This window comes from Epargyreus clarus, unplaced genomic scaffold, assembly GCF_041222505.1.
Source record: "Epargyreus clarus isolate Ecla_fem2 unplaced genomic scaffold, WU_Ecla_fem_2.2 ptg000035l, whole genome shotgun sequence".
In the NCBI taxonomy this organism is placed as follows: domain Eukaryota; kingdom Metazoa; phylum Arthropoda; class Insecta; order Lepidoptera; family Hesperiidae; genus Epargyreus; species Epargyreus clarus.
In genome coordinates, this window is record NW_027332240.1 from 9,832,033 (window position 1) to 9,896,804 (window position 64,772).

At 35.5% G+C, this 64,772-nt stretch overlaps 1 protein-coding gene and 3 non-coding genes across 4 annotated transcripts; 2 read left to right on the top strand and 2 right to left on the bottom strand.

Annotated features, from left to right (window-relative positions):
- Nucleotides 1-24,635: 24,635 nt before the first annotated feature.
- C/EBP (chorion specific C/EBP) lies at nt 24,636-51,414 on the bottom strand. Its single transcript, XM_073091984.1, has 2 exons — nt 50,429-51,414; nt 24,636-27,580 (listed from the first exon to the last, which is right to left on the bottom strand). The coding sequence occupies exon 1, from the start codon at nt 51,269-51,271 to the stop codon at nt 50,435-50,437; it is 837 nt and encodes a 278-aa protein (XP_072948085.1). The 5' UTR covers nt 51,272-51,414; the 3' UTR covers nt 24,636-27,580; nt 50,429-50,434.
- A 4,861-nt stretch (nt 51,415-56,275) lies between these two features.
- On the top strand, nt 56,276-56,347 carry TRNAM-CAU (transfer RNA methionine (anticodon CAU)). The gene has a single exon. It is a non-coding gene; the product is annotated as a tRNA-Met (tRNA).
- A 920-nt stretch (nt 56,348-57,267) lies between these two features.
- Nucleotides 57,268-57,339, top strand: TRNAM-CAU (transfer RNA methionine (anticodon CAU)). Its single transcript has one exon. It is a non-coding gene; the product is annotated as a tRNA-Met (tRNA).
- Nucleotides 57,340-60,555: 3,216 nt separating this feature from the next.
- TRNAM-CAU (transfer RNA methionine (anticodon CAU)) lies at nt 60,556-60,627 on the bottom strand. The gene has a single exon. It is a non-coding gene; the product is annotated as a tRNA-Met (tRNA).
- Nucleotides 60,628-64,772: the final 4,145 nt, after the last annotated feature.

Consider the following 64,772-nt stretch of genomic DNA (forward strand, 5'->3'; position numbering starts at 1 on the left):
TAATCCGGAATATAAGAATATTATGACCGGGCTTGATGATGTGAACATTACGACGGATATGACGACTAGTAAGAAACCATTTCCAAACCTCTGAACGCGAACGAACGATATACTGGAGATCGTACATACAGATTCATGTGGTCCCATGGAAGCTACTTCACTCAACGGTTCAAGGTACATGTTATTATTTATCGACTATTATTCACGAATGACACATGTTTATTTTCTCAAATATAAGAGTGAGTATTTACGAAATTTCAAAAATATAAAGTGTTGAAATGGGAACTAGCAAGTCGAACAAATGTAGGTATGAGATCAGATGGATGAACGAAATTTTGTAATAGAGCTTTCAATATTTTCTTATCAACAAATGGAATTCTACATCAGAAGGCGATGCTATATACCCCTAAACAAATTGTTGTGGTTGAAACAGCTAACAGAACTATTATTGTAAATGCGAGAAGTTTAAAACGAATGTTATCATTATTAAATAAACATTTCATTTAATTTCATTTCAGAAGTCAGAAGTATATTATAAATTGAACCGAATTTGAGCAAGAGCAGTAAATACTGTGGTTTATATAAAAAACCGGAGTCCGACGAAGTCAGTGAAAGATTACCAATGATTTTTGTCGGATATTCAGAAGAAAGTAAGGGATGTCGATTATTTAATACGAAGACACGTTAAATCACTATAAATAAATAAATAAATAAATCACAATCAGTAGAGATGTTTTTTCCTGAGGACAATGGGAATAATTTCAGTTGTCAAAATAGTAACTTTTTTTGATTTAATTTATTGTCATGTTCGAATGAAAGTGATGATGAATGGCAAGATTATTTACATAACTACAAAGACTAACTACAAAAATTTAATTGGCTTTAAAAAATCTGTTGTTGAGATTCAACTAGTAGAAGGTACCGGAAAGGAAAAGAGTAGAAATATCTACAAAAAGGAATGAGATGTCATCAAAAACAATGCTTGTAAAAAGATCCAAGTCTCGCCATTCAGTTCTTCTACCGTAAAAAGTTTTGAGATCTATGTAAAACCAAGCCGGTAAATGTATGCAGTCCCTACTTAAGGGACCTTCTGTCTTAAGGTATTATCTCACTATCTAACCTAACAACATCTCATGGGACCATACCAATATTAAAAATCTTTTATGTTCTAAATAAATCGACGTGGCAATCGTACTAATGTTACCTGTGTGATGCGATATGATAAGATGAAAACACAATGTGACTTGCAGTACGATTGCCACGTTAATTTATTTAGAACATAAAAGATTTTTAATATTGGTATGGTCCCATGAGATGTTGTTAGGTTAGATAGTGAGATAATACCTTAAGACAGAAGGTCCCTTAAGTAGGGACTGCATACATTTACCGGCTTGGTTTTACATAGATCTCAAAACTTTTTACGGTAGAAGAACTGAATGGCGAGACTTGGATCTTTTTACAAGCATTGTTTTTGATGACATAAAACATTAATAGGCATGGCGGTGGTTCTACCACTACGAATACATATGATTAACACTGTTTATACTTATCTACTTAATATTCGGAAATACATAACAAAAATCGACAGCCAACTGACCATTACTGACCCCCTTAGACGATTTCCACCCACAAAAAAACAAACGCTAAGGTTCATGTCATTCGATTTCATAACGCTCAACCAGAGTCCGTCATAAGGCTCCCAATCTCTCTTGACGGAACAACCAAAGCCTCTTCAGTTTGCTAACAACGGCTTATCTCCTGGTACTTCAAAACCGAAATCTACCTTAAAGTTTTAGCTCGTAAAATACATTATACGCTGGAAATACGCCACGATTTCTCACGTTTTAACTTTCAAATGCTTAGTGTGACACAGTTCTAAAACATTAAATTTAGTTATTTGAAATTAAATTTTAAAGTCAAGGAATACGGTTGAGAATTGAGTTTGCGTCGGACAGCTGGTGCGTCGGTTTCATTTTAACCGGTTTGCCCTACAATGAAAAGTGAAAGTATGGCTACGTCGTGGGTGAGGGGGAGGGGTAACCTGCGCACGAGCAGAATAGAATGTAAATGCGGATTTGGGCGTTTGATGACCCGCTGCACGTATGCTCCATCATATTGTAGGGATTCTAGAACATAATATCTCCTTATATTCCTGGCCGCCTGGTACTTGCAATACATAATAATTACTTTAAATATATAGAAATTGTACCTACTTATTTTATGTTTGTCGGCCTGAAAAGAAATAACAATTATTATGCCTATTAAGAACATACTTAGATTTCCAAAAAAAGCTATAAAAAACTTTTTTGAAGTCCAAGTGAACTGCATCCTATAATCGTTTGCTTTGCTTTGAAGGTTGTGGTAAAGAAGACACACTTCCATAAGGCATTCCAATCTAGCCATTTTGGATAGATGTCTCTGTGACCATCCAAGATAAGAATTCAATTTTATTTGGACTTCATTGGTATTGAAGACACCCCTAGACTCTCTCTGGCTCTGTTTTTATGGGTGTAGAAAAGAAGATACACTAACACTAGGCATTCTAATTTAATCCTCAGAAATAGATGGCTCAGTAAACGGGCTAAGGTAAGAATTAAATCTACAGTTGATCATTGTTGACTAAGCCCAAGGGCAGCAGTGACCATCGGTAGCCTACGATCTCATTTGCTGCTTTCATTACCCAAAAAAATCCAAAATTCCAAAATCCTAATTAGGTAAAGTTTTGTTTCCCTGAAAATTAAATAAAAATTAGGTAATCATCATAATTTTCAGTCCATTTTTAACTTTCGGGGGTTGCAAGAATGTAAATTCAATTTGTGTGAAAGTTCTTCAAAACATCTTAAAGAGTGCAACTAACCCACGCCCAGGATTGGGACAATTGGGTTGATAATGAATAGCACCTATTTAATTCTAGAAGTTCTATCATTGACAAGAATGGACAGATAAACGAACGACATATAAAGTGTAGCGCTGCTGTGTTCTGGTTTGAAGGGTGCGGTAAAGGAAACAAACTTATCCGAGGCGTTCGAACTTAGTACGGAGCAAGGTATCTGCAGCCGACCTCAGATAGGACTCATTTGGGTTGATTACAGATGCCTATGGACCGCACTAGCCACTTACCATCAAGTGGACTGCATGCTAGTTTGCTACTTCTATATTTTAGAAGACCTCTAAGCATTCTAACTTATACCTTTGAGACAGTGTTGCCTTCCTCGGACGGACGAAATGCCCGAAACTTCGGACGAAACTTTGGACGAAACTTCGGATTTTCTTCACATTTGTTCCAGGATATAACCCAAATTTCGGGTAATAAGAAAGTCTTAAATCCGATACGATAGGGTGACCACATTATATGTGTCATACGATATTATTTGAATAAAGATCAGCTGTCCTACTTAGTGAGGGTGAGTCAGAAAAACCGGTGAAACGTCACACCTCACACCGTAGCGTAAGCTTACATTAAGCTCATGATAAGATCCACACTTATCTCTTCCTGTATATTTATTAAGACGTATTTTTTCTTCTTTATTAAGATGTTTGTTTTTTGCATTTGCTCCAAAGTAAGGTCAGAAGGAAAGACTAAATAAAGCCTGGAAATGTATTTCATTTTAAACTAGAACGCAGCAGCTCTTAACACCGTTTTACAGATATTATATGCTACTTCTGTCTAACAGCTGTACTGTTAGACAGAAGTAGCTGTGACGGTATTTCATCTGGAGCTCATAATAATATCTTTATCATGATACATATTTAGTATTATTTTGCTTGTGCAAAGTCATATCTATCCATTTATTTATATCCTACTGAAATATCAAATCTTCGGACGAATTTTCGGACGAATCTTCGGACGAATCTACGGATTATCTATATAAAAAGGAGACAGAAGAAATCTGATTACCGGTATCTAAATAAACATGTTGCATCACATTGTGACATGACAAACGGTATCCGCGAATCCGGTACCAATATCCTTTTGCTTTCTTTATTTCGCTTTCCTCCGAATGTAAAACTGTACAGATGACCGTGACATGATTTTGATTGGATCCGAGTGGAAATACCGCGTTACGATCATAAGTGATAATTTACATGTGGTTCTTAGAAATACAGTTTACAATACAATACAGCGTAGTGGTAAAAACTCCGAAGTCTTAATAGGCGGTCTGAGGTGCGAATCCAGCGCACCTATGATTTTTCAAACCTATGTTCGTAGTAGAAATGAATTATCACTTGCTAGAACGGTGAAGGAAATTTTGAGAAAACCTGCCCGTCTAAAAATTTAAAAATGATTCTGATTTTAAGAGCCAGGTTACTATGTATCTTTTATTATCCCTTATTGATCCCCTTAGGCGATGATATAATAAAAAGCTTTCTTAGTATCCACATATTCCACATGTAGTACGTAAAAGGAACACCTCTACAACATTATGCTTTTAGAAATCTAGACCCAGTGAATTAGGTTGTGCATTGTCAGTTAATAAATGTTATCATCATGTTCATCAATGTTATCATGTATATATATAAAATTCTCGTGTCAGAATGTTAGTTACCGTATTCCTCCGAATGAGACATATGTATGAAACATTACCCTCCGAAATAAGGTAAAAATACCTTTTAAATATTACCGTATTCTCTAAAGCTAATGCAATTTTTCCACTAGTGGACACCCATTCAACCAACCGCCTAACATTGCATAACTTTACAAATCAGTATAGTGAAAAAATCTAAGTCTATATAATTAGCCCGATATCCACTTTGGCTACGTGGGCTTGAAAGGAAATTGACTTATGACTAATTAAGATTTCAACATGTCCCCGCCGTGAGAAAAATACGAAAGTAGTGCGTCATGTTAGGATGCTACGTGCAATGCAACATGCGCTAATATCCTTCAATGGTGCAATGCAAGAACATACCAAATGGTATAAATGGTAGGAGTATTCATGGTTCGAATGCGGAGGGAGCTCAGGTAACACTACTACATATTATTTAGAAGGTGGTAGAACCCTTTGCGGTTCAAGTCCGGCGGCACCACCGCCACACCTATTTCTACCTAATAACAGCAGTGTTTGGCGCTGCTGTGTTCCGGTTTGAAAGGTGTGGTAAGGGAGACAGACTTTTCCGAGGTGTTCCAGCTTAGTCCTCAGGGGTAGCGGCGCATCTGTGGCCGAACTCAGGTAGGAATATCTGATCCTATCTGGGGTTGATTACAGATGTCCATGGGCGGCAGTAGCCACTTACCAGCAGGTGGACTGCATGCTCGTCTGCTACTCTTATATTATAAAAAAAGATATATTATTTTTACATATTGGTAAAGCAAACGAGTATGCTGTCGACCTGATGGTAAGTGACTACTGCCGCTCATGGACATTTGTAATCAACCCCAGATATATAGTTTTACCTGAGGTCGGCCATAGATGTTTCTACCCCTGAGTACTAAGATATGCCGCGGATAAGTCTCCCTTATTGCACACTTTAAACCAGAACACAGCTTAACACTTCTGTTATTGAGCAGAAAAAGATATGACGGCGCCTCCGGAATCGAATCGGTTCTACCATCATTATTTATCTTATAAGTGGCAAGCGCTTGTTCTGATTTTAAGGCTAAGACAAAGAAGCTTACAACTAGTTAATTCCGAAGAGTAGAAACAGATAACCGAAATAGCTTTGGAGCTCTATGAAATCTATTGACGACGATCTCCCTGACCACTTCGTAGCAGTATTAACCACTGCTGTTAGGGAGAAAAGTCTACCAGCGAAGTTCAACCACAAAAGGTCCCATTGTATCAACGGACATTTTTTGGGTAGAGAATGACTTTTTAATAAGTGTTATGGTAAAAATCAATTAATCAATCTCCGGTGAACTTCCTGCAAAATTAATTAATCCGCCCCAGAACCGAATGGGGTTGTCAGAAACAATCGGTATTACATAAACGCCAAATGTCGGTCAAGAGTTGCGCAAGAGAGAAAGGTTGCGCAACCGAGTTAGAGGGGCGAGATGATTCCGCAGGCTCTTGCGCCATTGCACGGAGTGTGCGACGCAGAGGTGCCTATGCTTAAATTGTGCCTAACGACATAATGTTGTTGTCCGCGCCAAACTGCTAGTCCGCTCTGAAGTTGTTGCGCGCAGGTGTAGTCACCTCGCGCGACGCGCGACGCGACTCGTTTCTATATTCAAGGCGGACTAGACATTACAACTCTGAAGGTACTAGAATTTAATGGTTGGACTTCAGCATCTCCGTCACCTATTTATGCTTAAAAACAATGTTAAGCGCTGTTGTGTTCTGCTTTTAAACGACCATAGTTTCAATTACCATAATTGATTAGAAAGACCTATTTTTTTGAGGTGTTACAACTTAGTCCTCGAGAGAAGGGAGTGGTACCATAGCTGGCAGTAGCCGCTTCAGGTGATTAAGTGTTGCGCAAGAGAAAGGTTGCGGATTGATGATTGTTTGATGTTAAAGAACCCTTCGTGATTCAACTCTGGCGGCACCACTGACACTCCTATTTCTGCTGAAAAATAGCGGTATTAAACGGTGCTGTGTTCTGGTTTGAAGGGACCAAAATTTCCGTGGTGAGGCACGCTTACTTTCTCGACGCTTTAAGACATAAATAATATTTTAAAATTCACAATGGTACATTATGATTTTCTTGGCGTGGGTGTCAAGCATTTGTATATGTTGCGTGATAGATACATAAACTCCCAGACTGAGAACAGAAAATTTAATAAAAAAATATAAATTCATTTCTGATTTTAAAGTCCCCAGTCAGGCAGATATCTAAATGATAAACTCTAGTAGTAGTAGTAGTAGTAGTAAGGATACCTAGAATATGTTAATTATTAATAAATACTTACAGCAGCAACCATTATATATCTGCCCAAAAATGCCTTAATACTGGCTTTAAAACAAAACGTTAGGGGGGTAATACACGAGCGACAGTTCATATCACCGCCGATTGTTGTCCACTGTTAGCGACTGCCGCCTGTCGACAAGTGTCTTCGACGACAGGTGGTAACAATCGGCGAACTTTAAATATAAGATAGTTTTGGGAACCACCGTCGCCGATACACATCGCTTCTGTTAGCGACACTTACCATCTGACGTATGCGACAGGCAACCGACGACCGACTGTGGTCACTGACGACGGGTGGCGACAGTCAACAACTATCCTCGACGATAGACGATAACAAAAGGCGATAATCGAATATAAGAGCGACAGTTTTTGTCGACCTCTATCGTTAATACACGTCGATCATCATCGCTTGTGTTAGCGACACTTACCATCTGACGTAAGCGACCGGCGAGTGACGACCGACTATGGCCCACTGACGACGGTCGGCGACAGTCGACAACTGTCTTCGGCGACAGGCGATAACAATTGGCGAACGTTGAATATAAAAGCGACAATTTTGTCGAACTCTGTCGCTAATACACGTCGATTATCATCGCTTTTGTTAGCGACTGACGTAAGCGACTAGCGACAGGCGTCCGACGACCGACTACGGTTGCTAACAACAGACTACAACAAACAACGACTGTTAATGCTATTCGATGACAGGCGACAATCGCGACTAAAACAAACAGTCGTCCGTGTGTCAGCCCCCTAAGTTTCGTATGTAAACGTATATATAATAAAAACACGTACAATTTGATAGCAGAGTATTTATACGTGTGTTATCTACGTTGTGACGATCTTAGGAAATTGTTGGAAGAAATGGTGATATTCCGTGCTTGGGAAAGGTGTTACGAAATTTAATTGTAATTTTACTACAAATAATTCTACTGGAAAGGTATTACTGATAAACGTATGTTTAAGGATGTGTTTTTAGTACAAAATGTAAATAAGTATTAAGTTTGAAATAATACTTGAAAATTTTGTTTATTTAAATAAAGCAACTAGACCCTCATTTAGGAATTAGATAGTTTCTTGAAAATTCAAGTATAAATTATTGAATTGGACGTATTTTAACAGAAATCTAAAAAAATATATAAACTTGTCACATTTTCGTTATTGTGTTTAAATTTTTGAAATAATAATTTTACTTTACTTTAAAGATTTATTTTAAAATCCGAAAAATAATATCATTTCAAATTTCAAAACATTTACGATTACTAAGGATTTATTTATTAATATAATCAATATTTTTTATATTTTGCTATTTGCTGATTACTACTTACCTACTAAGAACTGCCAAAGATGTCGATCTTTGGATAAAACATAAGATAGATTGATTATTAATAAGGAGCGTATCAAAGTCAAATTCAATCTTATTAATTCCAAAGTTCGATAGAAAAAATCATTTCTTGAAAGTCAATTTACATTATACTCAATTACAAGTCAAATTTCAAAATATTAACTATTAATTTTAATTAATTAAATTTAACTAATGTTTATAGGTTAAGAATAATAATGTTTACTTTACTATCCAATTTTAATTCGAAAATATTTTAACCGAGCCTCACAGAGGCACCAAACGTATACTACCTACTTCCACCTCTGTACTGTCACCGAATCTTCAGATCTAAGAGGGGATGAATGTAGGTTGCAGCGAGACTAAGTCCCCCCTCTAGGCCTGGGTTTGCCCACTATAACTGGTTTGAGCTGGTTTATGATTTAGATAGCTACTTGGAATTCTAAAAAGATAATAAGTTTTATTTTATGGTTATTTTAAGACTTGTAATGAAGTTTAAAGTCTTATGTAAGTTTAGTGAGTTTATTGTTGTTTTATTTGTCTTATAAAGTATATTTAGTCACTTTGTACTAAGGACCTGAGTATTATTCTAAGAATTGTAAGCAAATGCACATTATTTACATGCATACTGCAAGGAAATATACATTTTTTTATTTTTAGTATTTGTTATCGTAGCAGCCATAATAATGAATGCATTGTGAAACTGTCTATCTATTACGGTTCATTAAATGAAGCTAAAAACGCCGACGAATAGTGATTTCTTGTATGACGATCCCCATTTATTTCGAACATTTTTTTTTAAATAAAAAGTATTTATTGTTATATCTGCCACCATTATACATACTGTCTAAAAAGATCAAGTGTCAATCTGCTACGTGTTCAGGAGGTAGAGCCCTGTGACAGACGGACAAACAGCGAAGTCTTAGTAATAGGGTTTCGTCCTTTAGCTACGGAACCCTAAAACCACTTTAACAGTAGGCTTACATGAAAACAAGTAGTTTATGAGAGCAACATGAATTATATGTGCGATAAAATCGATTGCTTGCATCAGAAACAATAACACATAGATTTATTGTTTTTCATTTATTTAATACTTGTGATTTATGTAAAATAATAAAATTAGATACTTACATCTGGCGCGTGTAATCCAATAAAACATATATGTTACGGTAAAATAAGTAAATAATGTTTTCTATACTCTACTTTAACAGGAAATAACCTAGTGTGAAGCTATTATATGTTTACCTGTTTCATGGGTGATATGGACACACACAAAGACAAGAATCCAGACCCAGAACAGAGATCTAAAATCTGTATTTAGAATTTTAGATATTTGTCTGGCCAGGAATCGAACCCGGACCCATTACGTGCGACCGGTGTGGTGGCTGCTTCGCTAGGCAAGTCGTACAACACAAACATAGATACAGTCCATCTTATGATAAGTTCGCTTTGGTCCATAGACATACCCATTTTTTTTATAATATAGCAGAAGAGCATGCAGTCCTGATGGTAAGTGGCTGCTGACGCCCATGCAAATCCATAATTAACCCCAGATAAGACTAGATTTCTACTTGAGACTGGCCATAAATGTGTTGGTACTTGTAAGGACTAAGCTGGAATGCCTCGGAAAAGTATGTCTCCCTTACCACACCCTTAAAACCATAACACAGCAGCGCTTAACACTGCTGTTATGAGGCAGAAATAGGTGCGACGGTGCCGCCAAAGTCGAACCACAAAGGTTTCTACCACCTTTAAACTTACCATCAGGAGGACTTTATTCTTGTTTGCCTTTCATAAGTATGTCCCTCCTACCACTGACTTCAAACCAGAAAACAGCAGCGTTTAACACTGCTGTTAAATTTTTTTTTATAATATCAGAGTAGCAGACGAGCATGCAGTCCACCTGATGGTAAGTGGCTACTGCCGCCCATGGACATCTGTAATCAACCCCAGATAGGATTAGATATTCCTACCTGAGGTCAGCCACAGATGCGCCGCTACCCCTGAGGACTAAGCTGGAACGCCTCGGAGAAGTCTGTCTCCCTTACCACACCCTTCAAACCGGAACACAGCAGCGCCTAACACTGCTGTTATTAGGTACAAATAGGTGTGGCGGTGGTGCCGCCGGAGTGGAACCACAAAGGGTTCTACCACCTTCATGTTATATGACAGCAGAGGGCAATCGTGTTTTCAATGTCACTAATTTAATGGGTCACTATGACTTACTCGGATGGTCTAAATTACAAACAGAGGCCCTAATTGAATTAGCGCTTCGTATTTTGAGAAAGTATGTTTGTATCCTGTTTTAAAATGGGTCCGGTTATAGAGATGCTGTGTTTTAAAGTCGTTTATATAATAGCTTTAGCTCGCGTTTCGCTCGTAACCAAGTTTTTTGAGTATCCCTCGGGAACGGTTCTCTTTTTTGGGTTAAAATGAACACTACGAGTATGTCCTTTTCTGGACCGATTACAGCGTGTATGTAACATTTCATGCCAATCTGTTATGTACTTAAGGCGTAAACGTGTACTAAACAAACAAACAAAATCACATTAATAATTAGTTACGATTAGGACTAGCTTTTGTCCGCTAACTGTGATACAAATAAGACTAAATCTATAAAGTGGTTCTTAAATTTCATTTTACACGTTCCTTATAAAGATGATGATAGAGTTTTAATTAACACTAGTTTTTGCCCGCGGCTTCGCCCGCGTTAAAAAGAAAATAATATAACATACTAACATACATAAAACTGAAAATTCGTACCTTCATCTTTGCTTAAGATCATCACTTGATCAAATGCATAGTTTACGATTCAATCCTTACTAATATCGATTAAAATAATAGATGTTTTGGGTCCAAAAGATCCATTCTCCGATTAATCGATCTTAGATCGCCATCCCTAGTTCCCGTGGGATTTACGGGATAAAAACAATCCTGTGTCCTTTCTCGGGTCTCAGACTATCTTTATACAAAATTTCATTAAAATCAGTTCAGTGGTTTAGGCGTGAAGAAGAGACAACCAGACAGACAGACAGAGTTACTTTCGGATTTATAATATTAAGTAAGGATAAGGATTTATTTACAAAAATAAATTTTGATTTAAATATTTTCAATACAAGGTTATTAGTAACATCATTTTTGTGCGGGAAGCGGGAAGCAGTTAAGCAGCAGGAAGGTGACTCTCAGTCCTCAAGAGTGGCAACTCGTATGTAGACTTCAGGTAAAATCCCTGTTACGAAATTGATTTCAGATCACCATTATATTACTTTACAAAGTTGATAATATTTCTTCAGTATGGATTTTGTGACAGATGGCCATAAGCAGTGGCCAGTTAACACAATATAGCGAACAGATAACCTATTTCTTCGGAAACTTAAAAGTTATTTTTACCCGTATGGTAGGGCTATACTGCTTTGACGCGCAGAAGGTTTCGGGTTCGATCCCCGGCCAGACAGATTTAAATGATTTTTCTATTGTTAATTAGTACGATACATGGCTCACACTTATTAACTCTACACTAATAACTATGATAAATATAAGTATATCTGTTCTGGGTTCTGGCTATTTGTGTATCCGGTCTCAGTAATTAATAATAGGTTAATTTTGGTATTATTTGTGTAGTTTTTCTACTTACTTTTTGTAACTTAACTATGACTGTATTCCTTCTCTTTCTTTTTAACTTGATTAAACTTTGAAGCAAACAAGCTGTAATATGCGAAAACTATTAAATGGTGTAGTATGTAATTATATTGTAAGTAACTTAGTTATTTAAGCACTGTATGTTTTCCGAATAAAATAAAATAGCACTCACGATACAGGGAATCCTAGTATGAAGCTAGTCGAAGCATCTTTCTCAGGTAGTTGACCGAGAATCCTATTGTGAGGGTGGTCAAAGCGTCTTGCTCTGGTACAGCAGAACTGCATACAGGGCAGCTACAAAATTAGAATTTTGAGTAGAAAGAAAACCCAATTTCCACGGGCCTTTGACGCCGGGTGAACGCTCTCGATATCATACTAACGCTGCGGCTTTGTTACTGTGCGAAGGGCTTTAAACGTTAAATAACGTTAACTGATGAGATGAAGGAAGTTGGTTAACATATTTAATTCCGAAAGTAAAATATACAAAAAAAAGTTTGACCGTGTTACATGAAACTAAATGTTCTTGTATATTTATTGTGTGCCAAATATAATATGGCTAAAATCATCCGATTGTAAGTGACACGATATTTTAAAATTTGTTTTGACAACTATTATGTTTTCTGTCTTTCTTTCTTTGATTTTTTTTCTTTTTTATTCGTCTTTACACTTATTGCCAGTTTGTTTGTTCTTTAATTTCAAAATATTTCATTGATATACAAAAATTCTGAATAAACATAATTTTATCTATCCATAAATAACAGATACACAAAATTATGAATTTTTGTTAATAGAAATATAATTTATGTATTTTTGGTATTGTATTTAACTAAATTAGGTTTTTACAATATATCACCGAATAATCACGAAGTACTTTGAATAGGGTATTCGGCTCAGTAATAAAGTATATATTTTTTTATAAATTACCGAAACATACTTTTGATTTTTATTTCTGTTAAAAAATTTAAAAATATTGACAGATCGATCAACTTTCAAAATGGTGGAACATACACGTAATAAGTATTAAGAATACTTGAAGTTTAAAACTGACATTATTATGTAACAGACCCAAAGTTCACGAATAAAGGACCGGCCCTCCGACACGTGTAGCTCCTATCTTTGTGACCTAGTTACACACACTAGCGTGCACCCGTGTGCGTGGGATGGAACTTCGATGCATCCGTACACGTTGCATGCAGCAGTGTGCGTGCATTTTGGAGTAAACGTGCCTCTGTGTGCGTGTTGAACTATGAGCCTATTGAGTTTATAGAACTTTGTTTGACGTTGTATTCGTGTTTGCGTGTGTGCGTGCATTTTTGGAGATTTTGTGTGCATGTGTGTTCGGAAGTGTGTTTATACGGGCGTAAAGGATGCGTATGCGCACCTTTTATTGGTTACGTGTAGGTGGGTTAGATTATTTGCATAGGTTTTGATTTTATATGACTGTTTAAAATGCCTTTTTGGAAAGCTTACTAAGTATGGCGGCTTATAAAAGGTACTCTATAATACTATATATATCTTACACTTACACTACATGCTACATAGAGTAGTTTAAACGTCTCTACATTGCTGGATTTTAGTAATAGTGGTTTGTTGTGGTACCCCTGTCACACCTATTTCTGTTATAGAATTGTAGTAGGTAATGCTTTCAGTACTGGTACATTTATACCTTACCAGCATTGTTTCTGGTATTCTGGCACATGTAACGTTCCATACAAGTCAGTCTAATCAACAGCATCCAAGCGTATGTGATTGATATCACGTAGGAAGCTTGTCCTATTGAGTAATTGCATCGTTTATTTTTATCTACTGACGAAAAATTAGTAAAAACAATGATAGCTGTATGAAATCGGTCTCATAATCTGAGGACACAAAGTTCAAACCCAGGCACTTCTTAATTTTTTCAAAATTTTGAGCTAATTTGTAATTAAATATTTCTCCTTCTTCATCTTCTTCTTTGAAAGGTGAAAGAAATGTTCAAGAAAACTTACATGTCAGAGAGTTAAAAAAATCCCAAAAGTATGTCAGTACGGGAACCACTATTCAACCATACTTGGCCAGCACGGTGGATTATGGTTTAAACCATTACTATCCCACTGCCGGGTACGGGTCTCCTCTCAGAATGAGAAGGATTAGGCCATAGTCCATTGCGCTGGCCAAGTGCGAATTGGTTCACACACCTTTGAAAACATTTTTTTAAGATTTGTCACGTATGCAAATTGCCGCACAATGTTACCTTCACCGTTTAAGCACGTGATAAACACACATAACTGTAAAATCAAAGGTGTCCGGAATGTGAACCTCGGACTCCTCGATCACGAAGCCGAGTTTCTTAACCAGCTATCACTGCTTTACTACCCTCTTACTTTACGAAAACAAAAGCCCAGTGGGACAGTAATGGATAAAAAACTAAGTTGGAGAGCACACCGACTAAACCAGGGTTAACCGTTTGGCATGCCGCGTCTGGCGGAATTCTCGGTTATTTTTAAACGCTCGGTTAAATGGGACGCCGTTAGCGTTCGCCGCTGAATGCACTCGGTTTGTTTATAAAAGGGCTTACTGTACAATGATACGTTTAACTTGTACTTCGATATAAGTGCAGATAGGTATAGGTTCCCTTTGTGGTTCGACTCTGGCGGCACCACCGCCACACCTCTTTCTGCCCAATAAACAGATACGCCGCGACCCTGAGGACTAAGCTGGAACGCCTCGGAAAAGTCTATCTCCCTTACCACACCCTTCAAACCGGAACACAGAAGCGCCTAACACGGCTGTTATTAGGTAGAAATAGGTGTGGCGGTGGTGCCGCTGGAGTCGAACCACAAAGGGTTCTACCACCTTCAAATCTATCTATCTATCAGCCTTTAAAAGTCCACTGCTGAACCTATGCCTCACCTAATCTCCGCCACTCCGACCGGTCTTGAGTCGTCTGCATCTAGGCTAACACTACTGAATAAGACTTTCCCAACCATATTTCTCCCTCAGCTAACTCCATCCTAAATTACCACAGACTTAGATATTCGATAGAGAATCCAGAAACACGCGGAAGTAGCCATCATACGATTTAGTTTAATCGCATTTTCGGTTCATTTCTACTAGAATAACTGCAACATTCCTATCGAAGTATGCGGTTGGACGTGTAGCATTCAAGCTTGTATACCAAGCTCTGGCGTTCCTAAGTACCCAATTTATCGGAATAATCGCTGATTTTTTGTTAATAGACAGCCAGCGTGGTCTATGGTTTCAACGTGCCTTACTCTATGAGACACGTTCGAAGTATTTAATCCTGAGATTTCGAACCTCCGACCTCGGGAGGTTGATTTTCTAATCACTAGTCGGATAGTCTAGTGCTAGTGCTGCTAAGTAATTGCTTTTATTATATAGACGTAGCAAGCGAGCATGCAGTCCACTTGATGGTAAGTGGTTACTGCTCTCCAGGGACATCTGTAGTCAACTCCAAATAAGACAGGACTCGACCTGAGTTTAGCCATAGATGCACCGCTACCCCTGATTAAGTTGGAACGTATCGGATAAGTATGTCTCCCTTGCCACACCCTTCATACCAGAAGACAACAGCGCTTACTGATGTTATCAGGCATAAATAGGTATGACAGTGGTATAATCCGCGCCAAACTGCTAGTCCGCTCTGAAGTTGTTGCGAGCAGGTGTAGTCATACAATTTGTTATGGCGACGCGACTCATTTTTATATTCAAAGCGGACTAGCAGTTTGACGCGGACTATACCTCCAGAGTCGAACCACATAGCATTGTATCTTCAAAGGGTAATTTAAAGACTGATTTGATCAGTCTTTAAATTAATAGTAGTAGTAGTAGTAGTACAAAAAGTTTGTTACAAGCGAGCCCGTGGTAACTAATGATATAAATCAAATCGTAGTACCAGGCGCGCAGAAGCGGGAGGGCGCAGGGCTGTCCCACAAACGCATCCCACTTTAGAAATCAGGCCGATATAAATACACGCTGCACTTGCCCACGGTTAGGGCTGCGACAAAATCAATTTAGAAAAAAAAATATTGGAACTGCGAAAGAATGGCAAGTTTTATTTAATAGATACTGAGCGTGTAGTCCACCTAATTATGTATTGACAAATTTGGTTACCTTTCCTTAAAATTAAAAATACTCGCCTCAAATATAAGTCAGCCGGTATCCACATCCTTACAATGAAACGCAAGTACATCTATCGATCGAGGTGATCTATCCGTCCAATATTTCCAACAAAATTAATTCATACTAGGCATTGTCAAATTTCGATCTTCGGTAGGAAAAGTTAGATTGATTATTAATAAGAGGCGTTTATCAAGCGTTAGTAAACATATTTGATGATATTGTTTTTACATTCAGTTTGCAGTTTATTGTCATAGTGATACCCTAATGTCGAGGGTCTTAGATTCAAATAGCAGGTATAGGCCTCATATCTAATTTTCCTATGTGCCTGTAATAAATTAAATTGCACTTATTACTATTACTCTTAAAAACATACATATACATTTAAAAACGTTTTCAAGAAAATGTGAAGCTTACTCTTCCACTCTTGACCAGCACCGTGGACTAACCTAACCTAACATAAACCTTTTTTACATTGAGAGGAGACCTGAACCTAACCAGATGACAGTACCAATATGGTAATCCAGTATCCATATAATAAATCTGTGAAGCATATCTGAAAAAAACTACTTACTAAAGTCATCATCAACCCCTTACTGTCCCACTGCTGGGCACGGGTCTCCTCTCAGAATGAGAAGGATTAGGCCATAGTCCACCGTGCTGGCCAAGTGCATATTGGTAGACGAGTAACTTACTAAAGTATTTATATTAAAAATCTAATAATTTCTCCTCTCGCCATCCCTGCAGGGCGGCGTCGTTCGCTAACCAGACTACGTGAACCGAATGATTACTAGTTAAACCATATTATGCGTATTTACCGAATTATTCGCTTGTGTACCGATTCCCTTGGAGATTATGAATGGATTAAATAATATATTCATAGTAATTGCTTATAAAGGTAAATGAAAAAATCGTGAGGAAGCCCGCATACTTGAGAATTCTTAAAAAAGGCGATAGTTTGCAAATAAAGAAAGATGTGATGTCTATTCAGATTCAAATCTCATTTATTCAAAATTGATTCATACAATATACTTTCAGAAAGTCAACAATCTACCACCGCTTCGGGAGGTGTTTCGCTATGGAGAAGAAGCGGCGCAAGAAACTCCATACTTGTGCAAATTTCCATCCCTTAAATGGTAAATAATATACAATTTTACATAGTGGTACATATAATTAATTATTAATGTGGAGCTGGAGTTGTCATACCATGCGGATTTATCATTTAAGTTCTGATTTACATTATAATAAGCTTTTGTACATAAAGTTCATTTTATAGTAGATTTAAACCTTTGGATAGATCGATAATGTCTTTTGGTATTTTATTGTAGAAACGAATACGGTTCCCCATAAAAGAATTACACAGCTTGCTTAATCTAAATTGAGGTATGGCCAGTTTATCTATATTTCTAGTATTAAACTATGCCTGTTATAATTTTAAATTTATTATTTATATTATATATTATATGAAATTATCCATTCGCACTTGGCCATCGCGGTGGACTATGGCCTAATCCTTCTTATTCTGTGACACCTGTGCCCAACAGTGGGACAGCGATGGGTTGATTATGATGATCAATTAAAAAGACTATAAAAATAAGCAATGCATATTTTTATAGCTGTTTTATTAACTTTGAGCAGTTTTTCTTAACAATCTTAAGCTAAACAAGATCTCTATAGATCGCGTGCCAGTACCGCGGAAAACTACTGTTCCATTGTCTCATTACCTTATTAATTAATAAATAATTATTGTATGAAGTTTGTTATTGAAGGCTGATATAGTTTCTGTTTCCCTGTGGTTGTGAAATTTATTGATGTTTTTTAAACTTTAATTGGCGTATACATCTTCAGCTCGAAGAAGGTAATTTCAAGGTAGAACCTCGTACTTGGATTCCAAAGGCACCACTGTCACACTTATTTCTGCCTTTTATTATTTGTGTAATTTAGCCATGCTTTGTTTTGGTTTAAAGTTTTATTTTATAACTAGCTGACCCGGCAGACGTTGTGTTGCCATATAAATAAAAAAATGTTAAAGGTGAACAACCCTTATCACTTAGGTGTATGAAAAATAGATAATAGCCGATTTTCAGACCTGCTGAATATGCTTATAAAATTTGGTGAAAATCGGTAAAGCCGTTTCGGAGGAGTACGGTAACTAACATTGTGAAATGAGTTTTATATATAAGATATTATAATATAAAAAAAAACACTTATTTAGCATTCGGCCATAAAGGTGTAAAAATAGCGTTTTTTTTTAATTTTATTACGTCATTCGTTCGTCCAAATTTCTCAACACATGATGCCTGAATGAAATAATATTATTAAGTTATATTTTGAGTTCATTATAACATTTAAGTTTGCTTATTTTATTCAGAGTAAAATTATTCTACATTTTTCAATTCCTAATACGGTTTCGAGTGCCAATTTTGATAAATACACAGTATATGAAACGTAAGACGATGCAATTTTAAGCACAGAGTAGCTACACGCCAGCACTAACATTACCGAAAAATAAAAACATATTTTATTTCATGCGACCATTTCAAGTGATAAGGCCGCCTATTGTGTATGTGAGTGCTGTGATATACAAGTTAATGGTCTCCTAACTAAACTGACAAAAGGGGTACCGACGCTTATATAAGCGACCTTAGGACTCCTCTCCAATTTGGATAAAAGAATTTGCTTATCTGTGATGTAATCTATATTTTTCGCGATGACACATATCACTGCTTATGTCTCTACCATAGATATATTATCCTATAATATTTTAAGTATATAGTTTAAATAGGTTGCGTGCAACTTATGTAAAATCTTATACGACCTTACCTAAGTTTGTATTTTTTTTTTATTTGTTAGGGCTAATTTTCGGAAATACTGAACCGATCATGAAAATTCTTTCACAGTCAGAAAGTTACACTATTCAGAAGTGCTATAGGCTATATTTTATTATGATTGAACAAAAAGTTCATAATATATCTATGGTCTCTACCGTGAAACTACACTGTAGACGTATTTACCACACAAGCGATTTTCCAAAATGCTGAACTAATGGTTTGACACCTGTTTATATAAATTTACCTACACATACAACCATATTACCATATGTAGGTACCAAATTACATTAATTAAAACTTATGTTTTACTACTTGTTGTAAGTACGACTGCTCTTAAAAAAACATTAATGTTCGTAGCTGAAGGAATAAATTTGGCAGTGAAGCTGTACTTGAGCTACGGAGAGTTACACTCGTTTACCATTAGACTGAGAGGCTTATTTGCGATGCATATTGGCCACTATGTCACTGAATCATGAGCGAGAATCAGTTAATATATAAGTCAAATTTCATACCACCAGCCGTCAATAGCTGTCCGTCGACTGTCCGAATGTCGTCGCCTCACGTCAGCGACCGACGACCGACGACAGACCATCGTCGCTGATAACAAGTGACAGTCGCTAACGGTCGATTGCAGTCGGTGAAAGTTGCTGATAAGAGGTAGAACCCTTCTAGTTCGACTCCGGCACCACCGCCACACCTATTCCTGCCTACCTAATAGTGTTAAGCGCTGCTGTGTTCTGGTTTGAAAGGTGTGGTAAGGAAGACATACTTTTTAGAGGCGTTCCAGCTTAGTGCTCAGGGGTAGCGGCGCATATGTGGCCGTCCAATTAACAATAAAGTAGGTAATCGAGATTGTTTCTTAGTGAATGATCGAAAAAAATACGGTTTATGATAGCATGAGCGATGCTTTATTTATTCTTCTGCACATGATTAAATTTTTAAATTACACTATAATTTTTTTTTTCTCCTTTTTATTAGATCTTTAGATGATTTAGAAAAATATTAAATAAATATTCTGTTTACAAAATATTACGTAATCTATACAAATACGATGTGGGGTTGTAACCGATTTGTCTAAAAAAACGGTTTCTTTGGTTATCGATTTGTATATCACATGCTTAGTGTCTAGCTATGGCATGTGTCAAAATGGGCCTATTAAATTGTGACGACTATAGCCTTATGCTTTCATTCTTATTGTTCTAAGGCTTCTTGTACACACTAGTACAAGTAAACAAAAACCCAAGAAAAATCTCAGCTTTAAATTAACTTCATTAACTCTTGAAGACCAGTATGTAGAAGGTATCGTCAATGATTGCAGTATTTGTCCAAAGCCTACCGTCTGCAGCTGTTTGCATAGCTGCTAGATGAGTCGATCATTTCATTAACGCTGTCTGCATTCGCCGCGTGCCAGTGCATTGCCAGCGAATGTTTGTGCCAATACGCCAACATACGCAACTATTGAAATATAATATTATACTAATTTTAGAGCCAATAGTTCGATTTGTTATGGAGACTGCTACACTTCGGGAGTATGTTAGAGTGTCCCGTGTTCGTTGTTTCCATAGTTGCCGAAAAATGTAAACAGCTAGGTAATTTATATTATTCATTGAGCAAGTGGATACTCCTTGTATAGGCTCTAGAAGAATACATACATACTCGATGTATTCTCCTAGAGCCTATACAAGGAAATTGCGAAATGCCAATATTTGCCACTAGAGGTTGTGTGGCGCTACATAATTTGGGTGATGTATGTTATCAAAATTAATATTTGACAAAGTATCACAACCGAGATCCAATGTGTATAACTAAAATACTAAGACTGAATATTGATAGATTTCTAGACCTTGCATCGGGTAGTACGTTACCAGTTTATAACCCTAGGCCAATTGAATTTTGATTGAAAAGTTATTTATGAGTACAAAGTCAAAACACAAAATTTAAATCAATGAAAGAAATATTCAAATTAAACACGCTGTATCACCGAACATTTGTTCAAACGTTGGTTTATGTTTGCCAAACACCCGCCGACGCCCCTTGGCAGATAGATCAACCCAAAAATACCCGCATTGTCTCCCTGATCACCTTGACTGACATTAATTTGTATATAAATAAACAATTAAATGTCAATCGAATAATTGCAACCTGGGATTTTTGTATTTTCTTACAAATTACTAATGTAATGTCCGCGTAAAAGTTTCAGTATTGGTACTCTTTTCAAAATTATAAATGCTTACGGAAAAATAAATTGTAAATAATTTATTTTTAAACTTATGTAAAATTGCATTTACACAATAATACACTGTGTAAAATATTTATGTTGTGTAGTGTATTTTTGTAAACAATTAATATTAAAAAAATAGTTTGCTTGCATTGAAAAACACAAAAATATACAATGCATAAATATATTCTATACACGGTATAAATTTATTGTTTGCATGTGCGTGTCCTTGAACCTTGACAAGACAAAGGTCATGTTTAACGAGCACGTCATGCCGAGACCGGTAATGATCGGAACATCGGCTATTGAAGTTGTTTCTGAGTACATTTATCTGGGCCAAATTCTTAGACTCGGCAGGAACAGCTACAATCGTGAAGTGGATAGACGCATACAGTCGGGCTGGGCAGCATATAGGAAGTTTCGTCAAGTCTTCTCGTCGCCAATACCACAATGCCTAAAGGCTAAGGTCTTTAACCAGTGCGTCTTGCCGGCTATGACCTACGCTGCTGAAACGTGGACTCTGACATTGGGACTAGTCCACAAGCTAAAGGTGGCTCAGCGAGGTATGGAACGAGCTATGCTCGGAGTTTCTTTGCGGGATAAAATCCGTAATACGGAGATCCGGCAAAGAACGGGAGTAACCGACATAGCTCAAAGAATCAGCAAGCTGAAGTGGCAGTGGGCTGGTCACATATGTCGCAGAACCGATGGCAGATGGGGCAGGCGAGTTCTCGAATGGCGACCACGTATCGGCAGACGGAGCGTAGGACGCCCTTCGGCACGCTGGACCGACGACCTTAAGAGGGCTGGTGGTAGTGGCTGGATGAGGGCAGCGGAGGACCGAGTGTTGTGGCACACCTTAGGGGAGGCCTATGTCCAGCAGTGGAATAACAAGGGCTGAAATGATGATGATGATGTGCGTGTCCTTTGGGAATTCTTCGTATACATACGTCCGTAAACTGTATAGTTTGAAAGTGAATCATCTAACACATTGGTCTTGGTTTGTGGTGAAGTAGTTATCTAATTTAACTTATGCGGATTAGTTTCTAAAGATGTTAGAACTAGTATAGTTTGACCGAGAAAGCACCACCACACCTATTTATTATTAATAGCGTAAAGAAGTTTTTAAGTTTCGATGGAATAACTTTTTTTATTGTTTAGCCTAAAGATTAAGCAGACGTGCTACATAATGGAAAATCATCGCCGCCTATAGACATTTGCACTTCCAGAGAAGTTGCCAATGCATCGCCTGCTTGCATGCTTTGGATGAGAGCTCTTTTTGAACCTTTTTTGAAGAGCCCCATGTCATGCCAAGTGTGGATGCCGGTTGACTTATATGATGCAACCATCGAAAGTGTCAACGCGTCTGTGTTCGCCCTCAAGTAGAATGTGGTGTTGGTTAAAGATAGTGCGACGATAGTGGAAACTTAACATAAGAACTGTCATAGTCACTACTACTTCAATCTTAAAAACTAGGACTTGCCACTAGTTTGACAAAAACCTCGTTTGCTGCTTTCATAACACAAAAATTATTCTAATCGCCCAGTCAGGTCAGCTCAACTTCCGAGCTTACATAACCATTACATTACGGTCAACGAAATAACTGTGTCAAGTTTTTTCAATAGATCTCGGCTACTTTTGATTGATTTGTCATGATTGACTACCGGTTTGGAGATTTTGATTTTACTATACCTTATGTCATTTTAAAGACTGTCCTGTAGCACTACCATGAGTTGGCATAGAAACGCCACTATAGAAATTGTAAATAGAAAACTATTGTCATTTTGCTAGTGAGTAACATAACTACTATCGTTACGGTATTTCTTGACAACGTCTGTCAAATTAATGACTCATGGGACCGAATTTGTATGGCAATAGATCATAATGACATTAGCTAGCGATTTGATTTCGATAGGTTTTTTACGTATCGAGTTACGCCACTACGGATTTTAGTTCTACGAGTAACCACCAGAGGCGCTGTACAATTTTTCATACATTTGTTTTACGCAGTCGCTAGCGAGTAATACTTTTGTAAACTCATGGTAGTGCTACTGTTTTAGCACTTAGAAAGTAAGTGTTTTTCATGCAGTAACTTTATATATTTCGGAGTGAAAGGTATATTTTTATAGATTTATGGATCTTTGCGTGAAGGACCATAAGTTTCCATTCTGATAATTAGATAATGACCGAGTAGCATTAAAAAATGTTTTAGTTTTAATATTATTCAAATCTAAATAACACTTAGTTACTTCAATAATGATAATTCGTAAACAGAGGTCCAATTATACCAAATTGTATGACTGTAACCAGGGGGGTTACCACCATCTCTTAACACAATATTATTTTAATCATACTTTTAATTTTTTGCAAACTTTTTAAGCAAAATATGACAATTTCAGTTGGTTTTATACAATGGATAAGCGAAAAATTAATAATAGTTTTAGTTTGTTCAACTGTGTATGACGGAATATTTTACTGTTTTAAGGAGGAAGTAAAACTTTCCTGAACTATGATGGTTTTTAAAAGATGGTAGTAGGCCCCCAGAAAAACAGAATAATATTTAACACCATACTGAAGATACCTGATTTAAATATAAGTCTATCTATCTATCACTTATGTTCAACCCAAACTCATATGTAAGTATTATAACTGACTCTCCTATATTATACGTCTGTACTAAGATATGATATATTTTATGTGTTATACTACTGACTCAGGCAAGAACATAGACAGAAGTGAATGAACTCTATGCAAGATTTCGTAAACACTGTAATTTTTTTCAAGTGTGGTGTCTGATTACATTTACCTACGTTAATTAACTACATAAAATGACATTTATTCTTAGAGTTCAAAATCGTAGAATCAAGTAACTACTGATCCAAAATACTGTTTTGTAAAACACAATCGACGTGCTTTTAAAGTAAGTGTGTGTATTTTAAACATCGGCAGAAATTGGCATTCTTCAATTATTTCGACAAGCTTGCCTATCTTTTTTGCTCACTGTGGGCTTAAGCCCACTATTATGAATTTTATTGTTCAGCTCCATAGCTCTCGTAGGCTCTCGTGGCCCTCGTAGGTGTGTTTCCTAGATATGCACAAGCTGACATCCTAGAGATGTTAATTGACATCTTAAGCGATGAAGGAAAACAAAGTGTGGAAACCTTCTGGCCTTAGAATTAGTCATAACATCACAATAATTATATCCCTTGCAATGATCTTAAATATGAAACGTAATTTCTCATCTCGTCATCCTATTCGTCATCATGGCCAGATTAGCTTTTTTGTATGATAGCTTTATAATATTGAATAAATTCAACGTTAAATTGTTAACTTGACAATGCTGATAGCATCTCACTGTCGTGAAAATGATGTTAGGGATGTTAAGCACGAAATTTGTCATAATTTAAATAATTTCGGAAAAGATGAAAATTGTATTATAACTAGATTTGTTTTTATACAGTAGCGACTACAGATGTACTATAGTTAACGTAACCAAGAAGTAGGCATGTGGGTTTCCTCAAGAAGAATGTGTACATTCTTAAAGCAAATGCATTCATTCAGAGATTTAATGCTTCTCTGATCATCAACAAAATTCATATGTATGTTAGGCGTTTTTAGGAGGATAATTAAAAAACAAATGTTTATTTTAAATAGGTATTTATTACATTTAATTGCACCTATAACATCAATATTATACGGTTTTCTAACCGTTTAATTCTAGCTTTTTATTGACAGAAAAACATTCAGGCCACTAATATTGTTCCCCGAGAAAGATTGAGTGAAGCAAAATATACATAACATAAAATAAAATTATACATAACGTAAAATCATTGTTAGACCATGATTGTGGTAAGTCTTTGGCTCTGAGAAGATATATAGAAAGAATTTCTTTTATAGCACCATTTGGAACGTAGATAAACGAATATAATTTATTATATAAAAAATCAACAATTATACATAAAAAACAAAATGCTTAGGAAAAGTGCAAAGAAATGAAACTTAGTTTCTTAATGGCCTTCTACATTTTGTGCGCGAAACGCAGCTATCAGTTCTTATACATTAGACATAGATTATACAACAGATAAAACACCATCGAAATTTTACTTATACTTTTGTATACATAAGTAGTGAAAATATATTCCATTACAATGTTCTCTCTTACATTTATTTATACAGATATGATTTATAAAATAATAAGAAAATTTAATTAAAACGGGACGGAGTTGTGAAGCGATTATATCTATAGTGTTAAATGATATCTGCACATCAAAACATTCATACATTGACACAGCGAAAATGTATAATTGTAGAATTTAATATATAAAATAATATTTGTATTTTTACTTAAAAATAAGGCGCGTGTATATTACGATTTGTTAAATTGTTGAATTCAAATTATATAAATTTTAATAAAATATTTATTATTTATACCGAAATAAATTTAGTGATGATTTATTGAGTGTATAATTGTATTTGTAAATTTTGTTGTTGATGTGTAGATGTCATTGCTCTTATATTCATTATATATTGTAGGATCCATATGGTAACTATATGTTTCGAGACCCGTTTTACTATGACTACCAACCCTAATGCTTCATATACAATTATTGTATTAAACATTATGTAAATTAATTCCTACTTGTATGAAGTTACAGACTATTTCATTCATTATTTGCAACTGTTGGCATTTTTTATATAAAATGCTTTGTAAATATGTATTTTGATTTTTAAAACGTCTATTATTTTTTATGTGTAAGATAAAATCTATTAATTTATTAATATTTAAGCAGATTATTGTATATTTGGATGCCTATACACAATAATTGTTTTACAATAATATTTGTAAAGTTAATCAACAACTTACGTGAATGAAATGATCTATACGTATGTTCAACAACATTAGGGTTGGCACTCTTTAGTTACAAATAATTATTTTACTTTTACTGTAATAAAAATATTCTGTTTTAGCAGCCTTAAACCCGTGCTTGTGGCATCTATAATAATTAAGTAGCTTAAACCACCGACTTTTCAATTTCCTTGTACTTCCCACCCGGCAGTGCCCATAACAGACCGTGTATAAATTCTAACGTAATGTAACTTCAGATACCATAAACTTAATTAGCAGACAGGAAAATTAACAAAAACTCAATAAAAGGTACATTTTAGGAATAAACTTTTTATCGTCAACAAAAATAATTATTATTTAATAATATCCCATAGCATAACCCTATTCGCTTAGCGGTAAATTATAATTTTGTTATGTACAATTTATATAAAATAAAAAGCTTAGTTGCTTTAATAAAAACGTCTAGGAAACAATAATTTATAAATAGTTTTTTTCGAAACGATAAAAATGACATTAAATGTATACTTAAAATTATACCTATTTTATAAATTATACATTTCCATTTTGCTTATCGTTTAGACGTTTTCACGAACTAATTCATCGGTCAAAATAGAAGAGTATGAAAGGGCATAATCTATGCAAAATTCAATTAAATTTAAATAAGTTGATGAAATATGAAAATAATAAATGGTAATGAAAGAGAGAAGAAAGAAATAATTTAAATAACAAAAACATTTTTCATTGATTATTTGACCCTTTCTGACTTTTCGTTCAAAATAGGTTTTCTAAGTAGTCAATTAGACATCAATACATTAACCTACAACATTCAATTAATTAATATTTCAAAATTATATACAACCAATTTACACAATAATTACATTATAAACTAAGAATATACTCTATATTTTACAAAAAAAGAAATTAAGTTGTAAGTTAATCAATCATGTATTAATGAAAATACGTACATTCATTTATTCTTCAAAAAACGACATATTCCATATTGACATTCATTTCAACATGTTGATATAGATATACATTTTGAGTCAAGCAAAAACCGACTATTTTTGAAAAATTCTTATCCACTATCCAACGCTGTTGACATTTGGAGGATAGTGGTCCTGATCTTCTTATTGATCCTCAATATATTCCAAATATCGAGGCTCCCATCAGTGGGACAGTTTCTTAGTTTGATAATTGTATCAAAAATATATTCTATTGCATTTAGGAGAGATCCACTCATAACTCATTCATAAAACACATTTCCCAAAACACAATTGGCAGTGATAAAAAACAAATTTTCAAAAAAACTCATACTAGCATTTTCTTTACAACATCTAGATATCGATCCTACTGTATAAAACAGGTATACAAGTCGCTTATATGTATATTATAATAACATCAATTTAGCGTCTAATGTCTTAGCAAAAATATGAGAGTAACATTGAAAAATGTTGCCATAAAATATTTTGTTTAAATTATCTTCATTTATTGTCAAATGTATCCTAAAAGCAAATCCGGCTGCTATATCTGAGATCACATCTTTGCAGCCAGAATCCGCCATATAAGGGTGGTGTATAAGTCTTAACTATCCGTGTATATTTATATAAAAGTAAACAGTAAAAATCACAAAGTAATAATTTTGCTAACTATCCTTAAGTTAGAAGAGGCATCACTTATTATGTATAGTCAATGCACGTATCACACGATCTCCACACACCGTTGCTCGATGCTGGTACGATCTGAAACAACAAAAAATAAATTTAATTATACATTATACATTTGACTTATTTTATAAATCAGTCACATCACTAGTATGTCGCTTGTAAAATTTATTTAGTTCGTCGAAAAAACCTCAGAAATTAAATTAAAATTAAATTTTATATTATATAACTGTAATGTGTAAATTGGATTTTACATTGTTTTATTAGCGTGAAATTATGTTATTTAAATATTTAAGCACTGATCTCAATAAGTACATACATATTTTATTAAATTATAATTACGTAACTATGAGGCACAGTGTTACTTGTTTTTAGTCGTACACAGTTTTTGAATTCGTAAACTAAGAGTGAGAGAGAGTTTATAAATTTCGTTTGGATATTGCTTTTTGAGCGAGACATGTAAAATATATTTCCACCATTACAACTGACAAACAATTAAATATATAAATGCTTGATATGTTTATTACGGTAATTTGAAAAGAACGGGTTAACACTACGTGTTTACTACAGACACAAAGTGCACATAATTACAACTAACGTTGTAAATTGCAAAATCTGTGAATGGCTGAATATCGAATAATAAGCACAAAATAAAATCCGGCACAAAAAAATAAAAATAAAAATTTAAATTTCGATTCCACATAAAAAGCGAACAATTTTCTTTGTTCCTCGCATCTATTCTTTATTCAAATTACATTTCAAACGAGCTTGTTTCCAAACTGACTTTTTGCGTCTCCGGAACGCCGATTGGTCCGAAGTGTGTCAGCACTTAAGAAATATTACGTCAAGCACGGAAGTAGTGCGACCGACTTTCACAGGTTATGTAATTCCGAATTGAGATTGCATAACAGCCCCAAAGACCTAATGTCCCACTGAGGGTGTTACGTCATGAATTTTGGCGGTTAAAGTTGAATGTTAGTGGAAGTAGCGCGTGAGAAGTGGCTAATTACATTAGTGTTCGCACGGCGGTGCCGCGACCGATATTGTTGATAAGCGCTCGATTTTACTTTTTGTGAAATATTCTATACTAAGCAGACTATGCAATTATCCACCAAAGATGGTATACATTCTTAAATGCAGTTCGTTTGATGGAAAGTATCAATTGCCGCCCAAAGACGTTTTTTCTACATACGATATGCGACATACTCAAGGTCGGCAACAGAAGTATTGACTCAACCTCCTGTCGTGAGAGACTAAAAAGAAGCTTCCGCGGTTGCGGACGACAATAGTGTTAGCTCGAAACGCCCATCTAGCAACTCTGGGAAGTAAGCCGGTATTTGTGGTCCGATACCATAGTACTGATAGTACACACCACACGTTGTGGCGAGCGTCGTGTTCACCTGGATGAAGCCTGGGCAACGCGTTTGAAGGACCGATTGCGTTCTTTAGAGATCCCAAAGTCCTCTACAGAGCGCCGAAGACGGCCACTATTTAATACGGTAATAATCCCACATAACCCACGTGTCGCTTCCACGGCAAAGGGTACCTTTTGAAGTTTGACCCTGCTACTATAAGGTAGAAATAGGTATGACACCGATTCCTCTACAATTGAACCAGCGTACTTTGGATACTGCCTACAAAATTTTGTAGTTCGGTTAAGAACTACAAAAGCCACGATGTTATACCCTGACAACCTTTATAGTGCAAAAGGCGGACTTAATGGTAAATAGCATTTTCTACCAGTCAACCTTAAGGATGTACAGAAATAAATTGAAGACATTTTATTCAACATTTAATTGTAGCGACCATATTAAAGTCATTCGATATTTTAGATGCAGTGATATGCTCACGGCATATAATCTCATATTTGTATCATCCCATTATTCTATGGCCTCAAGGATTTGTGAAAGTACTTCAAATACTAGATTATTTATAATTATGATGGTATTATATGATCGTGCATCAATTCTGCTTAAGAATTAGTGTGACCTCGTTTAAAGTTTTGAGAAAATGTTACGTACTAACGAATGAAATGAGCGTAATGCCTACTAATTGTACTACCACGAATATAAAATAGTAATTGTAATGTTTATTTATAAGTAACTTTCGTGTTTACCTACTATTTTGTAAAAAATGTTTGTACCAATTCAGTTTATGTAAGTTAATACTAATGGCAAATTCCTTTACTATTAAAGTTTCAAATTATTTTACGAAAATTTAGACATAAAACTTTAGTTTTTGGTTTAAATCGCAACATTTAATGTTTGCATTTTTTGTTATTAAAAAACAAAACGAAATGTCATAAAAACAACAATTTTTCAAAATTCGATTCATATTGAAAATGATATCAAACTACCAGGCGCCTATAAAACACAGAATATTTACAGAAAAAACTTGAATTCGGTAATAATTTAATCTCTAAAAACATTTTTAATGCATCCAAAGTACCAGGGGCCCATAAAAGAGAGTAGCTAAACTAGTCTACAGCGTTGTCGCTGCAGTGCATCGGGTCATAAAAAAATCACAGAGGAGGTCAACGACCTGCGCGCCCGAAACTGTATGGGCAATGCACTCATGCGCAGCTTAGCGGGAGCGACAAGTCTTGATGGTTTATTTTTGTACAATTAATTTTTCTATTCGCTCTTTGTAATTTATACCTCTTATTTTTTATTAGTCGCTAGTAGCTTAGTACATATATTTTAGCAAGTTGAAAGATACTTATGTTATTATTGGAGTTTACGATTCTAAAGCAGATGACAGAAAAGATAATAACTGTAATTAACTTTAAGTAGATTTAGAGTCTAATAGGACCAGCCCAGGTTGACCCGTAGGTCAGGACTAAGTTACAATGCCTCATATGTTTATTGGACTACTGCGTCTGATGAACCCTCATGGAGGAGCGTTAACTATGCTAGTACCATGGTAAGAGGGCCTGGGTTCGAACCCCAGCTAGACACCTAAATGCCTTAGATTGCTGTTCTAAGAGTTCACTACGTCAGTTCTTAGAACTGTTATCAGTTCTGTTACTGTTTCTTGTAGAGTAGGGTTTAATTGTTGTAAGTAACATCGTTTACTCCTAGTGAATCTCGCCCGAAAAAGAGATGTCTTTTTATATGCACTGAAGTGGAAATTATCCGAAAATTCGGACGAATTTCCGAAACTTCGGATGAAATTGCGAACCTTCGGATGGAATTCCGAAACTTCGGATAAAATTCCGAAAGTTTAGAGTAAACAGCGAAGCTTAAACGAAAACAAAATGCTTACACTCACAGCTACACACTAGGATTTCCTGTGTCATGGGTGCCATGCACACACACAAAGACAAATACGCAAACACCCAGACCCAGAATTGAAATCGAAATTCATTATTCAGATATCTAGGATCAGGGATCGAACCCGAATCAGACTGGTAAGTGACCACTTCGCCACGCGAGTCGTCTAAAGACTAAGCTCCGTTTCGATCCCAAATACAAACAAACTATAAAAAATCAAATAATTAAATATGTACTTGTATATTAGAATAAATAATACAGCTATTAATAACCTACATATAACTGCATAATTGCATGTCAACGGTTAATGACAGTAAACAAACAAGCCGAAATGAATCACGCTGAAAAAACAAGGTTATTAGCATTTTGAACGGTGCGCGGAAAAACTGATGTAAGTATTGTATTGACATTTTCGTGTGCTCTACTTTTCAAGTAAAGTTTGTCATATAGTCCGCGCAAAACTGCTAGTCCGCTCTGAATATAGAGATGAATCGCGTCGATTGTATGACTACACCTGCTCGCAACAACTTCAGAGCGGACTAGCAGTTAGGCGCGGAATATACACACATTAAAAAAAAATCACTTAATATGGAATATAATGTAATATAGTCATTTAATTTTATAAAAACCGATATAAATATATTAGGTGGTACGGAGACATAGTAAAATAGGCTATGACATGGGGCTTATTTTATATATGCTGCGATGGGAGCCACAATAAGTAGAATTTAATCTATTTTAGGTTGATCCTAAATGTCCAATGGACCCGGTCTATATTGTCAAAAGAACTGCAAACACATTAGTTCAAATTCGTATAAAATACTATTAGTCTAAACTCGGGTTTTAGTACCATTAACGAATAGATAACAAGACACCGGGAACAGCCAGATCCAATACGGAAATTTAAAATTCGTCATTTGGACTTATTCGGAAATCGAACCTAGACCTTTGATCCGATTATGCTGATTTCTATAACTTGCGTTATTACGAAAAGATGCGTCAATAAAAATAAATTAATATTTGTCCCTAAAAAGTATGTGTAAGTATAAAATATTATTTTTTGCGTTACCTACTTTTGCCTCTAAGCAACCATCGCGTACTTATCAATGACGCGTAGGAATTTTATAGAAAATTCTATTGTGAAGTATTTAATATGACTATTTTAATTTTGTTTCTTAATATTATAAGAACGAGAAGTAACTTTGTTACAGTTTTACAGATAAACTGCTTAACTGATTTTAATGAGCTTTAATATGAGACGATTTAAACTTTCAGCAAAAATATAGGCTGCTTTTTCAAAATCAGGCTGGAATAAGGATTGAATCCTGTGACTTAGAAGTTAGAAATATAAAAAGAGTATTTAAGTTAAGTTAAATCTATAAAAAAACGAATATAATTTTGTTCCTTACGGAAAACGTGGCACCTACGACGTACCTAAAACAATCTTAGCGTGGGTGTATAAGTGTAGAATGCGTTATTTTAACAAGAGAAATATTCCAAAAAAAACCCCGATTGCTTATTGATATATCCTTTGTCACTCCCACAATTTAAAGGAATCCTATGACACATGAAGCAGTTTAGGCTGCAAAAGAATGATGTACATACATACATCCATACTTACATACATACTTACACACATGCATGTACTATAAAAACATTACACTTCGCTGTCATATATAATTATACATATACTAGCTGACCCGGCAAACCTTGTGTTGCCATATAAATAAAAAATGCTAAGGGTGAACAACCCTTATCACGTAGGGGTATGAAAAATAGATAGTAGACGATTCTCAGACCTACTAAATATGCATATAAAATTTGGTGAAAATCGGTAAAGCCGTTTCGGAAGAGTACGGTAACTAACACTGTGACACGAGAATTTTATATATAAAATTTATTTCATTAAAGTCTGTTTTTTCCCCAATCCCCCAAAAACCTAAATACCAGTTATTTCATAACTATGCCAGTTAACAAGGTAACCTTCAGATACAAGCGATCCACCCGGCGTTACGTAAACATTAATGACATTGCATTTCGTTTCAGATTGACGTAATCTCGAATGTGGGACGAATTAATAAAAAACTGAGAAGTGAAAGTGCGCGCGCGCATGTTACTGTCATTTGAGCGGCAGCCGTCGAAGCGAGCGGACGTGTTGGTGGCACAAACATGCCTTAATAAATACAAAATAAACAAAATATTAAATACTGAATGTTTACAGTTTTTTTGGATGCGAACAAAGAATGAACTCGAACACCCCGACCTAGACAAATCTTAAATTTGTCATTTAGTTTTGACCCGGAATCAAACCCTGAACGCATTATAATTTGGTATGATGACCGGTCCGCCACACAGTTCGTCAATACTTTTAAAATATATAGGCTTTTCTTACTCAGTTTCGAAGGTGGCATCACCGCCACACTTTTTTCTGACTAATAACAACAGTGTTAAATGAAGCTGTATTCTGGTTTGAAGAGTCGTGTTAGGTTGATATACTTATTCGAGACATTCCAGCTTAGTCCTTAGGGGTAGCGGCGTATTTGTAGCCGACCTCAGGTAGGAATCTAATCTTATCTAGATTTAATTACATATGTCCATGGGCGGCAGTGGCCACTTACCATCAAGTACATGCTAGTCTGCTACTCCTAAATGATTAAAAAGTGCAACCAATATATTGGTTATTATAAATGTAGAATTAACGGTGATTTAGAGATAAGACAAATTAATAAATTATTCATAGACCTAACTACAAACTGAATACTAATTGCCTATTTCCTACGTAGGCCGAAATGTTAGATGTGCCGTAAATAACACGACTTGCAATCTATCTTATCTTCTATTTATATCTTATTTCTATAAATAAGTAAAATTTATTGTCTATTTCTGAATTCTTAAGATTACAATCTAGGGTTAAGGATAGTTTGATATTTACAAACTATATAAGTAATAGTAATAAATTGGACTTGTAGTCTAATAATTTGTTCGAAATATATGTCGAACCTCAATCAATTCGAGATGGTGTCAGAATGAAACGGGATGAAAGATTTGGTATGAAAATCCTAATAATATCTGCTCTATACAGCCCTATATAATTAATCTTTAGAAGGTACCACTCCACGGGACTAAGTTAGAACGCTTCGGATAAGTATGTCTCCCTGCTGTGTTTAGCTATGAAGGGTAGTACCCTTCACAGCTAAACACAGCAGCGCTTAACACTGCTGTTATTAGGTAGACATTTTAAAGGTGGTAGAACCCTTTCTGGTTTGACTCCGAAGGCACCACCGCCACACCTATTTCTGTCTAATAAGAGCAGTGTTAAGCGCTGTTGTGTTCCTATTTGAAGGGTGTGGTAAGAGAGACATACGTATCGGAGGCGTTGCATCTTAGTCCTAAGGGGTATACGCATATCCCGCTCCATATATTTCATCTTTTAAAACAGCATGTTAATTACTGAAATAACACAAAAGTATGATGTTGATAAAGACAGACAGATCTGTTTATTGCCATAAATAGAGCGATGATTCATTATCGTTACTATGTCCTTAACATGAATCATTCTGTAGTAACAGTATATATGTACTCGTAACTATGTATGTAGATAATTTAAACGTGGTAGAACCCTTTTTGGTTCGACTCTGATGGCACCACCGCCACACCTATATTTGACTAGTAACAGCAGTGTTAGGCGCTGCTGTGTTCAGGGAGACATACTTAAAGCGTTTCAGTTTAGTCCTCAAGAGTTGCGACGCATCTGTGACCGACTACAGGTAGGGATATCTAATCTTATTTGGGGTTGATTACAGATGTCCATGAGCGGCAGTAGTCACTTACCATCAGGTCTGCATGCTCGTCTGCTACTCCTATATTACAAAAAACTATTGTCCAACCATAAGCCTTTTAAAGTCAACTGGACTTCTCTATTTAGTATGAGTTTTTTCGTTTGGTCGAAAACGGTCACTGTGTACGTTGTCGCTCACACAGCGCCTCGTGGACTGTATCTGAACTAACAGTTCGTAGTAAAGTTGCAAAAACGGAACAAATAACGTCAAAATTAAAGTTAGAAACTCGGCCTCTTAGGGGTCCGAGTTTCATCTCAGGCACTGATTTTTAGGTCAGGCCTTATTTTCAGAACTTTCTGGTGTGTAAGTTTTACTCATGACATTATTTTTTTACTGTTTAACTGATAATTAGTTTCTAATATGCACATAACTTCGAAAAAATCGAACCCGGGACCCCGTACAGCCCGCTATTCATATCACAAACTACAAAACCAGTCTAGATTATATGAAAAAATACTGAATGAATCAAACCTTAGAGGATATTGAACCTACCACGTGGTTTAGAATGACATACAAAAAATAACTTAATAATGAATGAAGAAATACGCTACGAACTACGATACTTGATAATGTGATAAGTGTTATCTAGTGTGTAACTAGTTAAATATTTATAGGTTGTTTGTTATTGTAAATATGTATTTTAAAGATGGTAGAATCCGCGATTCGAGTCCGGCGGCACCACTGCCACACCTATTTCTGCCTAATAACAGTACTGTTAAGCGCTGTGTTCTGGTTTGACGGGTGTGGTAATGGAGACAATCAAATCAAATCAAATTATTTTTTTAAATTCAAAATAGGTTCTTTACAGAGCACTTTTTGAATGTCAATAAAACTACCACCACTTCACAAGGTGTTTCGTTATGGAGAAGAAGCGGCGAAAGAAACTCCACATAACACACATCTTTTAAGAAAATGTTTTTTACAATGTTAAACTTAACCTAATGGTACATGTGGAGCTGGAATTACTTCAGACCACACCGTTTTGTCAGTCAAATAATCACTTAGTTTACAGTACGCTTTTTACATAGAATTTGTTTAACGACATGTTTGAACTTTTTTCTGTGAGATTCAAAATGTGGTCGGGTATTTCACTGTAGTAGCGAATACAGTTACCCATGAAAGATCTAGCCACCTTTACCATACTTTTCCGAGGCGTTCCAGCTTGGTCCCTAGAGATAGCGTCGCGTTTGTGGCCAATCTCAGGTATGAATTAAAGGGCCGTCGTTTATTGTAGAGTCAATATAACTTACAACAGCAGTGTAGCGCCGCTGTTCAGGATTTAAGGTTGTTACTATACAAAATCATGCGATACTACAAGATGGGGGGGCATACGACTAGTTTTGAGTATATAAAATTTGAATTTAATAATAGAGAATGCCTGGAATTGAACCCAGAACCCCAGAAAATTCGGAATCTTAATATACATTTTTTTTTAAGTAATAAGAAGAATAATTCTTAAAGTAGTTGATACACAAACAAAGCCAGTAACAAAGCATGTACCTTCAACCAATCGAAGAGGCATCTTGATGACAATCAATATCTTGTTTGTTTGTTTGTCACGATAACGTTTGTGTGTCACTGTTATCTACACGCCCTAAATACTACAAGTGTCTGTGGAATTTTTATATTTATATATACATCAAATCCTAGACAGACAGCTCCGATTTTTAGGTTGTTATCAACTCATCACTGTCCCACTGCTGGGGACGGGTCCCTTCTCAAAATAAGAAGGATTAAACCATACGTAACGCACTTTTTTATAACTTTCTCTTAAGTGTGCAAGTTCACGATGTTTTCTTTCACTCCATAAATCCAACTCCATAAATGCAATTCCATAAATCCAACTCCATAAATCCAATTCCATAATCCAACTCCATAAATCCAATTCCATAATCCAACTCCATAAATCCAACTCCATAAATCCAACTCCATATATCCAACTCCATAAATCCAACTCGATAAATCCAACTCCATAAATCCATAAATAAATACGATTACTATCTGGATCTAACTTATCATAATTTTGCATTGTAATGTACACTTCAAACTTCAGCTTAATCGGTTAATCTACTTTACGTAAAAATCTAGTTATGTCATGCCAACTAGTTTGATTACCCATTCTATTAACAGCCTAGTCTTTTTACTTAATAGTAGCTACCGTTCAAGTGGCTTCCCAATTATCCAGCCATAGCATCTCATAAATATCTAGCTTAAAACTGTTGTTATTAGGCAGGAATAGGTGCGATGAACTTCCTGAGTAGAACCCTTTATTCGCTAATGAAATAAAAAATCAAATTAAATCAAAATTTCTTCGACATCTCCCACGTGCGCAACGCCCCACGTGCCAAAAACGTGTTTGCGAAATCGTAATCGTTAAAGGAAAAACAAAAAGTTTTCTACCAAAATATGCGGAAAGGTCTGGACGAAATTTCGCAATATTCGTTTTCGTATTTCGAAAAAAATATATATTTGTAAAGATGTTTTGTTTTGGTGGAACGGTGTGGCCGGCTGACTTGCTCGGTCTTAGTCGTCAGGTGTAGGAACGTGTCTCTTTGACTTTATATACAACCCTTGTTTATTAGTATGGAGTTAGTGACAGATGTCCATGGGCAGCAGTAGCCATTTACCATCAGGTGGACTGCATGCCGTCTGCACCTCCTATATTATAAAAAAAAATTACAGACATTGTTGTGGCGGTGGTGCTTCCGGAGTCTCAAGCATCTTCAAAGCTCTTAAACACTTACCTATACCTTAATAATGTAGCAATTATTTTCAAACGAGCCGTGCCTTCCGCCTCGTGATACAACTTGCCGGCAGCAACGTGACTCAAACTTTGAAACTTTGGACTCCTTTCAAACTTTTCAACGTCAATTAGCTACGTTTTTGTAATAAATAATTTGCATTTTTATAGCTTTTCCTGTTGCGAATGATTTTCTTATTTCGAGACGATTGTGTAGTTATATTTATCGTTTTCAAAGAACTTTTACTAAAAACTTTACTACTTTTACTTTTACTAATCAAGTCTTAAAAATAAAAAGACATTTTTACCCTTAATATGAGTGTTTACGTTTTTACAAAAATGACTTTTTTTTTGTATTTGTTTATGCATTTCCAATCAGTTCTGGTACAGTCCGCTAGGGACGCTGATTGCAAATACGTAAACTAATATAAAAACAATATTTTTTGTAGAAACGTTAAAACTCATACTAAGGGTACTTATTTGACAGTTTATCATATGACTAAATTGGAATGTTTCGAATGTGTCCTTCCCAAGTCTCTCAACAACACAGTAGCGCTTAACTCTGCTGTTATTAGAAATAGGTGTGGCAGTGGTGCCGCTGGAGTTGAACCACAAAGGGTTCAACCACCTGCAAGTTAAAAAGGTCCCAAGCGTAGACTTAATGTTTAAACCTATTTTATTTTTATTTGAAGGAATTATAATTATGTAAAATGAGTATAGTAATTATGTAAAGTGAGAATAGATAATATCATAAACGCGTCATTCATTATAATTAATATTTAAATTTGTCGCGTTTGAATCACTGAGATAAAGCATACAGGATGAGTGATATATGTTACTATACATATATGTAACATTACTCGTATGACTATGATCATATATATTTATCTGGTAATCTAATTTTGTTACATTAAGACCTTGAAATTACTATAACTAATGTTAGTTACGTTAAACTTACTTATAACTGTTTCGCTACTGGGCTCTACTATCTTCTTAATTAAGGGTTTAGGGAATTACAATTGTTTAAATGTCAATTGGTAGACTTCGTATTTAATATATTTAAGTATATTAGTGATAGCCAGCGGTTAAGAAACTCGGCCTCTCTATCGAGGGGTCCGAGGTTAAAATCCCAGGCACCTCTGATTTTTCAAAAATATGTGCGTATTAGAAATTAATTATCATATGCTAAGTGAAGGAAAACATCGTAAGGAAACCTGCGTACCTGAGAGATTTATAAAAAATATCTCAAAGGTATGTGAAGTCTACCAATACGCACTTGGCCAGCGCGGTAGACTCATCCTACCCATTATGAGAGAAGACCCGTGCCCAGCAGTGGGCCAGTAATGGATTGATGATGATGATGATGATGATATTTAAGTATGGAAAAAAATCAGGTGTGTAGTTTTTCTTGAAATTCAAAATAAGTAAAGTACTCTACATTATTATTATATCAAACTTATATAATCAGCCATTTATGGAAATAGTTACACTTGTTCAAATGTCAACTCATTTGAAAGCTTTATGAAAAGGTCTCAGGTTTGCTTATCTTTCAAAATAAATAAAGTGTTTTACATTATTATTATTATTATTATTATTCTAAACTTGCGTAAGCAGCCAGCAAGAAACAGAAATAGAGCCATTCAGAAATCTGACTGACCGAGGAGAGAACCCGGAATATTTTGCGTGGTAGGTCATTGTAACCACTACGCCATGTGGCAATCATATCCCAGATTTGTATCAACTAAGTATATTTTAAAGGTGGTAGAACTCTCAGTGGTTCGACTCCGGCTGCACCATCGTCACACCTATTTCTGCCTAATAACAGTGTTAAACGTTGCAGTGCTGTGGTTTGAAGGGTGTAATGAGGGAGACATACTTTTTAGGCATTCCAGCTTAGTCCTCAGGGGAAACGCATCTGTGGTCGACCTTAGGTAGGAATCTAATCTTATGTAGGGTTGATTACAGCACTTGTACATTCTAAAACTTGTACATAAGAATAATTTACTCATATCCATATGTAGTAACACATAAATAAAATCGATCTATCAGTCTTACGAAATTAATATTTGAAAGCTAACATTATAACGAGCCCTTATTCCAAAAAATAGAGCACTATATACCATTCAAAAACTACAAGTACTTCAAAGTGTACAGATAGAATCTTGACGATGTCTTCGTGGCCTGCGTAGTGCGTTTCGTATGTACTATAACCAACCATTTTGAAATTAACTGGAAAAACGCGGAATTTGTCATAATATAAAATATCCTTAGTTTTGCTAAAATGTGTATCTTTTACCGAATTTCAGTTTTTTTTTTTTATAATATAGGAGTAGTAGACGAGAATGCAGTCCACTGATGGTAAGTGGCTACTGCCGCCCATGGACATTTGTTATCTGGTAATCAACCCCAGATACTGATTCCTACCTGAGGTCGGCCACAGATGTGCCGCTGCTCCTGAGGACTAAGCTGGAACAAATCGGAAAAGTATGTCTTCCTTACCACAACCCTCAAACCAAAACACAGCGTTTAAGGCTGCTGTTGTGAAGAAAAAATAGATGATAATATAAACACATTTGCATTACATTACAGTATTACAGAAAAGTCATCATCAACCCATTAATGTCGCGTGTCTCATGATGAGAACGATTAGGCTAAAACCAAATCTTTTAAAGTAAATTATGCTAGAAAATACAATTGTACTAACTTGAAGGATCTGGAATTTATTTGCAAAAATGTTGGCCACCTTATTCAGCTAGTTGGATGATCATGAGAATTTTTAGCTGCAATACCCTTTACAATGTACTACGATTAATAGGGGTTTTGTTGGATTTGTTATATTTGTACTATTGTCTTGAAGGTAGTAGAACCCTTTGTGGGTCGACTCCGGCGACTTTTAATTTTAAATTTTAATACTTTTAATTTTAAATTTTATCCATAAATTCTATTTTTTGTTTTCTGAGTAAAAAGGAATCTTATCAAATAATTTGGGTGAATTTCATAGAATTAATTTCTTGTTTTATTTGTGGCCAATTTTACTACTAATACGAGAATATAGTTGCGTGGACTACGATCTTGTCGCTTAAACTACTGAGTTGTTTATTTCGCTGTCGCTTGAGCGACGCATTTGTTTTTTGGGACCGACAAACGACACACGTTCGATTTTATTCGAAAAATCTTTCAACAGTCATTTGTTTACGCATAAGCTACTAAATAGTCGCCGAGCAAGTATTGACAGTCGCTTTTACTACGACAATCGCTCAAGCTAGCAGTTGCTGATGCGATAGTTAAAAAGCAATCAGTATTTGCATTGATTGTATCATGTTTATACCGCTCATATGAAAAAGCAAAAAACTAAAGACATATCAAAACTCTAAGATAAATGGAACATATTCTATGACAATTTTAATCAAAAATATATTTATATGTACATAATTCAATAAAAGAGACGGATAGATGGCGTAGGCGTAGTAACTAAGGTATCATAGAGAACCCTGAACATAATAGACACTTCAATTTATTTACGTACGAAAAGTACCAGGCACGCATAAACACGAAGAAATTCGGAACACGACCTACCTCAAAGAGCGAAGTACTTAAACTTAACCACTATTTTTTATAAACGGTCGTCCTCTTTAAAGATGAGTTACACAACGCAGGCGCGGCGTCACAGATTTCCCCGGACACCGCCGAAACTTTCCAACGCGCTCCTGGGGACCGCGGTATACAATAGCTCACTATGATTTTATTTATTATTTTTTTGCCAAATAATTTATGACATGTTTTTTTATGATTATTAAAATTAGATTAGATTTATTTATTGAATGTATTCAAGAATGTAGAATACAAAGATGATTACAGTAAGGCAGATAGATTCTGCCATTGCAATGGTGCAAAACCATGTGAAATTTAAAATTTAAGATTCATATAAGAAATTTATTAAATCTTATTTAAATACTGATTATAACTTCATTTTTTTAAATATTAAAAATATATAATTAACAATAAGTAAATAAATAGTTTAAATAGGTATTATTATAAGCTCTAGTAATATGTCGTAGTATGAAGAAACTTCAAAAATGTTATACGATAAATACGTAATAAATTTTAAAATATGTGTATATATATATTTAATTATTTGTACAAATACTTTAATATTATATTTAAAAAATGTGGAAGTTGACAAAACAAATATAACATTACGTATACAAACACACAGATAAAGTATCGCTAATAAGTATTAAGTTTTGTCTATAAAAATATTAAATAAGACATAATAAATTTTACAGTGTCATATGAAATGTAGTAGCAATGTATTGGCAGTGTACTAGATTTGCTATTTAGACAAGAAAATCGCCACATCTTTGTGAAGATCATAATAAATATTGACATATGACAGTAAGTGCTACCACATTCTAGTGTTGAGCGACGAGCGTATCTTTCGCAATATGTAGTAGTATATTGTACATTGCAATATCTTTTAATTAATAATAGTAATGACAGATTTAATTAGCTGGAGAATAGGTAATTGACGTATTATGTGTAAAAACATATGTACTGGTATAATATTATTTTATATGTGTATATAAAAAAATAGTTGTACTCAGTAGAGTACAACTATTTTTTTTGTTACAACTAGTGTTTTTATGCTTATTGTAGAAGCACGGCTTTGTAATGTGACTTCTGACTTCAGCGAATTTTAATATGTAGTTATGTTTTCAAGAAGGACAAAAAGAGTTTCACCTTTTTTATATAGAGACCACAGTTTATTTTTTAAGTATTTTTTAAGAAATCTTTCCTATATCTTAGAATTCACTTATTAAGAAGTGAAGTGAGTATGTGTAAAATTTATCTATATAATAAAATAACCAAAGAGAAACCCTTAAAATTTTCTCAATTTCCTAATATCACCTTATTAATCTAATTATTTTCTGCACGACAGTAAACTTCCAGTGTATTCCAGTAGCGGACAGTCGACACACATAGCGTTGCGAAACGCCGCGCGCCGTCCGGCACCGCGGTCACCACTGCACTGGTGTTGTTCGTCTGTTTGACGCGTTACGATGTTTATAAACAGACAATAATATAGAAAGACGAATAAAATTAAATATACAATGCTAATAATTGTAGTGTTGTATCTTTCATTAATTATTGTAATTAAATAAATTATTTATGGATTTTTGTTACTATTACAAATACATTAAATCTACCAATAGTTTAACTAAGTTACTGACAACTAATTAACGGAACGTTTATAATGTATTAGTTATTAATATTGTAATAAATAAAGTGTATATTGTTAAAATAACATTGCGATAGGACAATTTTTAAATAATTTCAAAAAAAATGTTGGCAATAATATAGCTTAAAAATTGTTAATTCTGTGAACTTGTCTTCTAATAGTAGTTCTGATGTAACGTAATGTTTCTATTCACGAAATTATAAAACAGTGAAAGGGTTCTTTTATAAATTACTACTTTAAGTACTTTAAACCCAAAACAAACTCTGAAACTGTCAAAACTTCAAAAAAAATAAGACGCAAGCATTCTAATTTTAAAATTTACGCTAAGCATTTTGACCATAATAAATATTCATGCCATTTAAAACAATAACGCAGTCGCGCATAACGCGGTCCAAAACACAAAAGGCATATTAACGAAAAAAAGTGAAAGTGTGTTCGCTCACCCACACACACTCACGCACAACAACATTTAAACGTATATTGTTTGGATATCTGTTTGTAGTGTACCTTATTCGGTACTTTAGTATTAGAAATTCATATTCTTGCTTTTATATAAAGGAAGAAAATCTTTGAAAAGTTTTACAGATGGTAGGATACTTAGTGGTTCGACTCCGGAGGTATCACCGTTGCATATATTTCTGCGTAACTACAGTGTTAAGCGCTGTGTTCTACTTTGAAGGGTGGTAAAGGAGATATACTAATCCGACGCGTTCCAACATAGTCCTAAATGTAGAACCAATCTGTGGCCAACTTCAGTTAGGACATTAATTCTGTCTAAAGTTGATTGAAAAGACGGTTACTGTACATTACTAGGCATGGGTCTACTTTCTGACCCCAAATAACGACTTTCGTAAACTTTAGGAGACCCTGTAGAGTTTAAAAAAAAAGTTATAAATGGCCAGCACGGTGGATTATTACCTAAACCAATGATGATACCCAAGAGTGGAACTGAAATGAGTTTTTTTATAATATGGGAGTAGCAGACGAGCATGCAGTACACCTGATGGTAAGTGGCTACTGCCGCCCATGGACATCTGTAATCAACCTCAGATGCGCCGCAGATGCAGTCGGCCACAGATGCGCCGCTACCCCTGAGGACTACTGGAACGCCTCGGAAAAGTATGTCTCCCTTACCACAAACGTTGACGTTTCAATAAGATAAATTATATTATAGTAATAATTGAATGTACATTTTTACTGTCCTTTTGTTGTTTATTTTTTTGTGAAATGTTTCTTTCTTTCTTTCTTTCTTTCAAATTAGACTAAAGTTGAATGTTGCTCATCATTGAAGCCATTATTTAAGACAAGCCTAATAGCATTTGAAAGGTTAAAGCCTAGTACTTTCTCTTGTCTGTTGCAAATCAAAATTGAAAACGTTTTTCAAGGTCAATATTGATGATTGACAGATCCACTTTTAATTAAATTGATTTAGCGAAAAAACAGATTGTAAAGTATGTGAGGTCTACAAACACATTTGGTCAGCGCGGTGGACTATGACCTAATCTTTCTCATTCTGAGAGGAGACCCGTGCCAAGCAGTGGGTGTAATAGATTAACGACAATTTGGTGAAATGTAGTCATTGGAGTCCTATCTGAGATTGGCCGCATATCTGAGGATTAACGCCCGCTATTAATATCTAATCCTTTCAATGTTTTCTACCAAAGTGCGTAATTTAACAATTTCTAATACGCAGGTTAAATGCCAATTTTTGTAGGTGAAACAAAAAATAGATTGGTTATTAATAACGGAAACAAATTAGTCGTAAGTCTCTATAGTACCCCGTTAATTAGAATGTTATACTATTCTAGCCTATCTGTTCTACTCTCACGAAGGAATATCAAACTTACGTTTTAACATATTGTTGAAATTAATACAGAAAATATTACGTGAAATATAAATATTTCGCGAACAAATCGTGAGAAAAAAAGGGAAAACCCTTTGACAATTTTTACACAATGGCTAAACGATTTGTTAAAATGATTCATTCTGATTAAACTGTTACAAATTTGGTGCCTTTTCACGATGGAGAAGTTGCTACCCCACAAAGTAAGATTTAGTTTTACACAAAGAACCCCCCGGACATAAAAAAAAATTGGCACCCAAAGGTAACATTTCAATAGAGATGTATTCATAATTATCCGAGTGGATTCATATTTTTTTCGTTTTGGACAATGCAATTGCATTTTTATTTTGTTAAACATAGAACTTTATTTGAAGGATTTGGTCACGCAAAAGGTTACGGGTTCGATTCTCACGCGTCTATCCAAGCCATAGTTTTGATAGTTGTTGCAATAAGTTTTCGCACTAATCTTCTAAATCCTCTTAAATCAAAACCAACATTTAATAAAAGACAAAAGAAAGAGACAGTGCATATTTCCATTAACCATCCAGTGAGCGAGAAAGGGACAGAACATTCCATTGTTCCTTAGAAACACGAAGGTGAAATAGTTAAAATCAACAAGTCAATCGGAAGCTTATAAGTAGGGCGCGAAGCGAAAATATTATAAAACCGCAAACGATTCTCGCCTCTACACTATAGTAATACGGGTTATAACCGCGTGTTTGGTCCGCAGCGAAAATGAAAGTTATGAACGATTCGCATTCGAATTTGAATACAAAATTCACGAGTCTCATAATGTTGTACGTTTGTATGGTTTCGTTGTCACGTGTTTGGCTTTTGCTAAAACTCAGCAGTCTAGTGATTCGGATCCAAAGTCCGAATCCTAGATGATTTTAAAATTAAGTGTGTCATCGAAGTCATAAACCATATCCCATTAGTACTCTGCTGGACACAGGTCTCAAAGTGGAACATTATTGAGTTGATTTTTCAATAATTTGGCATGCTTGGCCAGATATTGATCCTATTTCCTATTTTACACTTACTGACTTACTCCCCAAAACTTTAAACTCTAAATTTACGTATTAATTTCATTATAAGGTGGTAGAATCCTTTTTGAGTCGACTCCGACGGCAGCACCGCCACACCTATTTCTACCTAATAACAGCAGTGTTAACCGCTGCTGTGTTCTAGTTTTTAGACCAGCAATTGACTTTAAATGCTAATGGATGATACATAAATATGTAAGTACAAGTGTATATCCATTTTTAATTCCATAATGTCGCTATCATCCATATTAAATATAAATTTATCAATAGTGTGGGTTGTGAGAGCATAACATACAAATATGATAATTTATGTAACATCAATCTACTTAATAAAACTTACTGGCTTAGTACGAACGACGACTTTTTTATAATATAGAAGTAGCAGATGAGTAGGAACTCCACCTTATAATATATGGTAACTTTTAGTCCGCGCCAAACTGCATGTCCGCTCTGAAGTTGTTGCGAGCAGGTGTAGTCATACAATTTGCTATGGCGACGCGATTCATTTCTATATTCAGAGCAGTTTTACGCGGACTCTACCTATCAACGTAAGGTAAGAATGGGTCTACCTGACGCCAATAAAAGATGCTTTGCCACTCATGAGGACTAATATGGTCGCGATATGTAAGTAAACCACCATCTACGCGACGACCCGCGTTGCGGAGCGGTCACCATACCGATCTGACGCGCAGAGGGTCCTGGATTCGATCCCCGGCCAGACAGATATCTAAATGAATTTAGACGTGTGTCTGGTACTGGGTGTTTGTGTATTTGTCTGTGTGTGTATGGCACCCACGACACAGGGAATCTTACTGTGGGGCTGTGAATATAGAAAGCGTTTAAGAGTACTCCACCCACCGAAATTGATGTGATGGTACCGCTGTAGTCGAATTATACTCTGACTTTACCTTAAGTTCAAAAACCTCATCGTCCTTTAAACTTCAAATCACATTCCTTTTAACCAAACGCCAATTTCCAAAACCAAACAATAAACTTAATATTACGAAAAGAATTTCTAATTCGAAACATTAAACTTTTTATAGCTCTACTACGTAATAGCGACTCTATTAAGAATAAGACGAGCAAAGTAATTGAATTAAAAATGAAAACATATCCATTCAATAATTCCCCAAACGCCAATTTCCACCAAAACCAAACAATAAACATAATTACGAAAAGAATTTCTAATTCGAAACATTAAACTTTTTATAGCTCTACACGTAATAGCGACTCTATTCCTTTGGAATAAGGAGGGCACAATTGGCTGCATGTCTCGGGTCACGTTGTCAAACGAAGCGTAAACATTTAGGTCATTTACACACGATGCATGCGCGTAAAGAATACGTTTAACAATTAATGTTTTAAGTGTTTATTTACTGAAATGCCGTTATATTTGCATTTTTTCGGTAGTAAAGGGTGTAAGGGAGGCCTTCTTCCTAAAATTACGGCTATACTTTGGTCGTTACTTTTTTATTATAATTATAAGAGTGGGGAGGAGTAGGTACGTGAGCGTGCAGTTCACATGATGACAATAGAGTGTACATAGACTACAAAAACTTTTTGATGTGAAACATCTATAGCCGCACGTAAAACCGATTTCTGGCGTGGCGACGCATACCGTGGCGACGCTATACGATGGTATATATATACAGTCTATATGCAGTAGTGTGAACGGTGTGGCGACGCGTCGCCATGCGCAATCGAATTCAATAAATAGTCATCGTTATCTGGAAAAAAATCGTAATATTTTATTTTATCATTATGACATATTTAGTTCCTATCACAATATGTTCTTTTCTGCATATTACTTTTACAAAATTATGTCGATGTTTCACATCTGCCAGGCGTCCCGTGACGGCTCACATTTTTTTTTATAAGGGTCAATGGTGCAGGACAAAATATGACACCTCTACGAAAAAACAAAATATGTAGGCTACGTTTCAACCGAACCTCATTAGTAAAATCCCCCCTAAACTAAAACCAGACCTTAATAGTTACCTTTTATCCATATAAACGAAAGGATACTCTCTTCTGACTAATCATTTCAGAGCCTAAGCTTGGTTAAATAACTGAAAAATATTCATTTTATGACGTAAACCCACTAAGAATTTTTTTTTTGGTAATCCACCCCTAAGGACTTAAATAGGGGATTATTTTTGTAACCTACGCGTACAAAGTCACGAGCAACAAGTACTATGATATAAGTAGAGTTCAAGTGTATAGAGGTATTGCTTAATCATTACTGCATATTATGGTGACTCTACCTTTGTTTTATAGAAGTCACGTGTGAGTAGTATAAACAACTTATATAAAACTACTCTGAAAGTATTCCATACTAGCTGTGCCCTGCGGTTTTATATGCGTTTAAAAATAATACTCGCGAGATTTCATGTTTTTTTTTGTGTGAAACCCTAATTATTTTTCCAATTAAGAGTAGCCTATGACTAATCCTTATAAACTTAGCTACTTGATAGTGAAAATCCTCTCAAAATCGGTTCACACGTTTTAGAGATTACTCGGAACAAATAGAAAGACAGACAGACACACAAAATGACAAACAAATAATTATCGTGTTAAGAGTGTGTAACAGTAATTATCGTGTTAACAATAACAATTTTTGTGTCAATAAAGTTAAAGTTATAAAGTTATAAATAAGTAAAGATATACAATTCGAGCCTACATGAAATCATAGTGTTGTTAGTGAGAGCTAAGTACGCACCGTGTCTTTGATGTCACCTCTTAGCTCTGAAAGACAAAGTCTTACGATAGTTTTGATTTCAGTCTAGATTATTACCAAAGAAAGAAATTTTAAAATTGGTAGTAGGCATAAACTGTAAAATTCCGATCTTTGGTAGGCAATTTGATAGGTTGATTATTAACAACCGTTAATTTACTTGATCTATGAACGTTTACAACACGTGCTCAGAAAACTTACACGTGCTTGTCTTATTATTAAATATCTCATTCATAATCTATTAAATATGCAGTCACTGAATTTCTCTGTGTAGTCATAACTATAAAGTTAAGTGACATGCCGTGCTCCAGAGTTGGATGGGTGATCCCTATATATATGCATATTTTAGTAGCAAACAAGCATGCAGTCCACCTGGTGGTAAGTGGCTACTGCAGCCCATTGGTATCTGTAATTAACCCCAGGTAATATTCCTTCCTGAGGTCGGTCATAGATGTGTACCCCTGAGGACTAAGCAATAACGCCTCGGAAAAATATTTCTCCCTTACTACGCCCAGAAAACAGCTTAACAATGTTGTTATGAGGCAGAAATAGGTGTGGCGGTGGTGCCGCCGGAGTCGAACCACAATGTTCTACCACCTTCGATGCTGTGGATAATTGGTAGACATTGCTATTGCTAAAAAATAGTTCTCAAAGGTCCGTTAAGCTTACCAATTCGCATTTGGCCAACGCGGTGGACTATGGCCTAACCCTTCTCATTCTGAGAGGAGACGCTGCCCAGCAGTGGGACAGTAATGGGTTGACGACGTCATTGCTTTAGTGAACGCTTATCATTAAAACAATTGTAAATAAATGAGTTCAAAATTAATCATTAACTAATAATTACTACAGGTGATTTAGTATTAACGATGATTAACTATTTTAAATTAACTTCGCCAAAGTCATATAATTATGGTTGAATAATTATAATTTAAAGATTACTCATTTGAGTGAAAGTTTTGTAATATGCCATCGGCTTACTAGATCAATGGCCTGAGGGTGGGAGTTCGATTCCCGTTGAGATAAGATAAGCTAGAGCAATGTATGATAATGATGAGTTGTTAAGTTTTATCCACGTGCATTTTTTTATAATATTTATATTTATTTTCAATTAATTACTATTTTATGATTAAAAAATAAAAATAAATAAAGATAATTAATAAAATAAAGGATTTGTTACAATAATGCATAAGTAATATGAAAAGTTCGGAGTTCGATCCCAGACCAGGTAATTCGAAATAATGGATTTAAATATCGATTTGAGTCTGGGTGTTTCAGGATTTATCTTTGTGTTTATAGCATCCACAAAGGAGGAAATGATTGTATGAGTCACATTTTTCTTGTAAAAATATTAAATTTATGTGTTTGACTTTAAAATAACATTATTATTGTCTTAGTAAAATATATAAAGAAATACGTAATAATAATTAATTAGGTGAAAGTATTGAACAATATTTAAGTCATAATTATTGAAATATAACTCTATCAATGGACAATGACTAAAGAGGAAAACTAGCGAACGCGATATGACCTACTTTTTAACTCTTTAAGTTAACGTTATGCAATGGTAAAGTTCCTAAAATACGCAGTAATTAAAGCAATCCAAGGAATCCGTAGAGTTCAAGTAAACATTAAAGTTATAAAAAGAGAGCCGAAATAAATATTAAATTTAAACACATTTATTTATGACTGCAAAAGTGACTCTAGGTAAAGTCAATAAATATGAGTATTAATATAAAATAAATTAAGTAAGTACATAAAAAGGTACGTAACTCTATGTTAGTAATAGAATTTTTTCAAAATAAAAAATACTAATGAAGAAAAAAGCACCTAACTTAGCAAATTGGTAATTAATTAATAGTTAATTGCCCCAAATCTGGCTATAATTCTCTCTGAACGAAAATAATTTTGTGTAACTTTAAATTACTTTTTAACTTTTTTTCAGACATCTTTTACAATACGTCAAAACGTGAACAGAAATCACTGTATATTATGTACATTTCTCGCTACATTTTAGTCATAAAACGAAATGCAAGTGCACTTACAGTTATCGAAATAACATAACCGGTCAAGTACTTACTACAATATCATTCTACAACCAAAACAATATGCTATTTAAGTAACCACGTGTACCGTTTATTTACATTTTTACGAACGCAAATCCGACATGCAACATTGCGTAATAAGCCCTTTAACACACACACATCACACACACTCACCTATGGTCAGAGCGTATGGTCGTTCCCATGGGGAGCGCCCAGTTGTAGCATCGAACGGCATAGCTCCGTGATCTCCGGATGATTCAAGTTGATCAGATGCACGTACATTTGCTTGTGGAGGCTCAGCTCCCCTGACACCGCTTCTAGCCTCTTCAGCAACGCTTCCTTCTCTCTCAACAGTGTCTTCACCTTTTCCTCCACCTCCCTGGAGCGCACTTTGGCTTTTTCGCGGGATTTTCGCACGGCTATGTTGTTGCGTTCCCGTCGCCTCCTGTACTCGTCTGTGCCTTTGTCTATAACCTTCCCGGAGGACCGTCGCGGTGGCGCCGGCTTGTGCTTCAACAGCGGAGGAAGCAACGGCGCCCCCAGCGGTGGTAAGGGCGTAAAGCCGCCACCGTAGGGCCCGCTCACGCCGACTGGCGGCTGCGGATTATATTGCCCAGTGTACTGAGCGCACGACACCGATCTCCGGAAGTCGTGCGGTTCTTGCGGCTCCTCTTTTATTGGTGGTGCTTGTTCGTGCGAATTTGTCTGCACTGGAGCGGCGTACGACGCCCCAGAGTGCACCGGCTGGGGCATGTACGCCAGTGTGGTCCTCGCGAAGGGCCTGTTCTGTGGCGATCGTCCCCCAGGAAGAATCTCCTGGAAGAGCGCCATCGTCTCCTCCCCCCGGAACTGGTCCTCGATGAGGTGCTGCAAATCCAAGCTGATCTCCTGGCCATTGAGCTCGTCTAAGTCCGGAGGCGGGAAAGGGGTACGTTTGTCTTCCGCCGCCTTCTTGAGGTCTGGTTGGGGCGGCGGCTGGGGTGCTGCGGCTGCGTCGTACATCTGAGGGGACTCCATACCGCCCGGGCCGATCGGCCCAGCGGTGCCGGCGCGGGTCTCCACTTCAGGGCACTGCGATCACTAAAGCACATGCACCGTCGCGTGGCAACACTCGCGGGGCGGAGACGTGCGTTCGCTCCGGCGGTCGGGCGCGGACTGGCGCAGCGCGCGAGGCAAGGTTGCCCGGAAGGAAACTGAAGCTGAAAGTTTGCGAGTAAAAGTTTTTGTTAAGGCGCGCGCACACGTGAAAATGCCGAGATAGAGACGCTGATTGATACTGTTTGGATAAGAATGCGGTTTGCTTCAATGCAATGTAAGAGGGATTATAATTATGCGCGCGTCCTAATTACTGTAGCTACGATTTTTACGCCTACTATTTGGTCACTACTGTGTACGTACTGTTGTTATTATTTAAACAAAAAATATTACTTCACTTTTTTGTATAACGCGCTATTAATTTTAAACACAGTAAATAATTTAAGTTTCTAGTAGAGTTCTCTGCATTTGATTTAATTAATATTTATGAAATTATTTATTTTATATTAACAAAAATTTTAATAAAAATGTAATATAATACCACTTGGAGAATGAAAAACCGCTGTAAAAGTAACTTGAAAATAAGTAGATAAAAATGTAGAGATTCCGTACCTATGTTAATATATGTTTTTGAATAAGTGGAATGGCTTTAATTGGTATAAGTTAAAAAAAAAGTTTTAATGTATTAAAAATTTACAATTTTAGCCGGATTCGAATCTGTGATATTTCGAAATAAAGAGCGAATTAAAAATAAACAAGTATTACTTACTGTGTGTATCGACTACCGTATTGTATTTGATACTATTAGTACTACTACTATTAATATTCGTTTCATAAACAAAACTGATTAATATTTTTTTATTCAAACAAAATCCCTCTTAAAAATTATCTGAAAAGGAAAAAAAACAGCCAATGTACTGCATTCCTAAAATTAAGAATACATCAACGACACCTCATATGTTAAGACAAGCCCTTTGAGATGCAGGCCATGTTAAAGAATAAGACATACATCTTCGATCACTAATAGGAACTAGATACACAATCAGCGACGACAGAATGACGCGACGAAAAGCGCGCCCAATTTGACATTTGGGTGCTTTTTTAGGTTAGTAGTGTTTGAACGATCGGAGAATAAACATGCCTCAGTGCTCGTTTAAAAACTGCAAAAATCACACGTCTAGGACGTTAAAAAAGGATGGAATATCGTATTTTCGGTAAGTATTATTATTATAAGTATGTAATTGCTATCACTCAATTATAAATACTGCTATATCGTGCGTAATTAATTTATTTTTAAGTTTTCGAAATTATCAACAGAATGTATAAACCATGTAAATTGTAAAGTCTGTTACTAAGCGTACAATTATTACTATTGCATGCCCACTTGATTTGTTCGGGTAACATGGTGACTCTGTTCTATTTTGAATGGAGACGCTATTGTTTTATATTTTTTTCTTTAATTATTTTTTTCTTTTTTTTGTTTTATAAAAATATTTGTTTTGTATAATAATCAAATATATGCCTGGTTTACCTAAAAGGTTAGGCAGAGGTTTTAGATACCAAATGTAAATAGGAAATGAGTAAAATTAAATTATTAAGTAAAATATTAAATAATATATTTTTAGCTTTCCTCGAGATCCCTTGCGTTGTGGAGAATGGACATCTATTGTAGCACAACAAAGATGCGAGGAATTCTTTAAGCCATCTCAAGCAATCTGTTTTTTTGCAAACACAAAAACGTCTAGAGATGAATAAAACAGACCGCCTAAATATTTCACATCAATAAGATTGTGAAAGAACAATCTATCGTGGGCTAACAAACTACTTACACATGCGTCACATTTCGTAGCTTTGACTACATAACGTACTAAATCTCCAGCTCCATATCCCACTATATATTCACTATTCAGATCTACATTCGGATTCATTGAGTTTCGACGATAATATTTCACAGTCTTTTTTCAATATCTATATCTTCAAAGATATTGAATTTCGACAGTTAAGTTGTCATTATATTCGTCTCAAATACCAAAGTGTCCTTAGATAGGTGTTGAAAAAAAATCAAAATTTCTAACAAAATATACACAACAGACTTCTATGTCACTACAGAGTAAAAAATAATTGAAATAAATGTTGATTTGGTACATATTTCTTTAGTCGGCGGCAATATATTTCGTTGGACACAACAGCGTAAACAGCTTGTTGATTTTTTAATTAAATTACTTGTATTTGGTTATATTTTAATTTTAAACTATAACTAATCCTTTTTGTGTTCTTCATTGTTCTTTTTGTATGATTTATTTTTATTTTATAATATAAATTTTGTGACTGCATATATATATTAGTTTCATTGATAAATTATTATTATCTTATTACTTACATTCAGGTAAAATATAATTATCTTCATTCAAATTAATTACTTCGACCTAATAAAAATATTAAGTGATAATTTATAATAACCGTTTAAAGTACTGACAGTTCGTCTCCACTCATCCCTTGTCCAAGTGACAAACCACGGTCGTAAAATTTAATGGCTTTTTTTTGCTTTGTAAATGCGACTTTAATTTCATTCAAATAAGGTTAAATTTTTTATGGTAGCTTATGACAGCTAGCTTATGTCGTAAAAATTTATTGCTTTTGGTAAGCAGTTTTTAAAAAAACACCTTGAAATAATGGTGATAAAGTTGATTTTGTATTAATTTTAGATTCTGTCACTTAGAATTTTTTAAACACGTTTGACGCCACTTTTTAAGTTCATTTTTGTATGGGATTGTGTATCTAGTTCCTATTAGTGATCGAAGACATACATAGATAAAAAAAAATTACCATCCACCTTTCTAAAAATCTTAAGAACCCTCAACCCCAAGCCCTAAACATCCTAACTTATCACGCCTGCGTTATCATTATCACTATCATCACGCAGTTATCATCCTCTATCATGACGTGATGTGGTAATGATACGACACGGCGGTACGTGGATTATCTTTAAATAAAATGTTTATTATATATTACCCTTTTACGTAATATTAATAAAAATATTTTGTAACTTGACAATTGGTTATTATTGCATGATGCTTGTCAATTATATTCGGGAAATCGAAAAGTAATGAAATTTCCGTTTCTTGAAAGATAATTATTTATTGAAATCAAATCGAAAAAATAATTACCATTATTTTCTAACAGTGGTAAAAAATGTTTAAAGTTATGAAAATTACTTAAATTATTTAATTTTTTCTTATTAAGAAATAACTGTTTTCGGTAGCACCAACATTTTGATTATATTTCAGTTTTCCTAATTTTTTTTTCAAACCACCTGATGATAAGCGTCATTGCTATATTAGACGAAAATGTATAGTTAAACCTGTATTCATACCCCATTTTTGTCGTGGGTACACATCTCCTTTCAGATTGAGGCTTAGACCATTGTCCTATCCATATCTGGGACGTCTTACCCCCCGGGCGCGCATATATTGCGGCAATGTCAACATAAGGGCGGCAGGAAATTCGGGTCTCGAGGATACCTTCTTTGCCAGGCAGATTCTCAGGTGGTCGAATGCCCCCTGGATTTATAATATTTATTCATAATAATATAATGTTATTTAAAACATTATAATATAATGAACAAGTATCAAAAATAGACCAACCCCACTGTTAATGGACGCACCATTGTCCACAATGCTGGCTAAGTACGAATTGCTTTAGACATACTCACAATCGGGTACCGGGTTTCGAATCCCAGATACGCCTCTTATTTATTCACTTACCTGAATATTAGGAATTAACTAGCTGACCCGGCAAACGTTGTGTTGCCACATAAATAAAAAAAATGTTAAGGGCGAACAACCCTTATCACTTAGGGGTATGAAAAATAGATAGTAGCCGATTCTCAGACCTACTGAATATGCATATAAAATTTGGTGAAAATCGGCAAAGCCGTTTCGGAGGAGTACGGTAACTAACATTGTGACACGAGAATTTTATATATAAGATTATAACTTACTTTAGATGAAAGAATTGTAGTGAGAAAACTTACATGTCGTCTTATTGAAAAAGTTTTCAAAAGTGTGTTTTCTATCAATCTGAACTTTATCAAATGACTTAAACTCAAGATTATTAGATCATTGATGACTGAAACTTCTCTCTCTGAGAGGAGACCAGTGTCCAGTGGACAGTATGTTGATATTGTTGATGTCGTAAAAACACAGGCATCAAATAAATCTAGAATGCTAATACATCAGCACGTGTCACTGACCTAATGACTATCTAGCGTTTTTCGCGCAAAATCACCCATTTAATACAGAATTTGTTGCTTCAGCGTTATTTGATATTTTGTTAACACTAATACTACATTTATGTTTACCTAACATCATATTTTTAGGGTTCCGTACATAAAGAGTAAAAATGGGACCCTACGGCTCCGCTTTCTGTCCGTCTGTCACAGGACTCTATTTATTGTAATGTTATATAAGACAATTATCTTTAAATAAGTACTAAAAAAGCTAAGACCGGAATCCCTTACAGATTGACTACTTTTAGTAACCGCAATCGGCGATTTACCGGCGTTACTAATAATCAAACTATCTAATGTTTTGCCTACCAAAGATCATTTGACAATTGCTTCATACATTGTCAAATTTCAATTTTAGGTAGGTAGAATTATATAGATTGTTTATCAATGGATGTCAGCCTGGTTAAAAAAAACGCAATAAAAGTCTGTCGCGGTCGAATGCAATTAGTCGCAATAATACGGTGCATGCCGTCATTAACATGCATTTTTTTTATCGCGATGGATCGCAGAGTCGCTAAAACGCGACGCAGCAATACAATCGCAAAAACGCAAATCAATAAAATTAGCTAGTCTGAGAGAGCCGTAGAAGAAGTCTAAAAACACACACAACAGAATTTCATTTATAGATTTATCTACAAAATAAAGAAAATTTTCCAGTATTTTCAGAACGGTATCATAATTTCGTGTTATCGGACACAAGCAGAGTGGCGCAGTGGAAGCGTGCTGGGCCCATAACCCAGAGGTCCGTGGGTCGAAACCACGCTCTGCTATTATGTCAATAGCTCTTTGAATTTTATTTTTTATACTAAAAAATGTCAAGTCACTTTTATGAAAATGGATTATTTTGTTACGAAAAAATTTGAAATTTTATTCAGCACTTTTTAGTAGAAATAGTTCATTTATTAGATAGATCTAATGTTGGTTACTAGTATCCAAGATATTCGTAAGTAACATCAAATACGATTAGGACCTATCTGAGGTTAACCACAGATGCGCCGCTAGTTTTCTATATGACTCAGCTACCCGTAAAAGAAGAAGTATAACAAATACTCACAACAGAATTTTATATACAGACTAGCTGACCCGGCAAACGTTGTGTTGCCATATAAATAAAAAAATGTTAAGGGTGAACAACCCTTATCACTCAGGGGAATGAAAAATAGATAGTAGCTGATTCTTAGACCTACTGAATATGCATATAAAATTTGGTGAAAATCGGTAAAGACGTTTTGAAGGAGTACGGTAACTAACATGGTGACACGAGAATTTTATATATAAGATTTATGTACAAAATAAAGGAAAACTTTAAGTATTTTCAAAAGTGAATAATCGAAGTACTTTCGCTTATTTTTTAAACATAATGGTTTTATACAATACTAAAGTTTTTAATTATAAAACATAATAAAGTTAATGTGACAATTTATACAGAAAATATCAATTTCATAGTTTGTGAATTGTTAGCTTACATGTTGTTTCTCTATATTTCAAATATTTGTGAATTTGAGATTTAAATAATTTAAAATAATACATCGTTGTATATGTTAAGTTAAATAAAATATTAGTCTAAGTATATATCAGATTGAAAACAAGTTGTTTTATTTCACGCAAGGTTATTTTAAAGATCATATTATAAAACTTTTTGAAGGTACTTCGATTACATCTGTATCATAATTTCGTATTGTCAGACACAAGCAGAGTGGCGCAGTGGAAGCGTGCTGGGCCCATAACCCAGAGGTCCGTGGATCGAAACCACGCTCTGCTATATGTGGTAACTGCGGTTGTTTTGTGCAATTAAATAAAAAAAATAATTTTATGAAAATTGTGATTTTTTTAAGAAGTAATATAAATTTTTTTCCGCACTTTTTTGCAGCAGTCTCAAACGAGGATGCAGTATATTTAATAGATAGTACTTATGTCGTCGTTTAAGAAACTTGACTTTTTTACAAGTAAATAGAAATTTTATCCAATAAATAGCTGACCCGGCAAACGTTGTGTTGCGATATAAATAAAATAATGTTAATGGTGAACAACCCTTATCACTTAGGGGAATGAAAAATAGATAGTAGCCGATTCTTAAACCTACTGAATATGCATATAAAATTTGGTGAAAATCGGTAAAGCCGTTTCGCAGGAATATGGTAACTAACATTGTGACACGAGAATTTTATATATAAGATTTATGTACAAAATAAAGGAAAACTTGGAGTATTTTCAAAAGTGTTTAATTGAAGTACCTTCGCTTATTCGATTTCGAAGTCTTAAAACTTACCATCAATCTACACTGCCATTTATTTATTAAAGTTTTTCACATTGACCAACAGATGGCAGTAAAACTGATTACAATTTTGCTTTGAAGATCCGCGTGGCGGAGAAAAGGCACGATGACAAATTTTGAAAACCCCTTCCATAACGTAGATACATGTCTACCGATTCCAAAAATCGTATTATTTCGGTAATAAATTCAGTATTAAAGAAAATAATAACATTTGTTTCTAGCCATTTTTAATTAAGCGCGAAAACGCTCGCGAGTGTCATGGTGTCCGTTGGTGACCTCACGTTAGAACATCCCATACAAATTTCAAGCAATTCAGTGACATACACAAAAATTTAATTTGAGCGGATTATGAATGTTTTTCGCCTTGACCAATAGATGGCAGTAAAGTACTTACGTACGTACGATTTGTTTTTGTCAATAATTATTATTATAATTTATAAAATGCGACTTAAAATTATATTTGTTCGCCATTTATGGCAGAATGTGCGAAAATTCTTGATTATAACACCAATGTATACACCTTATTCTACAAATAAAGATTTTTGTATTTTTTTATACGTTTATTATGAATTAGTTTTTGCCCGCGGCTGCCCGCGTTTAAAAGAAAATAATATGACATACTAACATACATAAAACTGAAAATTCGTACCTTTAATGGAATGACAGTGGCGCCATCTGGCGAAAATTGGTCGTAGCAACTCTAAATCTTCATGGGCTCAAAGTTGTAGTCCACTTTGCTAAAGATCATCACTTGGTCAAATGCATAGTTTACGGTTCAATCCCTACTTATATCGATTATCGGGATAAAAACTATCCTATGTCCTTTCTCGGGTTTTAGACTATCTTTGTACAAAATTTCATTAAAATCGGTTCAGTGGTTTAGGCGTGAAGAAGAGACAACCAGACAGACAGAGTTACTTTCGGATTTATTATTTTTTATAATATAGGATTAGCAGACGAGCATACAGTCCACCTGATGGTAAGTGGTTACTGCCGCCCATGGACATCCGTAATCAACCCCAGATATGATTAAATATTCCTACCTAAGGTTGGCCACAGATGCGCCGCTACCCCTGAGGACTAAGCTGGAACGCCTCGGAAAAGTCTGTCTCCTTTACCACATCCTTCAAACCGGAACACAGCAGCGCCGAACACTGCTATTACTAGGTAGATATAGGTGTGGCGGTGGTGCCGCCGGAGTCAAACCACAATGGGTTCTGCCACCTTCAAAATTAATATTAGTAAGGATTAATTTTGAAGACGGTAACACTATTTGCAGTTAGACTTCGGAGCCATCAACACCACACCTTATGTGCCTTATAAGAGTGTTAAGCACTGCTGTGTTCCGTTATGAAGGATGTAAGGGAGACTTAGTTATCCGAAGCGGCCCAACTTACGGCCGGTCTCAATAACCTACTAACCTTTAACAAAAAGTTAAATTAGCTACCAAACGTAGCTGATGACAGTTGTTTGCGTTCCAATAATTCAAGATAGATAGAAATTTTAAGTTTTACTATTGATCTGTCTTTGGGAGGGCTTTGCGCTTACCATAGTTATGTTGTCATACAAAAATGTCATAAAGCGTTTCAATAATTCTGACAGCTTACTTAATACATAATATTACTTAAGCTAACACCACTAACGTGAAATTAAAAATTTATTTGACAATATCAAACATGATGATTTTGTTGAAATCATAGATATATTATACTCAGGATAATATATATATATGGTTCAAATGCAAAAACAAAACGCTTTGGAGGGACACTTACTTACCGAAGATAAGGAATCTGACTTTAACTCTAGTTGGCGTTGCGAAAATTTTAGAGTTCCGTACCCAAAGGGTAAAAACGGAACCCTATTACTAAGACTTCGCTGTCTGTCCGTCTGTCACAGGGCTATATCTCCGGAACCGTAATAGATAGACACATGCATTTTTTACAGAGGATGCATAACGGTGGCCGCTATAATAACAAATACTAAAAATAAAATAAAGTTGAATATTATAGGGGTCTCCATACAACAAACCGATATTTTTCGGCATTTTTCGATCTAACTGTTAAACCGTACTAGGAAGACGGTTGAAATTTTTACAATCCGTTTACTATAACTGGTATTATAATAAATACAAATAAGAACCATAAAACATATTTTAATTTTATTATACGTTGTTTACGTATAATTGATTGGCCCCAACCAATGATACGAAATTTACGTATCATACATCATCACCCCAACGCCATCTGTTGTTGTCTGATATAACTAAGTATCGTTGAAAATAATAAATTAATGAAAATAAGTAAAAAATAATGATCATTTGGTGGTACGGAAGTCTCCATGTGCGAGTTCGACTTGTACTTGGCGAATTATTTTATTGAGACGAAAGTAACAGATAGTTTGAATGACAGAAAAAATCTGGTAGCTAACCGAGTTTAACTTTTAGTAGATTATTGAGTCCGGCCCTTAGTCCTCTGGTAGGAATGCATCTGTGACCAGCCTCATGTAGGAATCTAATCTTATCTGGGATTGATTACAAATTTCCATGGGCGGCAGTAGCCACTTCAAGCCACTGCGTGTTTGTTTGCTATTCCTACGAAATAAGAGCTGAATAAAAATTATATTCTTCGTAAAAAATGACAATATTCATACAATTTATTTCTTTATTTTATTTGAAATAAAAAATCTAAGAAATTATTGCAGTAATAGCAGAGCGTGGTTTCGATCCACGGACCTCTGGGTTATGGGCCCAGCACGCTTCCACTGCGCCACTCTGCTTGTTCCCTAAACCATGAACTTATGATACACTTCTGAAAATACTAGACGTTTTTCTTTATTTTGTATATAAATCTGTATATAAAATTTAGTTGTGAGTGTTTGTTATTCTTCTTCACTAACAGCTCTACATTATGAATTCTCCTGAAAATACTAGAAGTTTTTCTGAAATTTGTCGATAAATCTTTAAGTATTCGAAATTCTCGTTTAAGTACTTGGAATTGTTTTTTTGTTACAGCCTACTAAACTAGGTAGTTTTGTTACAAATCCATTACCGTCCCACTGCTGGGAACGGGTCTTTTCTCAGTGAGGAGCCTTAGGCCATAGTCAAGAGAAATTGGTAAACTTCACACACCTTTGAGAACTTTTTTTTGAAACTCTTAAGCGTGCGGATTTCCTCACAGACCATAGATGTATTACCTAGTCATTGTCACAGACTTCAGACGTTTGAGAACTTTTTTTCGAACTCTCAGGTTTCCTCACGATATTTTCCTTCACCGTTTAAGCATGTGATAATTAATTTCTAATACTTACATAACTTTGAAAAATTATAGCGTGTCCGGGATTTGAACCTCGGACCCTCCAAACGAAAGGCCGAATATCTTAACCACTAAGCTGTCACTGCATTAGCTATTTAGTAGCGGCCATTTTCATTTTTATGATTATATAAAAAAAAAATATTATTATTTGGCTACATTATGAAAGTTTTTCGTAATGACCAACAGAGGGCTATAAAGTGCTTACACCTACATTTCTCTACATAATTTTATTCAGCTGTTAAGCTAATAAGATGGATACCTATTTCTGCCTCATAACAGCAGTGTTAAGCGTTGCGTTCTGTTTGAAGGGTGTAAGGGAGACATACTTTTCAGAGGCGTTCCAGCTTAGTCTTCAGGGATAGCGGCGCAAATGTGGCCGACATCAGGTAGGAATATCTAATCCTAACTGGGGTTGATTGCAGATGTCCATGGACGGCAGTAGCCACTAACCATCAGATGGGCTGCATGCTGGCCTGCTACTCCTATATTATAAAAAAACTTAATTAATGCAATTTTCTTAAATCGGACCCACTATTTAATTTGGCCGGATTATCAGTTTCCCGCACCGGCCACTAGATGGCAGTGTTAGTTAACAGTATTGTTTTCTATACTTTTATAGTGGTTTAGTGTTTACTTTATTAATAAACTGGCTGTACCATTTCCTACTAAGGCCTAGTACGGTGGGGGTGCGGTGAGCGGCGCGTGACGCAACCAAGCCAACGTTATGTACTCGTGTTGTTGTGGATTGGTATGAGGTACGGTACCGTTGGCCCAGTATGGTATATTTGAGATTTGACATCATAGACATAAAACCTCTAATTATTATAACTTGAACTTGCAAATTTTGTAAATGTATATTTAACATTATTTAAAACAATGTCGGAAATAAATAATTTAATATATAATAATAATGTCCTTATATTTAGTCAAGTATAATGTACTGTAGCTCCAAAAATCGTTATTTGAAGCGTTTGACATTATGACCTTACTATCTCCTACACTATACAGATCCAAATTTTGAATTTATGTTCAAATATTTTTATTTTCGCTAAAATAGGCCCATAAAATGACATTAAAGTTCTTAAAGCACGAAAGGGAGAAGAAGTCTTCATTTAGTTTTGATGACAACGCCGGGGGTCTAAATGTTGATTACGTGTGGGACCAACATTATTTAATTTCTCTATATTTGCAAAATTTAAAAGGTTCTAATTCCAGGCATAGGAAAGGGAGGATATAATAAAAAAAAAACAAATTTGATTTGATTTGAAAAACAGTAACCACCATCTATAACTCAACGACCAATCCACACAAGCTTGGTGTCTCAGTGAGTGGGTAAGTAGGCGAGCGACAGCTGAAAGTGGTTAGCTGTGATGCAACCGCGCCGGTAACCCACTCACCGTACGCGAGTATGGTCTGCGACACTACCCAGACGGTGCGACCATCGGTCCAATATGCACCCTTAAGTAAGAGTAGGGTTTTATGGTGGTAGAACCCTGTGTGGTTCGACTCCGGCAGCACCACCGCCACACATATTTCGGCCTAATAACAGCAGTGTTAAGCGCTGCAGTGTTCCGTTTTGAAGGGTGTGGTAAGGGAGACATACTTTTCCGAGGCGTTCCAGCTTAGTCCTCAGGGGTAGTGGCGCATCTGTGGCCGACCCCAAGTAGGAATATCTAATCCTCTAATCCAGTAACTCGGCCTCTTGATCGAGGAGTCCGAGGTTTAGATTCTAGGCTACCTCTGATATTTCAAAATACTTTGAGTCTTAGAAATTAAGTATCACTTGCTTTAACAATGAAGGAAAACATCGTAAGGAAACCTGCACACCTGAGATTTACAATAAAATCTCAAAGATATGTGAAGTCTACCAATACGCACTTGGCCAGCGCGGCGGTCTATGGCCTAGTCTTTGGAGACCACTAGGACAGTAATGGGTTGATGACTGATTGATAAGGCCCTCTCATGTCAACAAATAAGCGGCCACGAGTAAGTCCTCGGACCTACAGGTAAAAATTACTCCGGAGGCACGACAACCATTTCTGTTTGTGCCTAATAACAGCAGTGTTAAGCGCTGCTGTGTTTTGAAGGGGATGGTAAGTACGATCCACCTGAAGGTGGACGTCCATTAGTGGCCATTGCCGCTCATGGACGTCTGCAATCAATCCAAGATAAGACCGGATTCCCACTTAAGTCGGCCACAGACGTGCGGCTATCCCTGAGGTCAATACTGAAACGCCTCGGATAAGTATTACTCCCTTACCACACCCTTCAAACCAGAACACAGCAGCGCAATACTGCTGTTATTAGACAGAAATAGGTGTGGCGATGGTGCCGCCGGCGTCGAACTCAAAAGGGTTTTACCACCTTATACGATTTCGATATTTTTAGACAAACATTGGATCAGTTGAATATCAATAACGTCATCAGTTTATCGAAATGTATTTCCCACGTTGCAAGTTGTGGGTCGATGATTCACTTGTCAGGGCACTCGCTTATGTAACCTACGCTTATATAAGGTAGGTATAGACGTAAATAAACGGAAATCTGACCTAGATCGCAGGTAGAAACCGTGGGCCTAGACTCTATATTCAGACCTCTACATACTGGGAAATAATAACATGTTATATGTTTAATGTCCTTTGTGGTTTAACTCCGGTGGCACCACCGCTACACTATTTTACCTAAGTGTTATGGGCTGCTATGTTGAAGGGTGTGGTAAGGGAGTCACTTTTTAAGGCGTTCCAACTTAGTCCTCTAGGATAGCGGCGGAATCTAATTTTATCTAGAATTTACAGTCCATAGACGTCAGTAGCCTTAACATCAGGTGGACGACATGGTCGTCTGCTACTTCTGTACTATAACCAAAATGTTATCTATGTAAGTATGCCTTCCCTACCACATCTTTTAAACTGGAACAGGACAGCGCTTAACACTGCTGTTAGTAAGTAGAAATAGGTAGAAAAACAAAGGGTTTCAAAAAGATCAATCTCTATGTATATTATATTCTTAGACCTCAGGCATATCAACGTGTCTCTAATCTTTATACAGATAATTACAAATGTCTATGGGCGACATTGACCATTTACCATCAGGAAGACTAATTACTGGTTGGCTATTTTAATCCAAAAAAACTTACTATTAAAGTTATTCTACTATTTACTTTGTCAGTTTATATCTATCTTTATATCATTAATTAACAATATAATAAATAATAATTCAATGTAAACGGCCAACATCTCCATTTAAAACGCGATCCATTGTACCAGGCGATCATAGCGCGATGGCATTAGGTCGCGAATGCGGCCTCAACGCGAAAGTGAGAGTGGCTTGCGTAACTCGACTCATGACGCCCTGGTACTAGTTGATTGAGAACAGCGGGTTAAAGCGTAGTAAATGCGAAGTTACACTTCTGTTCGCGTTTTAATAATATGTGTAGTGAAATTGGCGTGACGTATGGTCACAAAAAAACAAAATGATTAAGCGGTTTTTCATATAAATTGATAAGATCATTTCACACTAACTACAAGCATTGATTTTTATTTTTTGAAAAATAATGTTAGGTATTTATAAACCTAACATTATTTTTAAAATTAGCCAAAAATAGCTTAC

Bases quoted from the DNA above. Each gene is read 5' to 3' on its own strand.
- C/EBP (XM_073091984.1), bottom strand. From the start codon at position 51,271: ATGGAGTCCCCTCAGATGTACGACGCAGCCGCAGCACCCCAGCCGCCG.